Source organism: Meles meles, chromosome 6 (assembly GCF_922984935.1).
Source record: "Meles meles chromosome 6, mMelMel3.1 paternal haplotype, whole genome shotgun sequence".
Taxonomy (NCBI): domain Eukaryota; kingdom Metazoa; phylum Chordata; class Mammalia; order Carnivora; family Mustelidae; genus Meles; species Meles meles.
This window is the reverse complement of record NC_060071.1, coordinates 140228882-140300877: the sequence shown is the minus strand read 5'-3', so window position 1 is coordinate 140300877 and position 71996 is coordinate 140228882. Positions and strand designations below refer to the sequence as shown.

General features: G+C 44.2%; 2 protein-coding genes across 2 annotated transcripts in view; both read right to left on the bottom strand.

Moving 5' to 3' along the window:
- Positions 1 to 16673: 16673 nt before the first annotated feature.
- On the bottom strand, positions 16674 to 49754 carry GOLGA5 (golgin A5). Its single transcript, XM_046008860.1, has 13 exons — positions 49553 to 49754; positions 47019 to 47589; positions 40471 to 40698; positions 38897 to 39116; positions 38091 to 38214; positions 34231 to 34434; positions 30420 to 30590; positions 27218 to 27346; positions 24661 to 24759; positions 22698 to 22923; positions 20328 to 20433; positions 18671 to 18734; positions 16674 to 17152 (listed from the first exon to the last, which is right to left on the bottom strand). Exons 2-13 carry the CDS (start codon positions 47557 to 47559, stop codon positions 17072 to 17074), a joined length of 2193 nt encoding a protein of 730 aa, XP_045864816.1. The 5' UTR covers positions 47560 to 47589; positions 49553 to 49754; the 3' UTR covers positions 16674 to 17071.
- Positions 49755 to 71163: 21409 nt separating this feature from the next.
- The window catches only part of LOC123943687 (disintegrin and metalloproteinase domain-containing protein 20-like), a 2199-nt gene continuing 1366 nt past the window's right edge, over positions 71164 to 71996 (bottom strand). The window contains exon 1 of the mRNA XM_046007897.1: positions 71164 to 71996. This exon is cut by the window's right edge and continues 1366 nt beyond it. Within this exon, the coding sequence (XP_045863853.1) occupies positions 71164 to 71996 (833 nt within the window).

Below are 71996 nucleotides of genomic sequence, written 5' to 3'. Positions count from 1 at the left end.
AATAAAGTATTAAAAAAAAAAAACCAGTAACTACAAACTGGAAAAAAGTCGCCTTCTTCTCAGGGCCCTCGGAGACAGGTTCTCTCTGGGAAAAGGGTCAGAGTTACAGAAATGACGGCATCCAAACCTCCCAGAGCATCAGTCTCCCCAAAGCCCAGTCGCACGGAGGTAGGAGGGGTTGTGATGAGAGGCAGGTCATTGGACCTCTCAGTGGCTCCAGGTGCTTCCCCTGTGGGGCAGGCAAGGGGGTGTGTGGTGTGCAGCACAGAGTGACGGGGTCAGCGCCCCTCCATGCCTGCCACGGCTCCGGGGAGCTTTGGCAGGGGTGGGGAGAAGTGATGATTATTGCCCCCTTGAAGATGCGGAGGCTGAGGTCCAGAAGCTGGAGTCCAAGGTGCAGGGGGCTGGCTTTCATTGCACCTGTGCCTACCTCCCCGTGCCTGACAGCCAGGACCCTCCTGAGCCCTGCTCTCCCCCTGCCTACTGGACCTGCCCTGGGGAAAAAGCAAGACTCTCCAGCGTTCCCTGTCCCCTGAGCATGCCTAGAGAGAGCCGACCGTCCCCGCAGAAGGATACACGTCTGCTCTGAACTGGCCGAGGCTTGTCACCTCTCTGCACCAAGGCCTGAGTCAGAGCTGACCTCTCCCCCCAGCGCGAGAGCCCGCCCAGATCTGCTGGGAAGACACACAGCCCGGGGACTTTGCAGCTCTTTGCAGCTCGCAAGATGATTGTTGACAAATCCCAGGCTCTGGTTTTCATGAAAAGCAAAGTGAGGCCTTTTAAAATAAATTAACACTTCATTCTTTAGAGCCGTTTTAATTTGTAGAGAGCTGAGCAGACAGAACAGGGGCTCCCCCTGCCCCTAGGTCTCCCCCCGGTAACGTCTCACGTCAGGGCGGCCCATTTGTACAGTCCACGAGCCACTGTTGTGACCTTATTTGCACCCGAAGCCCACAGTTTACAGTTTCTTCTCTGGTCGTGGTGGTGAAACACACGTCACCTAGAATTTACCATTTTAACCGTTTTTAAGTGCGCAGCGAAGAGGCTTAAAGGACTTTTCACGCGGCTGCCCCTCCCCCGACCACCACCATCATCTCCCAGGCTGAAACTCTGTGTGCCCGCCAAGCAGTGGCCGCTCCCCCCATCCCCAGCCCCCACAGGGCTCGTGTCTGCTGGTGAATCCTTCCTGGGGTTCACACGCATCCCGTGCGTTTGGACAAACGTGGAAAGACCTGTTGCCACCTGTGACAAGTCACAGAGTAGAGTTTCCCCGCCCTAAACCTCCCCTGGGCTCCACCTGGTCATCCCCCTCGTCTCCCCTGATCCCTGGCAACCGTGGACTTTTCACCACCCCTAGAACTTTGTCTTTTCCAGAATAGCCTGTAGTCGCCGTTGCACAGTGCGTCACTTTTTCAGAGTGACTTCTGGCACTCAGCTCACACGTTTAAGGGACCTGGTGGCTCGACAGTTCATTTGTCTTCAGCCCCGAATTCTATTCGGTTGTCTGGATGCGCCCCAGTCTGTTTATCCCCAAATGAGGACTTTTTCATGATTAAAAAACAATGGTATGCTAACTTTTAGAAATGGGGAAAAACCAAGAGAGGAGGAAGAAAAACAGTCCCCATGTCATCCTGTGCCTGGAAACCACGCTGTTCGCATTCCTTTGTCAGCGCGCGTGCGCGTGTGTACGGACAGGCTTTGGGGTTTAAGATAGCGTGGTACGTAACATTTTTCTTCTTTTTTCCCGTTACTTATAACTTCGCTGTCTTCATGTTGCAAGCTGTCTACAAGCCTCTTTTCTTCGGCACGGTTTGAAGTGTCTCCAGTATTTTCCCTCAACTGGGGATGTCCCAGTTTCTTAATCATGCCTCTGTTTCTCGACCCTGGGATGGTTTTGAATTGTAGGCTGATGTTAATAAGTCTATCTTGAGCTGTTAGTGCTTAAATAATTGTATAGGATCCCTGTCCCCCGCTTGCTAAGAAGTAGAGTTGCTAAGTCAGAGAGTTCAAACATCTTAAAGACATCCCAGAGATTTCCTTCTTCATTTCTTTTTTACAGATTTTATTTATTTAGTTGACAGAGAAAGCGAGAGAGCACAAGGAGGCAGAGCAGCAGAGGGAGAGGAAGAAGCAGGCTCCCCACTGAGCAGGGAGCCCGCTGCTTAACAACTGAGCCACCCAGGCGCCCTGATTTCCTTCTTTTTAAAAATGTATTTTAATTGTGATTAAAAAACACGTAAGGGACGCCTGGGTGGCTCAGTGGGTTAAAAGACACATAAAATTTGGGGCACCTGGGTGACTCAGTCGTTAAGTATCTGCTTTCAGCTCAGGGCATGATGCCAGGTCCTGGGATCAAGCCCTGCATAGGGCTCCCTGCTCTGCACAAAGCCTGCTTCTCCCTCTCCCACTGCCCCTGCTTGTGTTCCGTCTCTAGCTGTCTCTCTCTCTCAAATAAGTAAATAAAATCTTTAAAAAAAAATTGGGGGACACCTGGCTGATCCATGCTGGAGTGTGTGACTCCTGAAATCGAGGTTGAAAGTTCGAGCCCCACGTTGGGTGTAGAGATTACTTAAAAAGAAAATCTTTATTTATTTATTTATTTGATAGAGATCACAAGTAGGCAGAGAGGCAGGCAGAGAGAGAGGAGGAAGCAGGCTCCCCACCGAGCAGAGAGGCTGATGCGGGGCTCGATCCCAGGACCCTGGGATCATGACCTGAGCTGAAGGCAGAGGCTTTAACCCACTGAGCCACCCAGGCGCCCCTTAAAAAGAAAATCTTAAAAAAAATTCATCATCTTGATTTTTAAGCATACTGTTTGATAATGTTAAGTATATGTTCATTGTTGTGAGAAAACCTCCAGAATCTTTTCATCTTGCGGATCTAGAATTCTACCACTGAAAGGACAGTTCCCCATTCCTCCTGCCCCCCAGCCCCCCACAGCTACCATTCCACTCCATGTTTCTGCGAGTTTGGTTACCTTAGACGCCACATAGAAGTGGAATCACACAGTATTTGTCATTTTGTGCCTGGCTCATTTCGCTAAGCATCATGTCCTTAAGATCCATTCATGTTGTTCCTTTTTAAGGCTGGATGATATTCCCTTGTACGGATACACCGTGTTTCGTTTGTCCATTCATTTGACGATGTACATTTGGGTGGCCTCCACCTTTTAGCTGTTGTGAATAATGCTGCTAGGAATATAGAGCAATGAATATGTGAACAATTTCTGTCTGCGTCTCTGCTTTCCGTTCTTCCGGGTACATGCCTCGAAGTGGGGCTGCTGGATGGTATTTTTAATTTCTGGCGGAAACTCTATCCCCGTTTGCCATAGTTTTCACACCGGTGACATTTCTATGAACTGTTACTGATTGTTCTGATTTCTCCACATCCTTGTCAACTTTTGCTTTTTCTGTTTTCGTTTTACATTTCTTTTAAGAGCCCAGAGGGATCATCTGGTCAGTGGTTCCCAAAGGTCACAACTTTTTTTTTTAAAGATTTTATTTATTTAAATTTTTTTTAAAGATTTTATTTATTTAAAGAGAGAAATTTATTTAAAGAGAGAAAGAGAGAATGCGCGAGCACAAACAGGGGGAGCAGCAGACAGAGGGAGAAGCAGGCTCTCCGCTGAGCAGGGAGCCTGACACAGGACTCGATTCCAGGACCCTGGGATCATGACCTAAGCCGAAGGCAGCTGCCTAACCAACTGAGCCACCCATGCATCCCAGGTCATGACTTTCATTTGAGCTCACGATTCAAGAGATGTTTGTCTCTCAAACACACTTTACCAAGAATTCATTCTTTTCTCATCTCTACCCAGGTCTGGAGGTTTCCCTGGGAACCGACTGCTGGCTGTCTTCCCAGTTCTGTGCCCTCTTCTTCCTTGGTACGCTTCCTCGCTTCCTGCTGGATACATTTCCCGCAGCCAGCGCGCACCATGACTCCGGTCACAAATGAATAAATAAAAATTTAAAAAGAAAAAGTAAGAAAACAAAACAAACAAACGAAACCACACCTGACTACTGATAGCGTACTGTTGACCAGAGCCTTACTGACGACAAACAGTCGATGGACACACAATCTCGGATGTCCCGTGTGTCATCTACTGTATTCTTATAATAAAGTAAGCTAGAGGAAAAAATGTTTAGGAAATCATAAAACACATTTGCAGCACTGTACCTACTGAAAAAATTCCACTTATGAGTGCACCTGCGCCGTCCAAACCCATGTTGTTCAAAGGTCAACATGTATGTGCTAACGATTGTGTTATTTTTTTATTTATTTATTTAAAGTGGGAGACAGAGTGTGTGTTTGGATTTGCTTGCATGTGCACGACACAGCTTCTGGAAAGGACCCACAGAAGCCGGTATTAACAGTTCCCTGTCTCACCCTTGGGTGGGGACAGGTGGGGGACCGGGCAGAAGGGAGTGAAGTAGGGGGAGACAGGGGGAGGAAGACTTCCAGTCTGTCTTTTCATGCATTTTGCTGGTAGAATCACATGAATGTATTCCCTATTTAGAATTTAAATAAATACAATGTAAAAATTGTAATAGTCTGCGTTTCCATTTTCTTGTAATTCGAAGTTCAAATACACCCCATCCAGACATCTGATGTTGACTCCCTGAGCTGAAAGGTGCCGGCTGCAGGCAGAGCTGCTCAGGGCTCGAGCGGCCCAGTGGCCTCCACAGGCCCAGGGCAGCTGGGCCACAGCCCCTTGTGTCCCTGTCTGGCCTACATCCGGCCCACGACGCCCGGGCAAGCTCCAGCCCTCCATCTGCTGCCCAAGCAGGCAAGCCGCTCACCCACTTCCTGCCAACTGAGCATCCTAATTACACGTTAATACTAATTGCCCCTGACTAGAATCTTCCACAGTCATAGACATTAACCAAAGTCACGCCTAACGAGCCTCACCGTTAATTATCAGTGCTCGCTGCTCCAGGATTTAATTAAGCCTTGGCAGGAAACAGCAATCCACACAGGATGAGCGGGAAAAGGAGCTCACAGAGATGCCCTCTTCCCCTCAGGTGGCCTGGCAACGCTGCTCCGAGTCTTCCTTCCACACCTCCGGGATTTTCCCAGTGAACAGGCAGAGTCTGACGATGGGAGCTCGCATTTACCCGGTGCTGGCTGCATGCCAGGCCGAACCAGACGCCGCTGCGCACTCATCACATCTGATCCCTACCGTCACCATGGAAGCTGGGGCCCCACTTGATGGATGAGGAGACAGAGGCTCAGAGAGGCCCAGGGACTTGCCCGGCGATTGGCAGAGCCAGGTCTGAGTTACAGGCTCATCCATTTCCACGACTTGCTGGAGGAATGGTCTTGATCATATTTTATTCTAACCTTGAACTTGTCTCATGTTTTTTCTTTCTCCAAAGTAATCTCAAGCATTATTTCATCTCAGTCCACGTTTGTTCATTAAGAAAACAAAAGACTGGGGGCACCTGGGTGGCTCAGTGGGTTAAGAGTCTGCCTTCGGCTCAGGTCATGATCTCAGGGTCCTGGGATCGAGCCCAGCTTAGGGCTCCCTGCTCTGCGGGAAGCCTGGTTCTACCTCTCCCTCTCCCCTTCCTCTGTTCGTATGCTCTCTCTCACAGTCTCTCTCTCTCTTTCTCACATACTCTAAGATCTTTTAAAAAAATAAGTAAAACAAAAAGCTAAAGTACCTGAAACCCACAGAAAGTGTCATGGTGGGAAGGCAATGGAGTGGTGGGTGGCAAGGTCACCCTGGTTCCGGTCCCAGCTCCGTTACTAGCGGCTCTGAGCCCTTGGTCAGGTTAACCTTTGGGTGGTTCTAAGGACCAAATGATATTCACATATATCCCTTAGCATGGAGCGTGGCACCTGGGAGCTGTCACTGTGTCCTCAGCCTTCTTCTGTTAGAGCCACACCTCAATAGCTCGTTGCTTTTCTTTCAAAGCCACTTTGATTGTAAAAACTGGGCCCAGGGGCACCTGGGTGGCTCAGTGGGTTAAAGCCTCTGCCTTCGGCTCAGGTCATGATCTCAGGGTCCTGGGATTGAGCTCCGCATCAGGCTCTCTGCTCAACAGGGAGCCTGCTTCCTCCTCTCTCTGCCTACTTGTGATCTCTGTCTGTCAAATGAATAAATAAAATCTTTAAAAAACAGAAACAAAAACTGGGCCCCGTGATTCGTGATTCCCTGCCCTGCCTTTTGCAATGTGACAGGAACATCAACAGTGTTGACTTAGTTGCTCTTGTGCTGAGTCTTCCTGCTAACATGACCTGATTTTAGAAAACACAACACATACGAGGAGTGTTCTGACTATCCTCAAACTGACCAATAATCGAAGAAACAAATGCGCAACCAATGAGACATCATGCTCTCTGTTGGACTTCTAGAACTGTTCTCTCTCTCTCTTTTTTTAAAGATTTGTTTTTATTTGGTGTTGGGGCAGGGGAAGAGCAGAGGGAGAGGGACAAGCAGACTCGGCACCGAGTGTAGAGCCTGACACGGGACTTGATCCCAGGACCCTGAGCCAAAACCAAGAGTTGGATGCTTAGCCGACTGAACCATTCAGGTGCCTCATCTGTCCTTTTAATTCTAACACTGCTGGTGCGAGTGCACCAGGAACTGAACTCACTTCTGGCGGGTGGGTAAGCCGGCACTATCTGGAGGGCAATCAGCCAATTTGCAGAGGAAGTCTGAAAAGTGTCTCTACCCTTTTACCTAGTAATGCCACTCTGGGATATATATTCAGGTACTCATTCTCAACTCAAATATATATATATTTGAGTTGAAAACATACACACACACATACACACACAACACCCCCCACACACCCCTTTCCATTGCTGCATTATTTTGAATGGTGAAAGGATTGTCTCCAAAATACCCAGAATGAACAGAATGGTTAAGTTGTAGTCCAACCACCCAGTGGACATATTATGAAGCAATTTTAAATGGTGGTTAACAATTTAAAAAATTGTTATGGACTATCCTAATGCGGAGATTGTTTTTTCTAAATACTATCCATTGAAAAGAGACCAAGGGGCTTTTTGCAGAAATGGCGGATTGCAGATCCAGGGCAGGGAAAGTTCCAGGTCAGACTGGCATACTTGGTGTGCCAGAAAGCAAAGAAGTGCTCCAGAATGAATGGGGACAAGTGGACAGGAAAAGGGAGCTGGCTCACAGGGGCTCCCACTAGCCAAATCTGGGACAATTTAAATATCAACAGGTATAGTGATAAGAGTGAATTTTAACACACTGAATGAAAAACAAAAAGAATTTAAGTACATAGTGATCAAATTAAAAAAGAGGAGTGGAGGGGGAAAAATGGTCAGCTAACAATGGTAGAAAAAGGATGACAGATTGAAAAAAGTCACCATTTTGCAATTACTGATATAAAAATTCAGGCAAGGATTGTCAGTGCATTTGAAAACCATTGTTGGGGAACAGGACATTTCCATGATCTCAAGGTACCACCCCACGAAACATTTATTCACAAAAAAAGGGGGAAATATGCCTTTATGATGGAGAGAAACCATTTTAACCAAGGGATAAAATAGAGCTTCACTGACATCACATGTCTCCTGAATGACCTCACATCACCTGCCGAGTATTCGTCCCCCAAATATTAAACCTGAATCCAATCATGAGGAAACAGACAAATCCATATTAAAGGTAACTGGCCCATACTCTTCAAATATCAGTGCGTGCGCACACACACACACACACATCAGTGCACAAAGGACAAATGAAGGGCAAGGGAGAGCTGTTTTAGAATAAAGGGATTGAAGAGAGAGGTTAATCCAGGGCAATCTTGGATTAGATCCCTGATCAGAAAAAAGCTTACAAAATAGCATACAAAGGACATTTTTTGGACTCTGAGAAAAATGTGAACAGGAACTTGGGATACTAGGGAATGACCTTGCACAACGGTGAAGTTTCTTGGATGTGTTAATGGTGTTGTTAAATAGGACACTTTCTTCCCGGATCCCAGCTGAGATATCCCGGAATGAAGAGTCACGAGGTCCGCAAATTACTTTGTCATTCAGAACAAAAACAGAAAACAGGTGGGGCAAAATGTTAACAGCCAGGGGATCTCGTGAAGGGCATGTGGCTTTCATTGTGTTATTTCTTCAACTTACCTGTGAATTTAACATTTTTTGTGCTGATTTTTTAGCGACATTGGCAAAAATTGCACAGGAGGTCTTTATGACGATATTGGTAGATTCTGGTGTGTCATCTAAGTATTATATAAAGTTGCAGAGACACGTGCGTATGCAAATATGCAGGTACCCATGCTGGATGGTCGTTACTTTTTTTCCCTTTAAGATTTTATTTATTTATTTGACAGAGAGAGAGAAAGAGAGAGCACAAATAGGCAGAGCAGCTGGCAGAGGGAGAGGAAGAAGCAGGCTCTCCACTGAGCAGGGAGCCTGACACAGGACTCGATCCCAGGACCCCAGGATCATGACCTGAGCCAAAGGCAGACACCCAACCGACTGAGCCACCCAGGTGCCCCTGGTCATTACTTTACTCATTTGGCTTCTATCCCACCTGCTTCGACCTCATTTACTTTTGGAGCCCACTCCTCCCTGTCTTGGTTCATGAGGTTTGGAAGTGGGCATAAGAACAACATCCATCTGTCCCTGGGGATTGGTGGGCACATGTCTTCAATTAGTCCAACCAGAACCAATGGATAGCAACCCCAGGGCTTTTGCTGGACCTATGGGGTAAAAGGAGTACTGTTTTTCACGGAGGCTGTCCAGCTGATGGGATGTGAACTGAAACAGTGTATCATCTTTGGGGACTAGCTTCCTGTGAATCAAGCTGACACTGAAGGGGAACTAAGAAGGAGAGAAAAAGATACCAGTTTACAGTGTCTGAGTACCTGGATTTAAACGTGCCTGAAGTCAGGTGAACCTGCCAATTTCCTTGTTGCTTATACCAGTTTGAGCTGGTGTTGGTTGCTTGTACCCAAGGCGCCCAACCACTACAGTATGGAAATGCGTATTAAAGTGTACTAGCTTTCTATCACAATATAACCAATTACCACAAGTCCAGTGGCTCAAAACAACACACGCTCATTATCTCACAGTTTCTGTGGGTTAGGAGTCTGGGTACAGTTTAGTGGGGTGCTCTGTTCTGGGTCTTACAAAGGTACAGTGAAGATGTTGGCCAGGGCTGTGGTCTCATCTGGAGGCTTGCCTGGGGGAAGAATTTACTTGTTGTCAGAATTCATTTCCTTGTGGTTGTATGGCTGAGGGCCTGGAGTTTCTGCTAGCTGTTGGCTGGACACTGCCCACAGTCCCTTGACATGGGGGCTTCCTCAACACGGCCACTCATCCCATCACCAACAAGAAGAATCCAGTCTGCTACGCCAGCATCTTATATAATGTAATGTAATCACAAGGCTGACGCCCTACCACCTTTGCCATGTAAGGTAACCAAATCAAGAGAGTGACATCCCATCACCTTTGCCATATTCTCTTGGTTAGAAGCAAGTCATGGGTCCCACCCGCACTCGTGAGGAAGGGATCACCCAAAATCAGAGACAGCAGGAGGTGAGAAATCACTGGAGGTCAGCTTACGGTCTGTCTGCCCCAAAGGGGATGAGGAGAATTCACTTAACAAGTGCCACACACCACTAAACACTTATTTACTACTTCTGAGCACTAAAGCATCATGTGTATTAGCCCATCTCTTCCTAATTTCATGGTGGTTGTCACTGGAAAGGGGCCGGATGAGGAGATGCTGAGAGGACACTAGAATGTTCTGTATACATTGGTGTTTGGAGTTTTTGCAATGAGCACGGATTCATTGAAAACCATGATTTCAACTATACCTGCTCTTTCTCCATTTCTGGATCTTTCTGCATATACACAAAGGGGGAAAAAAGACTGGAAGGAAACAGGCCAAAACGAGAAGACTCATTAATTTGGAGTGGTGGGCCTATGGACAAATGATACTTTCTTCTTTATACTTCTCTATTTCTTACAATTAAGGGATATTATTCTAAGGATCAGGGGGAAAAGCCCAAGTGATCTGAATGTTTTTTTAGGTCCAATTTTACAGTTAAAAATAATGCAAACCTTCTTTGTTTACCTTCGGCAGAAAGGCAATTTCCTGCTTGGGTGGCTGATGGAGTGTCTGCTCCTAGAGCTCGGAGAAATAAATCAGATGGCAGCAGGGAACACACACCTGCTTCCTCTCATGCTGATAAAGAACAATTAACTCTCATCAGAACATATCTGGCTTTGCCCCAGGACTAAGTGTTATTTGAAAAAATACAGTAGGTTTTCTCCAGCGACTAAAAGCTCCTGGAAGGTTCTGGCCAAGATGGGAAATGGAAGACTCAGTACCAAACATGGTAAGAGGACATGTTCAGTGACCAAGGAGTTTAACCTCATGACTGTATGAAAACAAACAAGCAAAAGATCTATTTGAGCTCGTGTTTGTAACCAGTTGGAGGACCTTGGTTGGTCTCTGAACTCATCTGCTTGCAGACAGAATGAGGAAACTGACTATGGAGGACCTCCTGTCCCAGCCAACTGACCAGACCACCCCTGTGCTCAAAACCAATAAAACACAAACACCTAACGTCCGGGCTACGCTTGCTGCAGCAAGGGAGAATGTGGGTCCGGAGCACGTCCACCGTGGAGATGAGAGGGACTTCTCAAGGGCGTGGGCTTGTGTGGGATGATGGTGAGGGCATGAAAGAATCGGAGACGTTCGGGGTGGGATGGTCTCCAGAAGCGGGGGCAATTCTGTGACTGAGTATCTCAGTGATGAGTGTCTAGAAGGGAAGTTAAAATGGGGTTTTCGCATCTCTGAGCAGCAATGGCTCAGAGAGCAGCAGTGCTTGTCAGAGGAGGGGCGGTGTAGTCATTTTGGAGCTGGCCTTGTCACCATCTTGCTCTAGGAAACATGGACAACTGGTTGTCTGTAAGGTTCTCTTCGCTTTCTCGGTCCACCCCAACATTAAAATAAACACACTACCCAACAACAATAAAACCTAACATTTGAATACATCTTCAACTTAGAAAATGCTCTTTTTACCTATGGGGAAATTCTTTGTCATTCTTTCCCGTTTCTCCATTCTTCAAGATGAGGGAACGGAAGTCGAGATGTTTAGGGGCTTGGCCACAGCTAGGTAAGCAAGCCGGAAACTAGCAGTAGCCAGTTCTCAGCTTCGTATTTCTTTGTTGTCACACACCACTGTTCCTTTGTCCTAGTTTCTGGAATTGCACCCATTGTGGAAGTTGGCCATGCGCCCTCCTTGGCTCTGAAGACTCTGACGACAGCACGGAGACGAGACCGGTGTATCAAGCGTGGAGTCCAGCTGGAGTGATGGAAAGAGAGGAGGCAGCTCCGTTCAGCACAGGTTGATGAGTAGGGACTGTGGTGTGCGACGGGAGCTCATAACCAGGGAGGGACACTACGGGTGTCTGCTGCCACTGGAACAAATTACCACATAGTGGCTTAAGACAATACCAATGACTTTTTACAGTTCTGGAGGTCAGAAGTCTGAATTGGGTCTCACTAGGCTAGGATCAAGGCCTTGGCAGAGACACGTTGCTCTTTGGAGGCCGAGGGGACACTCGGTTTCCCTTGCCGTCTCCAGCTTGGAGGGGTCGCTTGCATTCCTCGGCTCACGGCCCCTTCCCCATCTGCAAAGCCAGCAAATGAACGCCTTTGACTTCCGCTTCTGCCCCCACATCTCCTTCTGACTTTTCTGCCTTCTGCTTCCATCTTCTGAGGACCAATGTAGGATTACTGGATAATTTAGGATAATCTCCCTGCGTCACGATCCTTAACTCGCTTGAGTGTGCGGTGTCCCTTTTCCCACAACGTATTCACAGGCTCCGGAGACCAGCACATGGACATCTTTGGGGGGCCATTAGCCTGCCCACTATCGGCACCCAGCCTAGCATCTCTTCTCTTTTTTTGGAGGGATGGGGAAGGAGGTGTTTTGACTTTGTAGAGAAAGGCATTTAAGCTGACGGCAGGAGGGACGGAGGGTAAACGGGGAGTGTTGTAAGCAGAGGGGAGGTCTGGAGGCGGAGAGGAGGTAATCATGCATTGGTGGGTACAGCGATCACTAGCTTATGTTCCCCAACAACCAACCTCCCAAGTCTCAGGGTCCCACAGAAGCGAAGAGTTACTGCTCATTTAAGCTACACGTGCACTGCGAACACGCCCCATGTCTGACTGTGCCCCATGCCAGCATTCCAGGACCGAGGCTGAAAGTGCAGTGCTTCTCTGGGACATGCTGGGCTCACGGCAGAGGAACAAGTATGCCTCAAGCTCCTGCTTGGGAAGATACATATCCCCTCCACTCGTATTTCACTAGCCAAAGAAGTCCGTTGATAAGGCCAAGGTTGACAGGAAGTGAAATGCTTCCACAGGAAGAGGCCGTGAGTAATTGGGGAGGATAGGGCTGGAACGGTCCAAGAGACCAGAGTGCAGACTAAGATGTGTGATGGGGTTGGAAGCTCGGAGGCGGTGAGGACCAGACCACGCCTGGCTCCGATGTGCATCAGTTTCCCTTGTTGGGGTGCAGGTTCCATGAGGGCGGGAGCTGGGTCTCTGCCTTACGGGCCAGCCCAGTGTCGCCCAGCCTTTTCAGTCATCGTCGCTCCTTGCCATGAAATCTGTACCGGGTCGCCTGGTACACATGGCATGCACACCTGGGCTTTATGTACGAAAACAGTACTTCTGCCCTCCCGAAGACCGATTTTCACCCCCTTGCTGTGACATCAGCCAGTTAGAAAGCAGGTTCTAGCCGTGATTCCATTTAAGGTTTTAATTGATTCTTGAATTCAAGTGACCTACACAGTTATTTGTGAGTTCAGGCAAGTTGCTAGTGGCTGAAGTGTGCACGTGCAAACCTTTTGCTACTTTGTATAAACTCCGCTTAAGCAGCCCTCCCAGAGGGGAGAGGTTCAGCGGGGAAGAGGGAAATTTGATAGGAGGAAAGAACCTCATTGTGTGCAGGCGTTGCTTTGCAGAACTTCCAGAAATTGAACCTGAGTATCTTTCTGCTTTCAGGAGTCTTCCCACTGTTTTTCGGGAAAAGTCCATTAAGCACGACTGAACTTTCCCCGATGAGTAAAGCTCTTGTCTGTGCGCAGCCAGGACCAGCAGGATCCTCCGGCCATCTTTTGGTTTTGTATTTTAGATACTTAACGGCCTTTCTCTCTCTGGGGAAATTCTGGCAAGCTGCCCAGTCAGAGCCCTCAGCACTGTCCACGTCCCCAGCCAGGTGGCTGCTCTTCTTCGGCCTGGTTTTAGGAACCAGACCACGAACGGACAGACGCTGAGCGACGGTCTCAGAGCGCAGAGGGACCGTGCCGCTTGGTGCTCTGCCTGGTGCAGCCTACGAAGTTCAGGGAACAGCAAGGGAAGGCCCGTCACAGGCCAGGCATCGGTCTGAGCACCGAGGATACAACAGCGGATACAGAAGGACGGTCCTCGCCTCTGGGAATCAGAGATGTCCCAACACGACGGCGTTTCTGAGGTCTGAGCGCGTGCGAGAGCGGTGGTGCCAGGCCGTGAGTCATGCCACGCTTGGACAAACACGGGCCACGTCTGTCTTCAGCTGTACTCTTGGATTTCATTTCATTTTTGTTTGTTCTTCACTTGAACAAACAGGAAGAGTTAACAATGAATGTGGAGACCGAGAAGTTATGGCGGAACGTGCAAGTTCATTGACGTGGTGTCCTTGAAGCTACACAGGGAAAGGCAGCCCCCGGGCCATGGGTTCAGCCTGTCTTTGCTGCAACAACGAGAAATCTACACTATTCATCGTTTGCGTCTGGAGCCATTGTAGCCTGTGGGTTTCTGAAGTACAGATTTTTTAATTTTTTTAAAAAATATTTTATTTATTTGACAGAGAGAAATCACAACTAGGCAGAGAGGCAGGCAGAGAGAGAGGAGGAAGCAGGCTCCATGCGGAGCACAAAGCCCGGTGCGGGGCTCGATCCCAGGACCCCGGGATCATGACCTGAGTTGAAGGCAGAGGCTTTAACCCACTGAGCCACCCAGGTGCCCCTGAAGTACAGATTTTTAAGTTTTAAAATTTAGAAAAGCAGTTTAAAGGAATTGGTGGTTCAAGGTCGGAGGAGGTGACTAAGGAGAAACAAAAGGATTTCACATTCCAAGTCCTCCCCTCCGGCTGTAAGTCGCTACCACGCTGGCCCCACTGCCCCCACTGCTCTCTTTCCTCACCGGGCCTGCTTCCATTCCAGACGCTTTGGCCTCATGTCAGCTACTGCCCGGGAAGCCCACCAGGTTTTGCATGGCCTACCCCGGCGCTCAGGCCCCGCACCAGGGTCACTTCTGCAGAGGACTTTCCGGCCCCCTCCCCTACCTCTCTCTGTTCCTTCGCATTGTTCTTCCCAGCATTTAACAGCAAGGGTCACGTTCTGCAGGTTTTGTCTGCCCTCCCACTTAAACACTAAGCCCCACCAGGGCAGGGACTTCTGTTCTCTGCTACTCCCAGTTCCTAGAAAGGACCAGCACACAGGGCGCTCATACGTTGAATTACTTTGTAGCCTTAGTAGAGCTTAAAATAAAACTTGACCACTCGCTTTTTTCTTTGAGGCATCTTCTAAGAATAAGGCTTTGAACTTGATGTTCAAATGTTCCTTTAAAAGAGAAAATCTTATCTTGAGGTGTATGTTTGAGTCTTAGAAGCATGAAGTTCATCTACTCTGTGTTCTTCTCACTCAGGAAAGAGTTCACAGGAACACCAGTTAAACAGGTTCAGCATAACCACTAAGACATTTTTTTCTCAATCATTTCTTTCTTCTGACCAGTCACAGCCTGAAGAGCCTGACTTAGGCTGTCAGTCCCTAACTAAGCTCTTTGGTTTAGCAGTTCTTTCCTTCCACTTCCATCCTACCAAGGTGCCCACATGGGCCTTTTCCAATACAGCCAGCCTCTTGCCATAGAGAGCGAGCACCCAGTGAGGCATATCTGAGTAGTCGGGGTTTTTGCCCCCAACAGGGTGAGTTGGATTCTTAAGGCTTCCTAAACTGAGGCTGGACAGCCCAGCCCCAGATAGCCGATCCCCTCCTCCCGAAAAGACAGGCTGTTAAACATGTGTTCACAAACCCATGCTTTTCCTTTGATGGTTTTGTTCTGTAGCAACAGAAAGGGTAGCCTCTGATATGCACAAAGTCTACAGAAAGAGAAATACTCTTCTGATAGTAAAACAATCTTATTTTCCAACGGAGAGCTATAAATAGAAAGCGGTACAGAGTTCTGATAGTATCTGTATACATACATATCTGTAATGTGTGTGTATTATATAGACTCTACGTATGTACAGTGTCTTTAAATGAATACACTGGATAAAAAAGAAAAACAACTGGCTCTCATGCAATCCTTTTAATTAGGTCAAGGTTTCGTGCTATCTGAGGATAAATGAAAGGGAACACTTTTTTAAAATTCCCCAGTTGTTAGTGGCTAAGAATATTGAAACTGAAACTCAATTAAAATAAAAAAAAAATCTTGGAAACACTTTGTCAAACTATTTCCAAAGCCAAGAAAGTGCAAGGACTGAAGAAAGATTTAGAGGCAGGAGGACGCACAGAGACGGGAAGTCTGGCAGGACACGACAGGGAAGCATGTGCTGTTTTCCATTTAAGTTATGTAACCTGGTTTTAATCATTTTTCAGAATTTTTCCCAAATTAGGAGAGGAAAAACCACCTTTAAAAGATATCAGCAAGACTACACTTGTCCTTTATCCCATCTGAGATCAAACCTGGCCTCACAGCTCCACTCTGACAGGCCACCACACCCGAGTAAGCGCGGTGGCATAGACCCGCAGTCTCTACCCCCAATCTCTCATCTCCACTTTCCGCTGATGTAGCATTTCTGCCTCCTTCATTCACACTAAGTTGAGAAAAAGCTCAAGCATGCATCAGATAACCTTCAAAACTTCATTTTCTGATGAAAAATAAGAAACATATACATTTCCTAGGGTATCAAAACTTCTGGAGAATTAACAGTCAATTAAAATCATGGTACAGATGTCATTACCAGAAACTCTGGTCAGGTTTTCAGTTAGGCACCGGCAGATGTCTTCAACAACATTCCTGACAGGAAGAACTACCCTGCCCAAGAGCTACATGTATTCATCACACGTGAAGACACACCACCAGTAACCCGAAGACTAAGAATTCAGACATGTGGAGGAAAAGGAAAGCCAAAAGACACTGAACTTAAAGGAAACGTCTCTTTTCAGAGACTCTGTAAGATTTTTGCACTGGAGTGTTTTAAAAGTACAAAGGTTGATAAAAACAGACTTCATTCCTAAAAGCTAAAAGCAGGGATGTCTTGAGCTAACCCAGGGCCCAGGCTAGAGAAAAGGGAAAGAGGGGGACAGTGACCGAGTGCGTAACAAGCAGAGGAAGCTGGCACGGTGGGGACGGGAGGGGGAGGTGCTCACGACGGAGCGGGGCAAAGCACCACGAATCACCCACAGGAAGACGCCGCTGCTTTCTTTCCTGCTCTACTCGCTCCAGCTTGTTTGGGAAGGTCCTATTCAATGGGGATGAGAGACTATTATTTTAAAAAAGAAAATGCACGGTAAATTTTATTTATGTGTTTATATAAAAACTTACACCAATCCAGTCTTTAACATGTAAGAAGTAAATCCATATTTGCAAAGCTAAATATATGAAAATACAAAAGCAGACAGGATTATCAAAAAGAAAACATTTTATTTGTATCACTAAATACAATTAGACTCCCTGATTATAACCCATAACGCGTGTCACCTAAAATAGGATGGTCTGTACAGAGGCGAACAAACCCAGCCGGTCTCTGTGTATATGATTATACACTGAACCTCTGACTTCAGAAAAAGCAGAGCTGCGCTTATTAAATTATTGTCTGCCCGTTTTAGAAACTCTTACCATTTGAAGGAAATGAGAGGAAGATTTAGGTAGCAGAGTACTTGTATAATAACTTAACGAGTTAAAAGCCTGTAGTGATGAAATAACCTTGTGCAACTTTCTCAGCGGTTTTAGGCGACTGGTCCTTCTGCAGATCCCAAGTCCAAAAAAAGACAACCAATCACTGCGGTGACTGGGCTCAGTTCATTTGCCATGTGGCTGGTCATGGTGCATTTCTGGTGTGTAAGTCAACAGAACGATCATGACCCAGAGGTGAAGCAAAGCCTGAAGAAAGAGCAAATAATTTATAGATTAGCCAATGAATCAATCTTCACCAAAGGCTCGGCTGTGTCGTACCCTGAGGGCGGGAACCATGTCTTGTCTTTGCAGTCCTGAGGCTAGCACTGGGTCTACAACCTTGCAAGGGCCCGGCTACCTGTTTATTGAATAAGTAATGAAGAAATAAACATGCAAACAAATGGGCTAAGTGCAAGGGAGGGTAACGGTTTTGAAACCTACACAATCCTCGGTTGAGAATTATCAGAGTTGTTAGCGCTCTCATAACATGCACGGGTACACATAAATAACCCATCAGGGGATTATAACTCGGAGTAGAGGCCAGGATTGAAACTGCTAGATACACATGAAGTTGGTTGCAAAGGCTTTTTAGAACAGAGTCATGGTTGTATGGTTGGCATTTTGCAAAAGGGGTGAGCCGTGATTTGGTGAAGAGGAGATGGGAAGACATTCCTGATGGGAATAATGTGTCAGGCTCCAGAGGCTGATTTAAGGTCTAATGCAGGACCTACAGTGAGGACTTCCCCCGGCTCCCTCCTGGCAGTGCTGACAGCAGGACAGACACCTGGCGCAGGTGTTCCTCATCAGCTCTGACACCGGAATCCACCTGTGTGCCTATTCTTTTTTTTTTCTTTTTTAATTTATTTTTTGTTTTTTTATTTACTTGACAGACAGATCACAAGCAGGCAGAGAAGCAGGCAGAGAGAGAGGAAGGCAAACAGGCTCCCTGCCGAGCAGAGAGCCTGACATGACACGGGGCTCGATCCCAGGACCCTGAGATCATGACCTGAGCCGAAGGCAGAGGCTTAACCACTGAGCCACCCAGGCGCCCCTGAGTGCCCCTATTCTAAATCCTTCTTGATGGTGTTCCATTTTTTCCTTTTCTTCTCTCCATCCCACAGTTTATTAAAAACTTTTTATTCAAAGGAGCAACTCTTCCCTCTAGTGGATCACAGAGAAATTTCTACGTAAGCTTTTTCTTTTTCAGGAAGACTGCTTGTCTTAATTGAACTCAACTAGATGTCCTCACTCAGAACAGTTAGAGGGCTTTTTACGGTCAAAGGACACATGAAACAGTATCCCAAACCATGGTGACCATTAGAGCTAAGAAACCTGCAAGACTGGAAATCAACCTTGAGGTCCTTTCAGAATGCAAAGCAAAACACATGAAAATAATCAAAGAAACTTTACATCGACATAAAAATGAAATCAACTGTTTTGCACCCCATTTTTGTCACTAGAGGGGCTCAGAAGTAGAGGTAACACACTGCATTACAGGTCGTTTTATTGTAGGACAAGCCTTTGAGCAATTTATGTTTTAGACACAGTGAACTGTAACTCTACTTGCATCCTTGAGAAAAAAAGTTTTCATGGCCAACAATGAGTTCTATTTTCTTTCAAAACTAATTGCTGGACTTCTAGCCAAAATGATCAGCAACTGAAAAAAACTGGCTAAAAATCAAGTGTGGCATTATTTTTTCAAATAAGTTTTTCAAATATACTCACCATATATATAATTACAAAAACTCGTGCTATGGGGTATCTTCGGAGAAAAATTCCCAGGCGGATGCTGTGCAGATGGAGGGGGTGGAGAGGAGAGGAGACAGTTACACTCAAAGCACAAATTCCTGGGGTAACAGCTAATGATGCTTTTTAGGATTTCTTGGATAAACTATTAAGGTGACCACCGTAAAAGAAAAATCATTTTACAGTAGACTGTTAAGTGATTACCTGAAATAACCAAACAGAAACATCACAGTAAACAAATACTTTCTCTATTCTTTGCCGCTTGACTTAAATACGGCCTAGTTCTCTGAATTCTTCAGCTATAACTATGGGGAACTCTCTAAATGATTCTTCTTTCAGAGACCAAAGAAGTCACATGGAAGAGAGAAGGCGAGCATCAGCACATGAGCAGGAGAAAGAGTCCGGCTGGGTAACACCTGCATAGCTCATCTGGCAGTTGGTACACGGACACATGCTCCTTCCTTCCTTCCTTCCTTCCTTCCTTACTTCCCTCCTTCCTTCTTTCTTCCTTTCCTCTTTTTCTCCTTTTTCTTTCCTTTCCTTCCTTCCTTATTTATTTAAATTATTTTTATTAGCATATCATGCATTATTTGCCCCAGGGGTGCAGGTCTGGGAATCATCAGGCTTACACATTTCACAGCACTCACCACAGCACATACCCTCCCAGGACACATGCTTCTAAAAGGCTTAGAACTACAGAAAGGCAACTAAACAATCAACTAAAGTAAATCTGGGAAGAATATGAAGCCCAGATCTTACTACTCACACCTCTTTGCAACATTTTTTCCCTGTCAAGATGCATACAACTACAAGGCGAATACTTTCTTCTAGGCCTTTCTGCTTCTTTCACTGCCATCAGCATAACGCCTCGTATCTAGTTTGTCTAAAAATTATTACATGTGTTGAATCAATGAATAGTTGAAATAAATGTGCTTAATAATCTAAATATAACGACTATGGCATCATTGGCCCCATGGCCTCGAGAACCTTAGCAAATCATTCCCTTGATTTTTAACACCACAGCTCTATTCTTACACAAAAATGGAAGAGATTGCTCTATTTTGTCACAAGTCATTATAACTGTGTTTAATTACAAACACTAAGAGGCCAAAGAGTTTAGTGGCTTACTTAAACATGACATTTATCAAGGTAAACATACACTGTTAAAACGTTTTCTTTATAAGGTGCATGTCCGCGAGTGTAAAGAAGTCACAAATATACAAAAACATGTATATAGATGATATGTTGCTTATGTAATATATGTAAAGTATACGTTAACATGAATACCGTTCACTTATACATAGTGGCATCTTTGATTCTCATCACATGATAAAGTAATGAAAAAAAACATTTCAAAAGATGCATTTACATGAGATGGAGATTTTCTCAATAAACTTTAATATGAGTTTACTACAGAAAGAAGAGAAATGATCAGGGTTAACCATCTTCAGTAACACAGGCAGTGGCCCACCCCATGAAGCAATCTCATGAGATCAAAATACTGTGACAGGAAGCAGGGAAATGTTGCTCTAAATTATCAGCTCTGCCAGATGGGACTCACCGTGACTGAAGCCACCAGAAAATGGTACAAGAACAGCTGACAGTCCATCACTCAATCCTTACTGCCCTTGCTTACCTGAACTGGTCAATTGAACTAGCAGCTTTTCGGACTTTTCCGTACATTCCTGCCAGATTTGTTTCTGTATCATTAAAAAGAACAGGAACGTTTCGGAGCCGTGTGCCTGTTTAAACAAGAAAATAATGAATTAGCGTACAAATACGAAAAGCAATGTCCTAATAAAATTATAGTTGAGTATATTACTGTATTAGAAATGGAAGAAATTCTCAAAGGCCAACTTTCTAAGCATTACACAAAGAAGGTGAAACCATAAAGACAGATAAATTTGATCATATAAATACTTAAACTTCTATATCCATAAAAATAAAAATTAAAAAACTAAAAAAATTAGTTCCCCGTGAAATTAGTAAAAACTGAAGTTTGCAAATACCAAATGTTGCCAGGAGTCAGTATTAATGAGCACTTTCTTCCTATGCTAGCAAGAGTGAGGCCAGACACCCTTTCTACAATGCTGATGACTCCCAGATTGGTATCCCCAGCCTGGACCACCAACTCCAGACTCATCTACTCATCTGTTTTGTTTCCATCTGGATGTCTAACATCATCTCAAGCTCAAGCCAAAGAACTGAGAAATTTACTGAATGACTACTTTGTTTTGAAACTCGTGCTATGGGGTATCTTCGGAGAAAAATTCCCGGGCGGATGCTGTGCAAATGGAGGGGGTGGAGAGAAGAGGAGACAGTTACACTCAAAGCACAAATTCCTGGGGTAACAGCTAATGATGCTTTTTAGGATTTCTTGGATAAACTATTAAGGTGACCACTGTAAAAGAAAAATCATTTTACAGTAGACTGTAAGATTAAAAACCGGATCTGTTGACGGAACGCTGGGAGCCGGGCAGTGACAGTCCCGAGCGTGCGAAAGCCGCCGACTCTGGAGAAATCCCCCTCCTCCAGGTAAACTCTACACCCAGCATGGGCCTTGAACTCACAACCCCAAGATCAAGAGTCTCATGCTCCACCAATTGAGCCAGCCAGGTGTCCTGAAAATTCCAAGTTCTTTATCCAGACAGTGCTATGATGAAGGAAAGAGACTGGTTGCATGAAAGCCTCCATGAAGAGGTTATTGCTGTGAAACAAACGTGAGCCTGGAGCAGACCAGGATGTTGAATGTGGAAATGAAGGAAAAATGAAGAGGAAGGAAAATAATTCAGAGGAATTACAAAGAGAAGGTATAGGCCTTGGTAACCTTGGCTTGGCCTTGGCTACAGGGAATTAAGGAGAACCAGGAGGCAGAGAAAAGTCTCAAATATCTAATCTGGAAAAGTGCTGATACAGCAGGTATTGCTGGCAGAAAAATGGAAATATGCAGATTAATTTAGAAAAAAATCATAAATAGCTTGGAGTGTGGCAGCAGACCCAGATCCTGCCATCACCAGTGTTGCCTGCAGTCCCTCCTATCCAACACGAGTCCATGTACCACCATTTCTAAAGCAAACTTTAGGGGCAAGGGACAGTCCCTAAAGGAAGGACGGTAGCTCTGAGAAACCTGCCCACTCACCCATTTTCATTTAAGGAACTGAAACATATGGCTTGTGAACACCCAGAGAAATGAAATCTTAGTACATGAGAACTCTAAAAAGCAATTCTAAAACACTCCTTTTTCAAATGCCTCTCTCTCTGTAATCTCTATGTTTACATTGTTTGAGCCCTACAGTATTACATATGCTCGTTTTGCATGTATCACACTGCCTGTGAGTATGACACAGCATACTAACTTGGTTTCTGTAACAGTAGTAATACCCGATGTTTCACAAACATGAGGTCTAATAATTACTTGCACAGATTTAGAATTAGCATTTTTCAGAACTGGTAATAAAGCCATCATTAAAGTCAAAACAAAACAAAACAAAAACAAAAACCGGATCTGTTGAAGCTTATACTGAAATCTTTAATATTCTTCTTGATTATGTATTTTGGGAATCTACAGATTTCTCTATTGAAATTACAGAGCATGGATATACTTACAGGACTATTAACTTTAATATTCATAATTACAGACTGGAAGATTTTTACAGCAAATCTTCAAGTTTCCTGAAAACCCCTTACTGCCAAATTATCTACCTTGTCATCAATATCTTGTAGAATGTCCTACGTATTTCAATATGACCATTGTTCCTCAAGTCTCCCTTCTCCAAGTCCCATACTCAGGGGCGGTATATTAATCGCCCACTGTCCCGTTTGCTAAAGATCATGTCAAACAGTGCACAGCTCAGGCCTCACATCAGGAGAAAAGCAGTGCTTTGCTCGATAGAGCTTCTTTTCAAATAAAAATGGTCTTTCTGTAACTTCTCAAAGTCACGCCTCAATCAGCAAGGTGGGAAATAAAGGAAATGCAATGTTCTTTTGAAAGTCCTTTCTTTGTTACCTTCGCCGTTGTCAACTCCAGACATATTAATAGAAGACCCGTCGTTGCTACTTCCACTGGCGGAGTTCACCTGCTGCTCAAGGCGCTCCAGCTGGAAGACCAGAGAGTTCTTCTCTGTGCTGAGACTCTCCAGCATGGTCTGCTTCTGGATGAGAGTCTCTGTCAGCTGATGGAGTCGGTTTTCTAACTCAGACTGACTACTGTGGCTCAAAGTTTTGTTAGTAAGCTGAAAGGCAAAGTGTTCATAAAATTAGTACATAAAGTAAAAGTCTTATAACATAGAACCTACATTCCCACATGTACAGTGTAGCATTATTCAATTTCTCAAAACTCACTGTCTACGGAAGAGATTTTCAAATTGTATTAATGGGCCGCAAAATCAATTTGGTGGGTCACAACCAGATTTTACAAATAGTAATGGCCTAGAATGGGACAGAGAGTACACAGCACATAGTATATAAGAGTACTGTTTTGTGAAACTTCTGTTTTAGTATTATAATTCTAAGTACATCTGAGTTATTAGGACACAAGGTATACTTTACTTCTCACTGTGGCGTCGTGATCAAAGATATCTGAAAGCATCGATCCAAAGGACAGTCTGAACTTCTCGGCCGGGAATCAAAACCCTCCATAACTCAGCAGTTGTGGGGCAGTGCAAAGAACGCAAACTGAGGTTTTAGGTTTTCACCTCTGCTCTGCAACTTTCTAGCTGTCTGACATTGGACAAATTGCTACATCTCTCTGTACATGATATTTAGGGATACTATGACATTCTATCGAGTATCAGTGTAGTGGTACAGCCCACTGGGGTTTTAATGTGCACTCCCCTGATGACGGATGATTTTGGGCACTTACTTCTGTGCGTATTTGGTCACTCATTTATGGGTTGTTGGTTTGTTTGTTTGGACAATGTATGAAGATGCTGATCTCTTTTTAAAATTGTAAAAATCAACTTCCTCTTATGAGACAAAGATTTTCCTCTGTTCTACTTAGATTAAAAAAAAACTTTACGAGCTAATCCTCTAAGGTTAATTCTTAATTAACAAAAACAGGACAGAAGCTTAGGCTTAGGAGGCACTCAAAAAACGTTTAATAAATACAGGAATGTTTAAGGATTAAACCAATTGGTGGTTTATGGGCCTTTCTTTTGACTTGCTGCTGACAAGTCATGTCACCACTTGTAAGTAAGTGAGGAAGAATGGAACACTGAAGTCAGATGCTCCTAACTCTTAGAAAAACTAGAACATTTTTAAATAGTTTAAATCATGGACTGCGATAAGTCTGACAACTTAAAAACTAAAAATTATTTGCCTTTTTAATGTTCAAACTACATCATCAGCTAACTAAAAAAAGAATCGATCTTTATGTAAATTATTTAAATGATCAATGGGCTCATTATTTATTAAGTCAATAAATAGAAGGGATAAAAAACAACGTGAACATAGGGAGAAAAGGAAGCGTCAGAGTAGTTACAGGATAAGTGGATGCATGATTTTGTCACAGTTAATGGTAAGCGCTGGTAAATCTGGGTGGTGGCACATGTTATTTCCTCAGTTTTACATTTTCAGAGTTAAAAAGAGGTCTTGGTGACTTTACAAAAGACCCGTCAATCGTTAACAGGAAGGTATCACTGGATTTTCCTTAGGAAAGAGGAGCAGTAATCATTAAACTGGCAGTCAGCACAACCACCACTGAAGTTACAAGACACGAAATCTGGGGGTAAGTCCCGTGTCCTCAGATGGCTATGGCTATCAGACACTTCTAGATGAAGAAGCCACAGAATACAGCAAACACAGATAAAAATGGCTTTAGATGAAAATTCTGTATCAGACTGAAACATCTCACTGTTCCAACAACAGAACACCACTGAAAAATATGAAAAAAGAAGGTCTCTCTGTATCCTTTGGAAAAAAATTAGCTTTGCGATGTTATCTTTTCCCAAGTTGTGAGCACTCATTCATACCTGATTCCTAAGTTTTTGAATTTCTTCTTCTCGATCTTTAATCCTGCTTTGCAGTGTGTTCTTTGTTCGATACAGATCTTCTTCTATGTAGTGGAATTCCTACAAAGTGAGACATGAATAAACAGAAGCTGAATCAGTGCTCCCGATTTCATCCCCAGTATCTGAAATGTTCCTGACACACAGGAGGCCTCAGCCAACGTGCGCCACGTCTATGCGGAACGAACAAATGAGGACCCTTGGAAGGGTCTGAGGAACACTACTCCAGCAGGATGTACCAGTCTTTCCATGGTCACAGGTCTCCACTTTTCTTGGTAGGTATGTAGGGATAGCGCCGCTGGATCACGTAAGTGTTATGACTAACTTACAGGGAAAAAACTTGCCCAGCCGTTTTCTGAACTGGTTTCAAAATCCGTGTGGCATTTTGTAGCCCCACGGCAACATGGGAGAGGCCGGTTCTTCCACATCCTTCCCAACATTTGGTATTGTCCGTCTTGGTTAAGCGTAACTATTCCCTGGGGACGAGCTGACGTCACGCTGTGGTTCCAATGTGCATTTCTCTAACACTTAATGGTGCTGAGCGGCTCTTCGTGTGCTTATTTCCATCAGGCAGTGTTAGAACCTGTTTTGTTCCATCATGGATAAACGAGGAAAAAAGACAAGACCTCCGATTCCCCAACAACTACACAAAGGCGCTGCCAGTTTGTACAATGGATACGATGAGTCGGTGTCAGTTGGAACTGAAGAGCACAGCGCATGCCAGGGAAGAAAGAACAAGGAGCTAAGAATCTTCAAAAGCATTATGCTCAACCGCAGAGGAAGTAAGTAAAGGGAGCCGTATGAAGAAGTCAAGACAAGACAGGATTGAACTGCTAGACTCCTTGGAACATTTAGTTCAACCTGCTCACTTCACGGATGAAAGAAACTGAGATAAGTGAGAGCAGAGAAAATGAGGAAGTAATTAGGAAACGAGAACTGCAGTTTATAAGAAGGTCCGCACGATTTCTTTTAAAGCTCTAGGCTAGCACAAAATTTAAGGTTGAAAGTATTTAAAATTGGTAAGGAGCGCCAGAGGACTATTTCATCCCAAGATGAAGCACTTGTACCCAGAACATCCGATGACTAAATAAACAGCCTGGAGCTCCATTCGGCTGCACTCGCCTCTACTGGACTCTATCATTTTAAAAACAGGCCCCGGCAGTGGCTGGGGGAAGACCATCTGCCATAATAAAATGAAAATTATCTCACTAACCATCAAGAACATCAAATTTTGGCCTTTCAAGATATAATAGCTCCGTGAATAAATTAAAATGCACTTTCTGGAAGGACAGACAGTTTTATAACGAAATTATCTATGGCAGCCCATGCCGTACTCTGCAGGTGGCTACTCGGTCAGTTTTCTTACCATGCAGGAAACAGACACAAGTGGGACCTTTGTAATAAAAACAAACATTTCTCATAATAGAACCAGTTTCAGAAGTGATAAATCCTAATAAAAAAGATCTAAAGAATATAAACACGCAAAGCTGAAAATGTTATTTGAGTGAGGCACTGATCATTATAACAATAGTTTTCTGCAAAATGAAGAGAAAACAGATTTTATTGTGAGGATAAAATAAGATCATGTATACTAAGTGTCTATAACAGTGTCGTTATTCAGTAAGTTATAAATGTTACTAACATTAGATAGAACATCTTGTTTTGAAAATGTGGATGTAAGCATGTTTAACTGTTTTAATAAGGAAACTATTATGTAAGTATACGAAGTAAAATAATTTGTTTTGGGGAACAGACAACCGCTAACTGAACAAAGAAATGTAATTTTAAACATGATTTGTAAGAACAGTCTATAAATATTTCTTCTCAAATAGAAAGATCAGTCTAATTACCACACTAATGTTGTATTTATATTTCTATTAGATAATGTTACTGTTGTTCTTAGAAAGTACAAATGTAGTAAAATGTGAAAATCAACGGATGTTTTTAAGTTTTCCATACATACACACTGTGACAAGGAGATATAATAAAACACAGACAACGTAGCAACAAGGAGTCTGGGACGGGCCTTCCGGGTTCTAGTCTATTCTCTTAACTGTGTGAGTTTAGGTTATTTACTGTGTGAGATTAGGCAAGTCCCATAACCATTCTGTGGGTCTATTTCTTACCTGTGAACTAAACATTGAGGGGGTGGGTGGTAACAAGACAGGAGAGGACTAGAAGGTCCCCTTTACCATCACCACTCCATACCCATTCTGCAAGAACTTCAGTAAGTTGCTTCGCCGGAGTCTCCTTAGAGATCGCCAGCAAAGCATCTTCCTTGGTAACCGTCCAGCTAAAATCCTTACCTGCGGGGAGCCTGGGTGGCTCAGTCGGTTAAGCATCTGATCATGGTCCCTGTGTCCTGAGATCGAACCCCACGCTGGGCTCCCTGCTCAGTGGGGAGTCTGCTCCTCCCTCTGCCCCTCTCCCCACTCATGCTCTCTCACTGGGGTGCATGCTCGCTCTCTCTCAAGTAAATAAATAAAACCTTTAAAAACAAACAAACAAACAGGATCGTTACCTGCTTCTGTCGCTCTAATTCGGCCTCCAGCTCCTGTTTCGAGGCTTTCTGCCCAGCTATTTGGTCTTGCAGCTCCTGTAACTGTTCTCTTGCTGATTCTGCATCGCTAACCTGCTGGGCCTCCACATCCTGAAACGACGAGCCTCACATGTGAAAGCAGTAATCAACTGTTCATTTTGACATCTTTCAAGTACTCCCGCTGTGCCATGAACTGGACTCAGGAGGCACTACAGGGATGGAGACAAGTGAGACATGGTCTCAGCCCGAAGGGGCACATAGGCAGACACGTCACTCACTGTACGCCACAGCCCACAGTGACAGAAACGGACGGATCCTAGAGCCACTTTATTTATTAGCTTTATTACCGTCAGCTACCATTAGCTTTATTTATTTATTAGCTTTATTACCGTTATCTGTTTTTATATCTTTCTCTATTTCTTACTTCTTCACTTAATGTCACTATTCTCACTTCTTCAAACTCAAAAACCACCTTCTAAATTTCCTGTGGAATCTCCTAGTGGCAAAGAACATGACTTTAGGTTTCTATATTTACTCCCTGTATGGGTTAACCAGGTGTCTGTCCATACAGTGCGACAAGAGATTAAAATCAGCATCTTCATTTGCTTTTTATGTTTTGGCACAGTCTTGTTATATTCATCCATGCAAACTCTGGCACTTCACGTACTGTTTGAAAGAACTGGGGATTAATGATACGCCCAGGTAAGAACACCAGCGTGCTACTCTACGTCCACAGCCTTGTGGATTTTGAGGAAAGCAGCAAGAAGTACAATTATTTCTCCCTCCCCTTGAGTTTTTGGGGTTAGCAGCAGGTACACTAATCTTTGTCATCAAGTTGACTTAATCAGACGAACTCTTGAGAGGCAGATGGTATGAGCAGTGGGTAGTAACAAATATTCTGGAAAAAAAAAACCAAACACGTGTTCTGGAATCAGACAGACTAAGGTTCTAATCCTGTTACTTTACTGGTTATAGGAAGCGACTTTCCTTCTCTGTGACTGAAGTTCTTCAAACTGTAAAATGAGACTATACCATCTCCCTTGGGGGATTACAGCAGGGATCAATGGAAGGCTGACGCTGAGAGGTTACTGCAATGCCTGTCCAGAAAGTTCTTAGCTATTACAGGCATTAACAATTCTCCCATTTTGCTAGATATACCATAATCCTTACTGTAGATTTTATAAACTTCTTGAGAAATGCTCAATGTGCTCAGTGATGCTGGGGTAAGGATATTAAATAAAACGAGTCATGAAAAAATGCTCATCATCGCTAGCCATCAGGGAGATTCAAATTAAAACCTCATTGAGATATCACCTTACACCAGTTAGAATGGCCAAAATTAGCAAGACAGGAAACAACATGTGTTGGAGAGGTTGTGGAGAAAGGGGAACCCTCTTACACTGTTGGTGGGAATGCAAGTTGGTGCAACCACTTTGGAGAACAGTGTGGATGGAGATTCGTCAAGAAATTAAGAATAGAGCTTCCCTATGACCCTGCAATTGCACTGCTGGGTATTTACCCCAAAGATACAGATGTAGTGAAAAGAAGAGCCATCTGTACCCCAATGTTTATAGCAGCAATGGCCACGGTCACCAAACTGTGGAAAGAACCAAGATGCCCTTCAACGGACGAATGGATAAGGAAGATGTGGTCCATATACACGATGGAGTATTATGCCTCCTTCAGAAAGGATGAATACCCAACTTTTGTAGCAACATGGACGGGACTGGAAGAGATTATGCTGAGCGAAATAAGTCAAGCAGAGAGAGTCAAGTGTCATATGGTCTCACTTATTTGTGGAGCATAACAAAGAACATAGAGGACATGGGGAGATGGAGAGAAGGGAGTTGAGGGCAATTGGAAGGGGAGATGGACCACGAGAGACTATGGACTCTGAAAAACAACCTGAGAGTTCTGAAAGGGCAGGGGGTGGGAGGTTGGGGAACCAGGTGGAGGGTAATAGGGAGGGCACGTATTGCATGGAGCACTGGGTGTGGTGCAAAAACAATGAGTACTGTTACGCTGAAAATAAATAAATTAAAACAAAAACAAAAACAAAAAAGTCATATTTTTTATAATCTCACCCAAATACATATATAATAAATAAGACAAGGTATAAACAGGATTAGCATCTACTCAGTTTCTAGGTTCACAGGACTGAAGTCTTTGGAATTCAAAATTAATTAAGGAAAAAAAATCCAGCCATACAGACTATAAGGACGACAAGCCTAGACCAGCTCTTGTACGCCGCCAATAAGAAGTCTAGCTACTATTTGTTGAGGGCCTGATGCATGTCAGGAACAATGCTTGGCCTCTGTATCTTTATCCACAGGAGAACCTGTGTTTATCTCCACTTTACGGATGAGAAAACTAAGGCTCCATGAGGTGAAGCGTCTCATGCAGGTAACAGATCTACTAAGTGCCAAAGACGGGACACCTCTATCCAAATCTGGTATTCAAGCCCACACTCTAGGTTAGAAACCCTGGCCTTACAACTTCCACACCTTCCTCTCGTAGGTCCCGCCATCTTATGAACCAATAATTTGCGGAGTCAATGCATGGATGAATATTCTTCGCAAAATGTTTTTCTTTTAAAGAAGGCTTATCAGCCCACACCTTGTCCTCCCTCATTCTCAGAGGCTCCTCCTATAATATTTATGTCAGAGGCTCCATGTTTAATCTAAACAAAAGGTCCAACTTACTTTTGGATTAAAAACAGCAATTACCCATAAACTACAAATCACAAAATTTCTTGTGAAACTATAATTAAGGGACTGTCCCTGTGTCCATTCCAGTATCAGAAAATGTCCCAGTTTTATAGACAAGCCCAGATCTCAATTGTTTTTTAACCACGAGATTATAAGATCCATAAATATGAAGACTCTGTCTGGATCATTGTTGTAACTCCAAGCCCACAATATGCCTGGCCTACGGTGGGCATAAGGTTAGAATTTAATGATCTCATCTAGTTACCTCTGTTTGTTATTCCCAGGACTTCACTGTCCCTCGACGGACAGGAAACCGATCGCCTCAGATGCATTACTACACGGCGACCACTATTCCCCCACCAGTTCCACACACCCTCTCACTAACACACTTCTCCCAACATACAGACCACCGCCGCTCACCTGCAGATCGCTGGGGTCAGCGGCTGTCCATGCCGCGGAGCCGTACTCGATCTTACCTGTAATTCGGATCTCAGCTGATGGATCTGGACCATCAGCTTCTGTATTTCCTCCTTCTGCATCTCCTTTTCGTGCCGAAGTTCTTCCAGCTCCATGCTGTTAGCAGTACTGCTGTCGAGGCCTTCAAAACCAGATCCTTCCTTTAAGCTGTTAATCAATTTTTCTTTAGACTATTATAAAAAAAGAAGTATCTTTAAGCAAAACAGACATTAGCTTGCATACTGGATACCATCAACATTACACCAACTAAGCCACTGTGGGAATAGTCCAATTACGTTCTCCATCAAAGAAAGCCCACCTTGAGATAAGAACTCAGCAGGGCCTTGCTGTACGCTGTCCTTGGATTTTAGTCCCCAGGACCACGCTACTGTTGAAAACTTGTCATTGACGAGATCTCCCTCGTACTTTCTCCTCATCCCTTCTCATGCTTTTTATCTCCATCACGTGCTACTCAGCAAATATTCACAGAGCGCCTACGATGGGTTTGGCACTCTGTTCAGAGTCCTATGCAATGAAGAGGTCTCTCATTTGGGATGGTACCCTCTGCCTTATACACTAAGAAGGAAGTTACAAGTATCCAGTAGAAGGCAACAAACAAGCTGAGAGGCGCATCTGCTAAGATTACTTGCAGGGTTCCAAGGAGAAAGCACTTACTGGGGGAGAGAAGGCTTTACTTGAAAGCAGCAGTTACGCTGATCCTGAAAAATGGCTAGGATTTTATTTATTTATTTTTTATTACCTTTTTTTTTTTTAAGATTTTATTTACTTATTTGACAGACAGAGAGATCACAAATAGGCAGGGAGGCGGGCACGGGGCGGGGTGGGGGGAAGCAGGCTCCCCGCCGAGCAGAGAGCCTAGTACGGGGCTCGATCCCAGGACCCTGGGATCATGACCCGAGCTGAAGGCAGAGGCCTTAACCCACTGAGCCACCCAGGCGCCCCAACGGCTAGGATTTTAACAGGTGTGGAGAGAACAGGACAAAGCATAATAATGCAAAAGCATTACGGCGTACAAGGAAAGTACCGTTGAGGTGCGCTGGGATAGGATGTTAGGGCCAACCTGGGGGGCAGATGCCAGGCTAAAATGTTTGACTTTTATCTGGTGGCCTAAAACGAACAACTAAAAGGTAGACAGGGAAGTGACACGACCAGAGATCCATTTCAGGAGGGTTAATCTGGCAGTGGTATCAAGCAGGGGTTCACAAACTGTGGCTGATGGGCCAGATCTGGCCTGTGGCCTCTTTGTGTACAGCCCACCAGCTAAGCATGATTTTTACATGTTTAGAGGATGATTTAAAAAAAAAAAAAAAAGACAACGAGTATACGATGAAGACCACATAGAACGTGCAAAGTCTGTAATATATACCATTTGGCCCTTTACAGATAAAGTTTGCTGAGCACCGGCAGAAAGGATGAGCTGGAAGAAAAGATTCGATGTGGGAAGACCAGTTTAGGAAGTGCCGCAATTGTAATTCTAGGCCAGTAGTAAGGGCCATCAGCTCTTTCGCCTTCAGTATGAGGATCTGAGAGGCGCTCTCCTCCACCAAAGATAGTTTTTCTGTTCATGTGGTAGAATTACGGGTGACTTCTTCAAAGTGCTCTGTATTTTTCCCATTTTTCTATACCACACATCATTTTCTCTCTCTGCCCCCCAACATAGTAAAGGCCCAGACCCCTGTGATGAGCTTCAGGCCTCTACTTCTGATTGCCTTCCTGAAACTTCCACCTCGGTGTCACATCAGTCCTGCAGACTCATTGTCACTTGTCCTAACGCCCCTCGGCGCAAGCCTGTTCTCCTTCCTGGTCTCTGCTGCACTACACGGGGCGTATCACTCATGCGCTCAGGAAACGAGTCCTCCTACAGTCCACTTGCGGTTCCCCTTCCTGCAGCTGAATCCCTAAGTCGCACACACCCTGCCTCCTACATGCCTCCGACCTATCCCATCTGCCACCCTCACTGCCACAAACTAGACCAGGTCCTTGTCACTTCTCACCATTAATTCCGATATGCTCCCCTGTACCATCCCCCTCTCACCATTCCATCCTCACCCGTCAATGTCCACAGAGACTTACTAAGCACCTCCCAAGGGCCCCGCCTGACACCAACTCTCCCCCTGCTCAGTCTCTCACCTCTCCTCCCTCCCCACTGCCTAGGAGATAAAAATCAAAACTCCCCTACACAGGATGTGAGCGTTAATCTTACTGGCTTCTGCCTGTCACTGAGTTTTCTCCCCCTGCCCCGCACTTGATCCCTAAGCCTGCATGCTCGAGCAGAGGAACCAGCTGGCATCCAGTGAAGATACCATGCTCCCTCAGGCACCCCTTGCTCTGGGACAGCCGTTCTGTCTGAAATCTCTTCCCTACCATGAGCCTTCCCACGCTGCTTCAAGTTCCTCTTCACAGAGCGTCATCCGGTCATCCCTGACGTCCCCTGGCAGATTTTAAGGGCTTACTGCATCAAACACTTCGTCACATCGATTACTTTGGTGTCCCTCTGCTAACTGAACGCTCCTTACAGAAAGAAAACACACCCCCAGCATCTATCATCGTGCCTCGTGGATAGTTAGGTGCTCAGTAATAAATCAGAGTGGCACGGCAGAAGCAATCAGAGAGAACAGTCTGGAGAAATGGATATGCTGTCTCATGGACGTGGAATCAAAACGTCATCATGGCTCAAGCTCCACTGCCTGGGAAGACAGTGTCGTATTTACAGAAATAGGAGAATGAACGAGAGGCTGGGGGGAAAGAGGCGCATCCCACACAGAGAAGCCTGGTAGGCACTCAGAAACCGGGGTCAGGAAGTGAGGCTGGGAGACACGCTTAAGTGACATCGAGGTGACAAGACAGAAGCGGAGTGAGTACAGGATAACACCACCTAAGAAGCAGTCGGGGGGGGGGCTGATTTTGAAAGGACTCTTTGTCTCTGGAGACTCGGGAGCAGTGAGAGAGGACAAGGAGAGAAGGCAGCTCAAGTGGGACCAGAGGCAGGACTAACAGTGTCCGATGTTCTACCCCAATCAAAGTGGATGGAAATTAAGAAAAGGAAGAAACTATGTCTTTAGGTCATTAAAGATGTCTGGGAAGACAGTTTCAGAAATGTATCAGGGACAGAAATTACACGAAGGAGTTAGAGTTAACAGCTCCAAAGTAAAGACAGCATATTTACAATAATTCTAATAAGTCTGATATCGAAGAAAACAACAGGAAAATGGATCCAAGCAGTCAAAAAAGACAAAGGGTTGTTTTCTTCTTAAGCAGGAGTTCCAGGACGTGTCTTTGATCTTCCACCAAGCAACCGCATGCTCTTGAGTAAGCTGAGCCGGAAAAAGGCGGCAGAAAGGAAGAAACAGAGTCAGGAGGAAGAGCTTCCATACAGCAGAAGAGGAAGCAGCACACAGGCTAGAAAACCCTCCTAGAGAAAGATGAATGGATACCTTTCCCTCAGGAGGCAAAGGACAGAGAAGCCGAAGACGACATGCGGTGACATGGGGGAAGCCGGGTGAGGCCAAGACCACTGGCTCTGAAAAACTCAATGGGGGATCCGCCAGGAAGAGTAAAGTGGCTGCCTAATGACAAACGTCGATATTGCCACGTTTAAGGTGACCGGTGAAGACCTGCGCCAGGCCATGGCAGAATGAATTGTCAATAAAAGAAAGAAAGGTGGTAGGAACAAGGGCCATTTCGGGGCAGGAAGTCACGTGAAGTGAGCCACGCCTGGCAAACACGAATAAATCCTCTCGCAGATCTAGATGGAGTCCGAAATTGTCTCCCCCTTGGCAGATCTTAACATCCAAGACATTTCCTGCCTACCTGAAGGATTCTAGTAGCTTTTTGCTTGTAGTCAGTCAGCTCCTGCTTGGAGGACTCCAAGTTGGCCTTGCACACTTTGACTTGCTGCTGCAGCTCCTCAACCCTTTTCTTCTCCTCCGCGCATTTTCTTTCTGCCAGAGTGACTGCCTCGGCCAAATTCTGACGTTCCACTTCCATCTTATTCAGGCGTGCTGCAAACTCACTCTGTGACAAATTTTTATATCATCTTTAGATCATGTCCTCTGAAATAAAGCTTACCAACCATCCAATCATCAGATGTCTTATGGGATTTTTTTTTTTTTTTAAGTTCAGCCCAACAACATAACAGGGAGGTTAAAAAATAAAACAAAACATCTCATCTGTTAGGAACTGAAGACTAGAACTCGAAGGGCTGCCAAACATGGCAATGCATCAGAATCGATTAGAGGGTTTTATTTTTTTAAAAGATTTTATTTATTTATTTTGAGTGACAGACAGTACAGAGGGTGAGGGAGAGGGAAAAGCAGACTCCCTGCTGAGCAGAAAGCCCAATGCAGGGCTCCATCCCAGGACCCTGGGAGCATGACCTGAGCCAAAGGCAGACACTTAACCAACTGAGCCACGTAGATGCCCCGATTAAGGAGTTTTAAACAAATATCACCACCCAAAGCCTTCCCTAGACTTACTGACTTGGAATTTCCAAGACGATGCTTGGAAAAAGAAATCTGTTTTAAGAAATTTCCAAGGTGAATCTGGTCAGCCTGATACAAGCTGATCAATCAGTAAAACGGAAAGTCTACCAAAAAGCCAATGAAGGAGCACCTGGATGTCTCAGTCGGTTAAGCATCCGACTGTTGGTTTCAACTCAGGTCACAATCTCTGGGTCAGGAGTTCAAGCCCCACATCAGGCACTGCGCTCAGTGTGGAGTCTGCTTAAGTCTCTCTCTCTCTCAAATAAATAGAAAAAATTAAAAAAAAAAAAAGCAGGCAAACCAAAGAGATAAGTAAACAGCTGCATCTTTTTTAATAGCAAGGCTAACGTTTTCCTTCTATTTCAAATTTCCTAATGAACTATTCAATGTAATTATTTTAGCTTAAGAAACTTCCAAAGCACATTCTAGAAAAACACATGCCTATCACGTACTAGCCTATCTAGTTCTGAGATTTTATTTTACTTTTATTCTCAAACGTTCCCATCACCAGAACACTCAGGTGAGGCAGAAGTCTGAAAGCATTTACAGTTCACACACCAATAACTAAAGCCACAAACCTTTGATCCAATATTAACTCCTGTTTTAAATAAAAAGAGCAAGAGGACTATGCTAATCTCTACTAAACATGTGAAATGTGCCTAATGCAACTCAGAACTGAATTTTTCTGCTTATTAACTTTAATTTTTCTGTTAATTCACTTTAATTAAACATAAAACTACTTAATTCAATTAATAATACGTTCATTGGGATATAATTCACACACCGTAGAATTCACCCTTCTACGGTGTACAGTTCAGTGGTTTGCAGTGTATGCGGAGTTAATTGTACACCCATTACCACTACCTAATATCAGTATGTTTTCACCCCAAAGGGAGACCCTCTACCCACTTCTCTCTTCCTTCTAGCCCCTGGCAATGATGAATCTACTTTCTCTATAGATCTATTACGGACATTTCATGTAAGTGAAATCATCTAATATGTGGCCTTTGGTGTCCGCCTTCTTTCACTTAACGTCTTACAGGTTCGTCCATGTTGAAGCATGAATCAGGACTTCTTTCCTCTTTATGGCTGAATGGTATCTCCTTGTATGCACATAGCACACTTTGTCTACCCATTCAGCAACTGAAGGATATGTGTATTATTTCCAGCCCGGGGCTATAGTGAATAATGCTGCTGTGAATACCTGTGTACAATTTTCTGTGTAGACAGATATTTTCAATTCTCTTGGGTACACACCGAGGACAGAACTGCTACACCATATGGTGTACTCTACGCCTAAATTTTGAGGCACTGTTAGTGGAAAACTTCTGAGTATGTTTAGAACAACTGGGCATGTGAATTATTTTTTTACCCATCAAATTTGTGAAATCTAAATACAGACCAAGTATTATGTAAGAAAATTTATGACTGGGTGCATGGCGACTGGTGGCCCAGTCGTTAAGTGGCTGTCTTCGGCACAGGTCATGATCCCAGGGTCCTGGGATTGAGGCTCATATCGGGCTCCCTGCTTGATGGGAAGCCTGCTTCTCCCTCTCCTCCTGCTACCCCTGCTTGTGTTCCCTCTCTCACTGCAACTCTCTCTGTCAAATAAATAAAATCTTTAAAAAAAGAAAAAGAAAATTTATGACTGAATTAAGTACAAAATATACCATAAAGAAGCAATTGCAAAAAAGAATGTAAAATACCTCATTAATGATTTTTATTATTAACTATATGTTGAAATGATAGTACTTCGATTTTTGTTGTTGTTTTTAAGTAGGCTCTATGCCTAACATGGAGCCCAATGCAGGGCTTGAACTCACAACCCTAAGATCAAGACCTAAGCTGAGATCAAGAGTCAGACTGAGCCACTCAGGTGCCCCGAAATGATAGTACCTTGGATATACTGTGATAAATGAATACATCCATTAGATTTCCAAAAAGTCCACATGAGCTGATAGTTCCTTTCAGGGATAAACTATTTTCACCTGTTGAAAAGACAGTCTGAACCAGTGGTTCACTGCAACAGACACACCTATGAATCTTATGAAACTCAAACACCACTGCTTATACCCGACCTCATGCTGTGGGGCTGGACTCCCTGGGAGTAGAGACTTGGCATCAAAAAATATTAAAAGAGGGGCGCCTGGGTAGCTCAGTGAGTTAAGCCTTATGCCTTTGGCTCAGGTCATGATCCCAAGGTCCTGGGAATCGAGCCCTGCATGGGGCTCTCTGCTTGGCAGACAGCCTGCTTTCTCCTCTCTCTCTGCCTGTCTCTCTGCCTACTTGTGATCTGTCAAATAAAAAAAACAAAATCTTTAAAAAAAATATTAAAAGCTACACAAGTGATTCTAATGTGTAGACAGGGATAAGAATCACTAAACTAGATGCAAAAAAATTCACTTAAGACTAAAACTCTACATATATTACATACAATTTTCTCTGGAAATAGATGAATCAGATTAAACTGGAATGAGAAAAAGCTTACATAAAAAAATTAACATGCCTCACATCAGTTTTTTTCCCCTCATCTGGCAAAGTGCTTTATTCAAAAGTTTCTCAGCACCATCTAGTTTTAAGAAAGAGGCCCCAACCCCTGGGTGGCTCAGTGGGTTAAAGCCTCTGCCTTTGGCTCAGGTCATGATCCCAAGGTCCTGGGATCGAGCCCCGCACCGGGCTCTCTGCTCAGCAGGGACCTTGCCTCCCCATCTCTCTCTGCCTACTTGTGATTTCTGTCAAATAAATAAATATAATCTAAAAAAAAAAAAGGCCCCAAATCAGCTTTTCATCAAATAATGGTAATGTTGGCCGCACAACAAAATAAAGTGAAAAAATATCTGTCTCTACTGAATATTAATCAAGTGTATTCCTTTCTTAAAGGGGTGCTGAGGGGCTGCTTCTGCTCCATGACCACCGCCCAACCTGTGCATCACCCCTTCAAATACCGTCTTGGAAGAAAAGTCCCCACACTTCCTCCCAATGCCTTATTGATGGAACATAGAGGATGCTGAAATTTATTTACACTGTAATCCAATATATAAGGTTAAGTAAATTTAGCAAGTTATCAAGCTAACTTTTCAAATCCGTAGTTGTTGTCCCAGAAACAGATTTTTCTGAAAACGTGCTGCAGGATTTTATTACAGAGTAACTGTGTTCTAAGACAGCGGAAAGGCATCGCTCCTTTCTAACCTGCATCTGTTTGCAGCTCTCCTGCTCTCTCTTCCGGGCGGCATCCGCCTCATGCAGTCTCTCCTGAAGGGTCTGCAGGGCTTGGTTCTGCAGGCTGCTGCCTTCGCTGTGATCCTGCATTATTCTACAAGAAAAGGCATCACTTGAAAGGACTTATTGCCACCATGTCCAAGAAGTGAGAAGGTGGAATAACTTTCAAGGCATCAGCTTGATGGCACAAAAGAGATGATGTGACTGGGGCGCCGAGGTGGCGAGGTTGGCTGGGCATCTGACTCCTGGTTTCGGCTCAGGTCACGATCTCAGGGTAGTGATACTGAGCCCCGTGGTGGGCTCCATGTTCAGCATGGAGTCTGCTTGAGATTCTCTCTCCCCATCTCCCTCTGCTGCCCCTTCCCCCACCCCTCTCTCCCTAAAATTTAAAAAAAAAAAAAAAATTAAAAAGAAAAGATGGTTTGACTAAAATATTCTTAAAGAAATATTTTTGCCTTTTAATGGAATGTAACCTATATTTTTAGGCATCCAAATAGAAGCACACACCATGTATCATTACATGCCCAAAAAAGTTAAGGACACTATATTCTTCAAATATTTTTAAATTCAGAATCTGCTAACAATGCATCTCAAGATTCAAGTAACAAATCAACTTGTAATCATGCACATTTACAACATTACCAAAAGCTAAATTATCCCTCCCTAAATTTCGAAAGCTAAGTTTTCATAAAACAGTCTACACTACAGTATTCATCATTACTTGCACGGGGAAGAACCTTTCTAGTCCCATTGTCACTAACACCAGGATGAGCTACCGTGATTTCTCCGTCTGCAAGGCTTCCAGGGCTTCGGAGCGCGTGGCCAGGAGCTGGTCGGCCTCCTGCAGCCTCACTTTGAGCACGGCCAGCTGCGAGTCCTTGGCAGCCACGGCTTCAGTCAGGTCATCGACCTGGGCACGGAGCTCTCGGGTTATTCGATCACTCTTTGAATGGTCAACATTCCACTTCTCAACTCTTGCTCTTGCTTTGGTTAATTCTTAAAAACAAAACAAAACAAAACAAAAAACCAGAATAGTAATAATAATGAAAGAAATTTCTCTCTTCAAGCACACTTTTCTCAGAGCACACAGACTCTCCTCTGTGTCCCTGTAGTGCTTACTACCAAAATCAAGAGCTTACAAGTATCTTCAGATTATTTGCTTCAAATGGGATACCCACTTCTCAAGGCCAATGTTCCCATCTGTATCACAGTTAATAGGTTGGAAAGGGCACAATGGTAGCTGCTCTTCTACAAAAACAATCTTTCTGACTGTTTATCCTAAAGCATTTGGGAATCCAAACCGGTATACAGCAGCACGGTCGGTGAATTTGCTGAGTTCTGCTAGAGACAGGAAGAATGCAAATACAAATCAAGGGCAGAGAGCGAACTCCGCAGTAAGACCAAAACAAACAAAATCAAAACCTGAAGATAAAGGCAGGAGAGAATGTGTTTCTCTTGATGACTGTAGCAAAAAGACGCTATTTTTTTTTTTTTTAAATCTGGGGCACTGGTGCCGGAAGACAAAGCGATGCAGATTTCCACACTCTCACACATTTACAATAGCAGTGTGCAAGCAAAAAAAAATTTTTTTATATTGAAGCAAACTCTGCAGGGTCTCAGGAAAAGCTCCATTTCTAGGTCTTTATTAGTTTGGTAAAGTGAAGCTTTTTCTGAAGTCAGTCCAACAAGCCCTAAACTTTCTGGGCCTCCATCCATGTCTTGGCAAAACCTTTCCTACTGTCCCCACACTCCTTTCTCATTGCTGCCAGGAACCAAGGCAGAGACTTCTTCGCTTCTCCCTTTTGTTTTCCCTCAGCCACACTTACGTTAAGACTAACACAGTCCACCCCCATCACCTCATTCATGAGATTATTTACTTTTAAATTACCCATTTCTGAGGAATCCAAGAGTTTTCTACTCTAAGGCTACTTCACTGCATATTTCCAGAGGATATTATTCAAACTGAATTCTATGTTCATTTTACATCCCCTAGAGTAGTACGATACTGTGACCTTGTCTACTGATATCCACTCCTTTGTTTAATCCCACCTCTGGTTCAGCAACAGCTCCCCCAAAGGTTCAGAAGAGATCAAATGAACCAGATGATTACTAATGTCCCCAGTTCTTAAATTTCCTGACTCCTAAAGAATGGCCGAACAAAGGCAATATTCTGTTTCAGATTAGTAGGAGGATGACCGGTTCTATTTCTAAACCTAGGCCCTATACTTCTATGAAAACCGGGTTTCGTAAGTCTCATGTGAAGTATTTCTAAGTTTCGATGTAATCAGATTTTCAGTTTATTTTTGAAATGTTAAATTCCTAACCCTCCACAATTTAAATAAGGCTCTACCTTCTTGAGTTTCCTTGGATCTTTGAAGTAATGAGGCCATTTCTTGATTTAAAGACTGAACTTCACTCCTCAACAGCTGATTCTCCAATCGAAGATTAGACAGTTCATGTGATTTGCCGTCGTGACTAGGTGCTGGGTTGTGGTCAGTGGGGACAGCACCTGATGATACATTTTCCTTTGAAGAATCCTCTTGAACTTCATGGCCAGAATCTGAATTATTAGAGGTTACTGTAAAAAAAAAAAAAAAAAGGATCCACTTTTATTACACTGGAACACTCACCATATACACATTAGTAGCTTACTTTGGTAAAATGCCTTTTGGCTCAAGTTGACTGCTGTAGCTAAAAAAAAAAAAAAAGCAAACATTTTTTTTTTTTGCAAACTTATATTCTCAATAGATTTCCTTCTGATGAAATTTCATTCACCTACATGGAGGCTATAGATCTCTAAGGATCTCAAATTTTGGATATACTGAATGTATGGTGATAAACAACAGATGCAAGAATACAGTTCTGGAAAGAAGAAAATCAAGAGATCATCTAAGCAACTGGGATTAGGAAAAAAGGGTTTCAGTCTCCCTCAGTCTCTAAAGCATTTTCTAAGAGAAGAGGAAAGTCTCAACAGTGAAAATACTAGAAAAGCACAAAAAAACAGCTGTGGGTTTCAAGGCAAAGACAGTAAGCATAGGTCAGAGCCATTTGGTACATACCAAACTGGAATCCAAAAGGCCTTACACAAAGAGACAGACTCATAAATTCAGATTCATCTTGTTTTGGACTACACGTGATCCAAATGCATTTTAAAGAAGATTTTATTTATTCATCTGGCAGAGAGAGAGCACCCGAGAGTGCACAGGCAGGGCGAGCAGCAGGCAGAGGGAAGGGGAAAAGCAGGCTCCTGATGAGCAGAGAGCCCGACCTGATGAGCTGAAGGCAGACACTTAACCAAATGAGCCACCCAGGTGTCCATCCAAATGCATTTTTTACTCACTCTAAAAAAAATTATGTTTGTGCTAAAAAGTGAACTGTATCTCGATAAAATGGACGAAATAACTCTGGGCGAAAGAGGTGACACTTCACAAAGGAAGACACACAAGTGATCAATGATCTTATGAAAAAGCTCTCAACATCTTCAGTGATCAAGGAAATGCAAATTAAAACCACAGCGAGAACCAGTACACACGTGCTAGAAGGGCTAAAATTAAAAAGACAACACCAAACGTTGACAAAGACGTGGAGCAGCCAGAACTCAGATCATTGGTGGGAGTACGAAATGGTATAACCACTGTGGGAAAAGGTTTTGCAGTTTCTTTCTTTTTTTTTTTTTTAAGATTTTATTTATTTATTTGACAGAGAGAGATCACAAGTAGATAGAGAGGCAGGTAGAGAGAGAGAGAGAGGGAAGCAGGCTCCCTGCCGAGCAGAGAGCCCGATGCGGGACTCGATCCCAGGACCCCGAGATCATGACCTGAGCCGAAGGCAGCGGCTTAACCCACTGAGCCACCCAGGCGCCCGGTTTTGCAGTTTCTTATGAAATTAAATACTCCCAATGACATTTTGTCCAGTGACTCCCCTGCCAGGCTTGAAAATGAAAACATTTTCCCACAAATAGACAAGTACAAAAATGTTCATAGCAGCTTTATTCACGGTAACCCCAAACTGGAAACAATCCATTGTCCATAAAAGAGAACAAACTATTGATATACCCAATAACATGGATGAATCTTACTAACATGATGAGCAAAAAAGAAGTCAGAGAAGAGTGTGTACACCCTACATGGTTCCATTTATATGAAACTTTAGGACAAAAACTAAGGTGAAAAAAATCAGATCAGTGGTAGTTGGGGAAATGGGGTGGAAAGATTAACTGGAAAGGGAGATGAGGGAAGGGGGCAAAGAAGCGTTATCATAAAAGTGTGGGTTACATAGGTATAGCCGTTTATCTATATAGCTAAGATTTGTGAATTTCAACATACAGAAAAAATTATGAGAAATGGAAATTTGAATAATGACTAGGCACTAGATCATATCAAGGAATTATTACATTTTCAGGGTGATGATGGTATGGATGTTTGTTTCTAAAGTTTGCATTTTGGGTCACCTGGGTGGCTTAGTAGGTTAAGCATCTGACTTTGGCTCAGGTCATGGTCTCAGGGTCCTGGGATCAAGACTGGACTCCCTGCTAGTCCCTCTCCCTCTACTCCTCCCCTTGCTTGTATGCTCCCTGTCTCTCTCTCAAATAAAAAAAATCTTAAAAAAAAATAAAGTTAGCGATTTTGGGGGGGTAATAAAATGAATTATTTCTAGATGAAATGATATGAGATCTGTAATTTGCTGCAAAATAATTCTGTGGACAGTAGAGGTGAAAAAGGGATGGAAAATGGGAGGTATAAATAGAACAAGAGTGGCCATGTTGATCAATACAGCCAGATAATAGGTAATACTGGAGAGAGACATCAAAATCTACTTCGATATGTTTGAAATTTCAAAAATAAAAATTTTCAAAAGAAATAAAGTATATATCCAAACTTGTGGGATACACCCAAAGTAGTATTTAAAAGGACATCTATAGTCTTTAATATTTACATTAAAAATGAAAAGAAAGAAAATCAATTAGTTTTCTATCCACCTTAAAGGCTAAAAAACAACAGAATAAACCTCAAAGCAGAAATTAACAATAAAGACCAGAAATTAATAAAATAAAATTAATAAAATAAACTTGCTAGAGAGAATTAAAATGGTCTTCTGAGGGATATATAATAAACAATATGCCAATAATTTTAAAATGTATACTATGTTGAAACCTACCAAATTATATACTTAAGTATGTATAATTTATTATCCGTCAGTTACACTTCATTAACACTATTTGAAAAAAAGGCATTTAGCACAGTGCCAGATAATATTTTTCTGGGAGTATCTGTGATCAAGCTTTGGTTTCTGCAGGGTTAAAATGAATGATTAATGTACAAATGGGTTTTTTTGGCTGTGATACTTTCATTATTTTCCTGAAATTAAATGAAATAAATATAATCCCCCTAAGTGTATATAAAAGAGACAAATTCTTAGGAAAAGATGTAACTCTCCAAAAACAGAGGAAATGGAAAGCCAATGCAATCAGTAGTTAAAATCTTCCATTAAAAAATACCCCAGGGGCCCTGGGGTGGCTTAGTCAGTTGAGCATTTGCCTTCAGCTCAGCTCATGATCCCAGAGTCCTGGAATCTAGCCCCACTTTGGACTCCCTGCTCAGCAGGGACTCTGCTTGGCCCTTTCCCTCTGCCTCTCCCCTCCCTCCCATCTCCCCCTGTTTGTGCTCTCTCTTGCTCATGCTCTCTCAAATAAATAAAATCTTAAAAAAAAAAAAGAATAGGCCAGACCCTGATGGTTTTACCACTGAGTTCTAGCAAACAATCAGGGAATACATAATCTTACATCAAATAATTGGGACAACAGAAAAGGAGAGAGCACTTTGCAAACCATTTTACCAAAACTTAAAAATATTACTAGTCAATTTTGCTTCTGAAATAAATGCAGAAATCCTAACCACAATATTAGCAAACTGAAAGTTAAGTTTGGTTTTAGGTTATAAAAAGTCAGTTGATGGGGCGCCTGGGTGGCTCAGTGGGTTAAAGCCTCTGCCTTCGGCTCAGGTCATGATCTCAGGGTCCTGGGATCCAGCCCCGCATCAGGCTCTCTGCTCAGCAGGGAGCCTGCTTCCTCCCCTCTCTCTCTCTGCCTACTTGTGATCTGTCAAATAAATAAAATCTTTTTTTTTTTTAAAGATTTTATTTATTTATTTGACAGAGCGAGATCACAAGTAGGCAGAAAGGCAGGCAGAGAGAGAATGAGAGGGAAGCAGGCTCCCCGTGCAGCAGAGAGCCCGATGCGGGACCCGATCCCAGGACCCTGAGATCACGACCCGAGCCGAAGGCAGCGGCCCAAACCACTGAGCCACCCAACAAAAATCATAGATACCTCATACACATAGGAAAAAAAACACTGCTAAAATTCAACAGAAAAACTCAAACTAGATATATAGAAACATTCTTCACCTGATAAAAAGTACCTATGAAAAACCTTACACAAACATTACATTTGGTGAAACAGTCAGTCTTCTGTTGGAAGACAAAGATAAAAAACTGGTTTTCATAAGCCAATGCAGTGAGGCAAGGAAAAGATATTTTTTTAAAGATAAATTTAAGAAACCAAATTCATTAATCAGATACTGTACTGTTGAAAATCTAAATGAATGTAGAGAAAAATATGAAGATTAAGAGCTATATAGATTACTTTGTGTCAAAAGGCAATACATCAGCAATAGAAAGCAAAAATCTTAAAAAGATATCACCTACAAGTTTCAAAAAATATAATCTGACAAAAAGTATGCAAGACCCTCATGGAGAAAACAATAAAATCTTAGTAAAAGACACTTAACAACAGAATTGAGATTATACCATGATATAATGGGTGAAAAATCTCAGTATTGTAAAGGCACTGATTCTCCCTCAACTAACCCTCCATACAGAAGCAATGGACTCCCAATAAAAAGACCAATAGAATTTTTGTGAAACTTCGCAAATTCTAAAATGAATATGGATGTACAAAAAAAAATCCAAAAATAGCCAAAACATTCTTGAAGGACCCGGTGGGAGAAACTGCCTTAGGAGATATCAAAATACTATAAAACTGCATTCATTAAGATAGCGTGGCATTGGTCGAGGCGCCTGGGTGGTTCAGTTGTTGGCTGGCTGCCTTCGGCTCAGGTCATGATCCCAGGGTCCTGGCATTGAGCTCTACATCAGGCTCCTTGCTCAGCAGGAAGCCTGCTTCTCCCTCTTCCACTCCCCCTGCTTGTGTTCTTTCTCTCGCTGTGTCTCTCTCTGTGTCAAATAAATAAATAAACTCTTTAAAAAAAAAAGACAGTGTGGCATTGGCACAAAAACAGACAACCCAATGAAACAGAATTAAGTGCCCAGAAACAGAGCGATGATAGATGGATGCAGATTGAAAGGAAAAGGAAATATTTTTAATGAATAATGCTGGATGCCGAGATAACAGATTTCCAACCCCTCTTCTTTTCACCTGAAAAATTTCTACTCATTCTTTAAAACGCAGCTCAAATTTATAGACCTCTGTGAATCCTTCCCTAAATACCTTAGACAATTAGTTACTGTCCTTAGTGCCTCCACCATACTCTACCCATATCACAATCGCTATACTTACTATACTATATACTAATATACATGTAAATGATCTGTTTACATGTCTGTCTAAGCCATCAGACCCTGTTGAGAGAAATTAGCTGTGTGGGCGTACATAATTAGTCAACAGCTACTGCATGATCTGGTCTTGAATGCCCCAAACACTTGCCTCTTCACCACTTTAACCTTGAAGATCCAAGACAGATTTTTATTCACCAACAGCCAAGACTGTGGGAGACACTGTAACATTTAAGAAAATAACAAGCTTCCATTCATCAACTTTATACAAAGAATCTCTGCAAGAACAGGTCATGTATATTGCTATTTTAAAATGGTAAGTGGATGCCTGGGTGGCTCAGTTGGTTAAGCGTCTGCCTTCAGCCCAGGTCATGATCCTAGGGTCCTGGGATCAAGTCCTGAATCAGGCTCCTTACTCAGCAGGGAGCCCACTTCTTCATCTGCCTGCGGCTCCCCCTGCTCATGCTCTCTCTCTCTCTCTCTGACCAACGAATAAATAAATAAAACCTTTAGAATGGTTAGTAGGTACTTGAATTAGCCACATTACCATGTTAACCTCATTTCTGCAGGTGAGAAGATACACACGTGGAATAATTTCACAGCAAATTAAACAATTGAACACCAGAATTCTAAACTGTTACTTCACTACCAGGTCAATGCCTTCAACCTGAAGTTCAGTCTCCCAGCTTTACGTCTCAGGGTTGCAATGGGGAAAGAAAAACACACACAAAAAATTCTCACAAGCCAGAATATATGTGAAGTACAGCCTCCTATTTTATAATCCCAGAAAGAAATGATATGAGAGAGTTCCAAATCCAAAACTATGTTTTCTTCCAGATTTTAGAACTGTTCTTTCTGTATTTCAAAATATCTTAGAAAATCATTCTGGGGCGCCTGGGTGGCTCAGTTGGTTGAGCAACTGCCTTCAGCTCAGGTCATGATCCTGGAGTCCCAGGATCGAGTCCTACATCGGGCTCCCTGCTTGGCAGGGAGTCTGCTTCTCCTGCTGACCTCTCTACTCTCATGCTCTCTCTCTCTCAAATAAATAAATAAAATCTAAAAAAAAAAAAAAAATCATTCTGGACAGAACTTCTTAGATGCTAGTCTGGGTAAAGTTGCCCAACAGCATTTAAAGGTCCCTATTATAACTGTGCTGATTAATAGCATGCCAAGTTGTCTCCCTAGTTTATACCATGCTTCAGAGAGAGCCTTTACACCAGTGGGAAAGGTAACAAAATAGAGGATAAGAAACACTACCAAAACGTTTTAGACTAGGGTAACACATCCAATTTGCTTAACTCTAAAAGAAACAGAGGGCCAATTAACTACCATCGCTTTGGCTCCCAGGATTTTCCTCCGTGGCTTTGACGGCGGTTATGCCGGTGGTCACAGAGCTGCCGCTTGCTGTCCGAGAACTCGGAGGAACAGGTGTCCGGCTCCTTTCTTTTTTGATTTCCACCCTCCCAGTAGGCTCCTTCTGTGAACTATTAAGAAAGTCAAACAACAGCTCATCATCGGGTTCTGACTTTTTTCTTCGAACGAACTGGGATGAAGGCCTAGGAAGAGATGCATTTTCAACAGTATGGGAAGCCTCCGCGGACGTCCTCGATCCGACTTTTACATTCGCAGTGCCAGCGAAGAGAGTGGCTTTCTGATTTCTAATGTTATCAGCTGCTGAGGAAATATATGCAGCTTTAGATCCAGTCTGGTAAGTCAAATCCATATTTTGCTGAAGTTCAGGATAGTCAGCATTTTTGTTATAGGTGATGTTGCCGCTGTTCTCTTTCCTACTGAGAGCTGTTGCGGCTCCCTGATCAACCCGATTTAAAAGATCTTCTGCCTTTCCAGCAAGATCCGCAAACCAAGACATGATGGGAGCAGAAAAATCCTATTGGTGAACCTGTAAAAAGGACATAATGGGATTAGTGCGGCCTAAGAGCAGGGCAGAGCAGTTAAGATCAGACTCTGGAGTCACATAGTCCTGGACTGAAAGCCTGACCCTGCCTCTTACTATGTGTAACCTTGAGCAAATTACTTCACTGAAAGTGAGCAGCTTTATATAGAAAATGAGGAAACTAAATGTACTTACATTATAGGACGGTTTTAAGATGAAATTATGTAAAAAAAAAACAAAAACTCTGCAAAACGCCTGGCACACGGCAGACATCATTTTAGAAGTTGCTCTTTTCTATAATCATTACACCTATCACTACCATTACAACTCCTAGTTCAACAAAAGGCAAATGTTAATATAGCCAAGAGCATTTAAATAACAAATCATCAACATGGCAAAACCGCAGTACAGCCAAATAAAAACAATTCTCTTTAGTTTGCTTTAAGGTGCTAAAACCCGAAGAAACTCCTGATACTAAATCCGTCTTCATGTTAAAATACAGCACTATTCCAGATAATTTAGGTGTACATAACCTGTGTAAAGTGCACCTAAATAATTTAAATACTCAGTACCCACTACGTGCACACTGGCTAAGTTCAGAAGTTAAAAAAAAAAAAAAGGCTGCATAGCCATCTGTTTGATAAATAGACCTGAGTGCTTATGGTGTGCCAGAATGAATCAGAATGATGAAGTAATTAGTCCTTATAGACACAGATGTGTACTATGTAAAAAAGTCAACACCCATTTCTTGAATGTGCACATTGTTTCTTTTGCCTGGAATGTTCTTTCCCTGTTAACTCTTTCTTGTTCTTAGTCTCCACTTGAGAGTCTTTGGCTCCAAAACACAGCTCTTTTCTTTCCTTCCATCTAGATTAGGTCATATCATTCTCGGTTCATATGCTATGCTTTTCCCTCACAGCCCTTCATGGTTTATTGATATTCTCTTGTCTCATTATCTTTATCACACATCATTTTCACAACCACATTATGTGGTCAGGAGCAATATCCTTTTTTCCACAAATGGGGAATAGGTGGCAGCTGAGAAACTCAAATCTAAGTCAGCCGAACCCACTTTTTTTGAACTCCTGCCTTTCTCATCTAGCCTCTCAGGATCTGAATAACCTCAAGAAGAAATTCACCTTCTAAACATGCTCCATACAAAATGGGACAATTACATGCCTGTGTATTTCAGTTTATGTGTCATCAAATGGAGGTGTAATGCTCTGTAACATGTAAAACTCCCTACAGATGTAAAGTATTATTCTCAAGTAGACAGTGGTGGTGACTGGGCGGCAAACGATCCTTACTAAAGGAGCAATTAAACACTCTTATTATTAATTATTAATCTTATTAATATCTCGCCTCCCGTTTTAAAGTTACTAGGGCTTTAAAACAAAACCCCGTGCCTTAATATTGATTACCCAATTTAAATATAAACATGGGTCCCAGGCACTTGCTCCAGTGACAAACTCCAGCGGACTTCACAGGTGCAGTGCCCTCAAGTAATTTCTCAAGAATGCCCCCAGGAAATGGCCGACACGGAGGCGAAGAGCGGGTGACAGTGGTGGCATGGGGAGGGGTCCACGGACAACAGTGGCAGGACTTGCTTCGAAGGCCAGATGTCAACACAGAGGAGGGGAGGCTGGGTCAGCCGGTGGGTCACAGGGATTTGTCATCAGCGGACCCCAACTAGAGGAGTTGCAAACCCCCACTTCGCTCCCCACCCCGCTCGCAGAGCCCCTGGAGCGGGAGGAGCGGTCAAACCAGGCTGGGGCGGGGGGAGGGAGGCGAGGGAAGGGCACTAAACGACACCTACTGCGGCCCCAGGGGGGCTCTCCTGACCCCTCTTCCAGCCCCACCAAATCGGAGAGACCAGAGTCTCCGATGAGGGGAGGCCAGTCCCGCGCCTAAGGCCGTTAACGCCCTGGGCGGACCCGTCCGGCCAGGAGGGCTCACGCTGCCGCCTCACCTGAGTACCGCGGAGGAGGTGCACGCTGCCTCGTCGCCCTCCCGGGCCGTCCCCCAGCTCAGCAGCGGGCGGCAAGAGGGCCCGGCAGAGTAAACCTAGTCCCGGCCCCGCGGCGGCCCGGCTACTCTTCCGGGAGACGTGGAAGGGCGGCGAGGACCCCAAAACAGAGTGACTTCCGAGCTGCCTGAGCAGCCCGGGCCGACAGCAGCTACCTGAAAGCGACTCAGGCGGCGGCGCCGGCGGCTGCGGGGGCCTCGCTCCTGGCCACGCCCTTCTTCCGCCTGGAGCGTGTGACGTAGCTCTCTTCGCGTGGAGCGGCCCGCACGCGGCAGGCACAACATTGTAGGCCACGCCCACCAGGGGGGCGGGACCCCGCTGCGGCGCGGGAGGGTGACCGAGGCGGTGTCCCGCCCTCAAGGAATTTGAGGCCTGAGTTGGGCGGGGCGTGAGACCCAGGTGGACCAGACAGCCTTCTCCTTTCCGTCTTCCTCCTTCCCCTGCCAGTTTTACGCAGGGGGCTGCTGAGGATCCAGGGGAGGAGATGAGAATACAGAACAATTTCCCTGGTTTCACGGAGCTTCCTTTCTAGTGGCAGAGACAGATATTAAATAAACCAATGATGGAACGAGACGATTTTAAGCGGTGGGGGGAACACTTTAAATGGTGTGATCAGGAAAAGTATGTCTGAGGAGGTGACATTTGAGCTGAGACCGAAAAGATGGAAAAGACCTGCAAAGGGTCTTTCTATCCAGCCGTGTTGTAGTTATGTTATGCATACAGTTGATTGAGTATTTGAAATTAGCCTAAAATCCACATTCAATAATTAAATACTCGCTCCCACTATAGTGCACAGGCTTAGGCTAATTTGCCCCTAATGACAAGCCCACAATATAGTCCCAGGGATCCCCATGTTCAGGTTGATGAAATTAAGGCCCAGGGAGAGTAAAGTAACTTGTCTAAGATCATGAGGAGTCCACATTACTCCAAAGCCTGTGCCCTTAGCCTCAGTGTTTTATTTTCTCCAATTGAATATTGGGGGTGATTACAACTCCCTTTTCTCTTCTCACGTCGGTTTAGCCCAGTCTAGTGAATGGAAAACTTTAAGCAGCAGCAGGAATAATAATACTATATAACAGTTCTTGAGCCCTTATTAAGTGCAGAATACTGTCCCATAATATTTTATTTATTTATTTGACAGACAGAGATCACAAGTAGTCAGAGAGGCAGGCAGAGAGAGAGAGAGAGAGGGGAAGAGAAGCAGACCCCCCCCCTTCCCCGCTGAGCAGAGAGCCCAATGTGGGGCTCGATCCCAGAACCCTGGGATCATGACCTGAGCTGAAAGCAGAGGCTTTAGCCCACTGAGCCACCCAGGTGCCCCTCATTTCATTCTTACAACCAGTTAGGGAGGTGCTGCTATTATACTGTGATAGGTGGCCTTTTATCCAGCTATTAAATAGCTCTTCCCATTAAGGATTATACATCACTACCTGTTGCCCGGGGGTGGCAATGCCTGCTATCAGAGTGACCTCACCAGCCTCACTTATGTCAAGCTTGATCATGTGACTTGCTTTGGCCAGTGGAATGGGAACAGAAGGCTTTTGACGCATCTGAGCCAAAGTGTTAAGAGCCATTCTGTATTTCCATCAACTCTCTTGATTTTCTTCCTCTCTCATGAGAATGACTAGTTCAGGTAGACCTGCTACCTCCCACTGGGTCCTGGAAGGAAAAAGACACACTAAAGCAGCCCACTTCTAACAGGTTACAGGAGTGAAAAATAAACCTTTGCTTTTTAGGTGCCACTAGAATTTGGGACTGTATCTTACACAGACTTACCTAAAGAAATATGATTAATACATAGCCCCATTTCACAGATGAAGACACTGAGATTCAGAGAGGTATAGTTCCTTTCCCATGGTCACTGTATGGTACACGCCGGAGAGCTAGGTGGTGCAAACATACCCTGAATGCCCACGTTAGTCGCTATCTTGAAAATGTGGCGATCTTGTCCTCTGTCTATATTCCCGTCAAGGAGAATGTGCAGCAGTATGTGTTGTTCAGTGTTCAAGGTCGGGGCTCTGGGGGTGGCCAACCCAGAGTGTCTCCCTTGCAATGAAGAGTGTCCAGGTGGCAGGCCTTGATCTCCTCGGAAACTCTGGTCATGCAAAGAAGGGAAGGGCCCCTGATAATTGCTACGTTAAGTTGCTTTTATATAAAACTTGCTGCATGTAGATCCCAGCAGCGGATGGTTTGTCCAGTTGGCTGTTCCTGGACTCCCCGTGAGTTACCCCAGTAAACCTATGTCTCAATCACTGTCTCTGGCTCTTTTCTTTGACTTCATCAGACTATCACCCACCCTAGCTGACTCTGAGCTAGGGTGCAGCTGCTCAGGCACGCAGCGTGTGAGTCGTGCATCTGGGATTCAAATTAGGTGAGTGTGGCTGCAGACGATGCTCTTATCCATTGAAGGGGTTAGGATGAAAGAAGTTGAAGCAGAGCCAAATCTCCACGTCAAATGTATTAGCAGTGGTAAATATATCAGCAGTCAAATATAATTAGCAGGAATTAGCATATTCCACCGTTCTGGAAACCCCTGAAAGAATGTTTCCAGAATTTTCACATGTACTCCCTAAGACAGTCAGCATATAGAAATCCGCCACTCTCAAATCACTGGGGCCAGGCTGGCTTAGCCACAGAAACAGCACAACCAAGAGAAAGAGGTTACAATTTTGTCCAGTAGGTAAGAAAATTTGCTTTTTTCTTTTCCCGTCCCCCCCTGTCCTCATGGACCAGAGGAGTTAACTCCTTGAAAAAGAGAGGCGACAAGGCATGCAAAGACCAGAGTGGAGACCCCAGACTCCGCTCTAAATCTCTAGTGCAACCAAGCTGGTCTGTTCCAGGGACCAGGGAGGATAACTTTGAATAGAGCTTAAGAATAAAATTTTAGGGATCCCTGGGTGGCTTAGTTGGTTAAGTTTCTGCTTCCGGCTCAGGTGATGAACCCAGGGAGCCTGCTTCTTCCCTCTGCTTGCCACTCTCCATGCTTGTGCGCGCTCTCTCTCTCTCTCTTTCTGTTTCTCAATCTGACAAAAAAAAAATTTAAAGAATAAAATTTAAACAAACTATATTGTGACTTTTGGAATGGCAGAGTGAAGAACTCACCAAATCCTCTCCCCAGTGATGAGACTGGACAAAATTGCGGTTAAAAAAAAAAAACAACAAACTTCAACTCCCTGGAAATCAATCCCAGGCATAACACAAATTAAGGAGCATTTATTCAAGTAAAGCTACTAAACTTTGGGTAGGAAGAGTGAGAGTGTATGACATTTTAGCCCAGGGCAATTCCCAGTCTCCCCCTCCAGTTCGATGGAGATTGTCCTACAAAGACTGGGAAACTAGGGAAACCAGCAGCTTTGCAGCCGAAGAAGGCAGCTTGATTTGGAATGGAACCAGAAAAGCCTCATGACCAAGGGGAAGCCTCTGTTTGGAATGTCAACACTGCAGCTGCCGGGGGTTGCCATCTTGTTTGGTCCAACAACTAACCAGAAGTCTTCCTAGAAGTTTAGCAGGGAAATCCCTGCTTAATGAGATGGTTATAATGGACTTTGATAAGCTCCCACACGCACTGGTGGTCTGGGAGGCTGTGTGCAAGGCTGTATAAGCTCAGAAGACTCTTGAGACGGCCCTAGTTGTCTACTCATCCTGCCTCAGCATGAAGCCTTACACAGATATGGTGGAGACACTAGAAAACGCAGCAGAATAAAAGACAGGGCAGTCTTGTAACCAGCCTGACTTTCAAATGACTCATCACATACATGGCACAAGAATAAAGGCTGATGTCACACCAGGAGCAATGGAGAAGTCAGTGGAAGAGAGGAGGCAGTGGAATGGCATATTGCGAGCGCTGAGGGGGAAAAAAGCTGTCAGCCAAGAATTCTCTAATAGAATGATCCTTCAAAAGCGAAGTCAAGATAAAGACACTCCCACAGAAACAAACACTGAGAGAGTTTGTGGCTAAAAGATCTGCCTTATGAGAAATAAATAGTAATAATAATATAATTGTATGAATAATATATAATGAGTAAATAATATATAATAATAAAAACATAATGTATAATAAATACTAAAGGAAATCTTGCAATCCGAAGGGAATGATACCAGGTGGTAACTCGAATCTTAGTGAAGACGTAAACAGAACTATATGAAATACCAGGGCAAGTCTGTTCTAATAACTGAAAGTGGTGGCTGAAAGTTATAGAATCTGGCAAGATCATCTCAAGGAAGCTATTCTTCAGAGGGAAAAAATGGGATCTCCTACAAATCAAAAGTATAGTTGAAGAGAAGGAATGGAAGAAATGGAATTACTTCCTGCCAGTGTCCCCAGTGAGTTGGGACTTCCTAATAAACCGGTTACGCTAACAACTCAGAGTGTTTGCCTCCACCAGCAGTAAAAATATAAGATCCATGTAGGGAGTGTCTCCCAGTTGACTGGCATCACACAGCTGCTATGCTCTTTCTTCCACCTTATGCTTCTTCTTAATACATTTACACAAGTGTGATTACGTGAAGAAGGACAGGGACTATTGTTCTTGTCTGTGGCTCTATTAGCAGGGCTTAGGAAAGTACAAGGCATGGGCATATGCTCTGACATATTGAGTAATGAATGACTAATAATGTACAACGAACTGAGACAGTATGGTAAGAAGGCAGAAATTGGGTGATCTGGATTCTTATTTGGCTGCCAGTTAGTTTCAAGTGCCTTTATCTCTCTGACCCTCAATTTTATCAGACCAAAAAAAAAAAAAAGATTATAATGAACTCGAATAAATTTAGGCTGAAAGTAAGAAAACCTTGGTTCTGATCATAGTTCTAGTGCCTAGCTGTGTGAGCTTGAGCAAAACGCCCCACTTTCCAGGCATCGTTTATGAAATGAATAATTGAACCAGATTTAGTGGTCGTAAGTTTGCAGTCTCAATTAGTTGCTTTTGTTTTGTTTTGTTTTGTTTTGGCCACAGCCAAATGTTTAATTTTAAAAACCCACAAACATACACTCATATTGTGTTGGCCAGAGTGGAGAGAAACCAGGGTGCCTGGGTGGCTCAGCTGGTTAAGCATCTGTCTGCCTTTGGCTCAGGTCACGATCCTGTAATCCCAGGATGGAGTCCCACAATAGTCTCCCCGCTCAGCAGGGAGTCTGCTTCTCCCTCTGACCCTCTCCATCTCGTGTTCTCTCTGTCTCTCTCTCTTTCTCTCTCTCTCTCATTCTATCTCAAGTAAATAAAATTTTTAAAATGTAGTAATGTACACCAAAATTTTTGAAGTGTACAAGCTCCTTGCTGAGTTCAATATCCACATGGGATAAAAATAAATCTTATCCCCTTGCTATAGACTGAGTGGGCACCCCTAAAATTCATATGTTGAAATTCTAATCCCTAATGTGATGGTATTTGGGGTTGGGGTATTTGAGAAGTGATTATGGCCTTGAGAGCAGAACCCACATAAATGGGATTATTGACCTTATAAAACAGTCCCCAGAGAGCTCCCTTGCCCCTTCCACCATGTAAGGTTATAACAAGAAGATAGCTGTCTATGAAACAGGAGCAGGTTCTCACCAGACATTGAATCTGCCAGTGCTCTGATCTTAGACTTCCCAGCCTTCAGTACCGTCAGTAATAAATTTCTGTTATTTGGGGGCAAGGGAGAAGCAGAATCCCTGCTGAGCAGGGAGCTCGATGTGAGGCTCAATCCCAGGACCCTGAGATCACGAACAGAGCTGAAGGCAGATGCTTAACAGACTGAACCACCCAGGTACCCCAATTTCTGTTATTTATAAACCACCCAATCTATGGTATTTTTGTTATAGTAGCCCAAATGGACTAAAACACTCCTACTTTACACCGTACATAAAGTCACTTCCAAGAGGATTACAGATCAAAGTGTAAAATGGAAAATAATAAAGCTTCTACAAGAAAATGAGAACATCTTTATGAGCTTGAGGTAGACAAAAAAAAAAACACATTTAAAACACACACACAAAATATTAACTATGAAAGAAAAGATTAATAATTTGGGCTTTGTTAAAATTAAGGATTGCTTTCCATTAAAAAAAAAAAAAGCAAACAAACTGAGAGTGAAAAGATAGCCAAAGATTGGGAGAAGATATTTATAATACAGATATTTGAAAAGGATTTGTACCCAAGATAGATAAAGCACTTCGACAAATCAATGAGGAAGGGCAATCAACCTAACAAAAATGGATTAATAAATAAGCACTCCACAAGGGAAAATACATAATTGGCCAAAAGCACAGGGAAAAAGCTATTAGTCTTCAGAGAAATACAAATTAAAATCACAATGAAATATCTTTGTACATCTGCCAGAATGGTTGAAGTGTAAAAAGATGGTTAGGCACCTGGGTGGCTCAATGAGTGAAGTGTCTGCCTTCGGCTCCGATCATGATCCCAGGGTCCTGGGATGGAGCCCCACATTCTCAGCTTTAGACTCTCCACTCAGCGGGGAGTCTGCTTTTCCCTTTCCCCCAACCTTCCCCCCTCCCCACCCACCACTCAATGCTCGCTCTCTCTTGCTCTATCTCAAATAAATAAATAAAATCTTAAAAAAAAAAAAAAGAAAAAATACCAAGTACTGATGAGTTCATGGAACTTCTAGAACATGCAGGCATTTCTGACAAGAGTATAAGTGGTAGAACCATTTTGGAAAATCAGGCTCTGTCTATTGATACTCAACACCAGCTAGCTCCCCGAGACCTGAGCTCTACTGCCCGCCTGCTTGTACTCACTTCCTTTTGTCTTACATTTTTCCTTAAGCTCTTCTTTCCCGCTTACCTCTAAACAGACAGTGAAACCTGAAACACACCCCTCAGTCATAGGGTCTATTTGACAAGACCTCCAGCTGGCCCAGACCACCCAGAGCTTTCAAGTTAAACCCCTGACGCACTCACACCTATGTGGATGGACCATGGTGTGACCCCTGGAATGACCTACAGTTACCTTTACCTCATTATGGAACCAAAACCTCCACCCAAGGAGGAGCCTCGGGCCCATTTGCACGCAATGCCTATATAGGCAGGTTTTCTTAAAGCCCATGCACACAATCTTATGCTCAGCTCTACATATGATGACAAGGCTTCCCTATCTAAATATTCATCCTAACCCTAAACAAAAGGTATCCATTCACCTTCTCCCTGGGAGTCATGGCTTTGGAAGCTACTGCCTGTGATGTCCTTATTTGCTGCAAATAAAGTTCACTTTGGCAACAACTCCACCTGGTGTATCTGGGACTCTCCAAGAAACAAACTCACCTTGGTTTGGTTCCGGGTCTGGTCTGTAACTGGGCAAAAAGCACATGCAATGAAATCGAAGAGACTATAACTACCTGTAACAATATGGATGAGTCAGACCCAGTGTGGTTAAATGCAGAGTGTCGAGTTAAAAGAAGCCAGTTCAAAAGACTACAGACTGATCATCCCATTTACACGAAGATGAAGGGCAGGCCAAGCTACCCTATGATTATAGAAGTTAAATAATCGTAGTTACCTTAGAGGAGGGGAGCAGATATTGACTAGAAGTCTAGTGGTTCACTGGAAGTGGTCACAATGGAGGCTTCTACAGTGCTCATAATGTTCTACGTCTTGACTTTGGTGTTGATAGGAGGTGTGGATACATATGTAAAAGTTCCTTAAATGCTATATTTAACATCGGTTAATATTTTTTGCATCTATGTTACATCTCAATTAAAACAATTAAGAATACACACACACTCTCTCTCTTTTTAAAAGATTTTATTTATTTGACACAGAGATAGCACAAATAGAGCGGTAGGCAGAGGGAGAGGGAGAAGCAGGCTCCCTGCTAAGCAGGGGAGCCTGATGTGGGGCTTGATCCCAGGACTCTGGGATCATGACCTGAGCCGAAGGCAGACGCTTCACTCATTGAGCCACCCAGGAACCCCTAAACACACACTCTCTTTTAGAAGGCAATTCCACATTCAGGAAGTTATACTACAGACTTGCTTACACATAGGCAAATGACATATACAAAGTTATTAACTACAGCATTGTCTATATAATAGCAAATACTGGAAATGAGTTAAATGTTAATTGATTTGAAAAATCTTGGCACATTCATGTCTTCTGCCCATTTTTTGACATGATTATCTGTTTTTTTGGGTGTTGAATTTGAGGAGTTCTTTATAGATCTTGGATATCAGCCCTTTGTCTGTAGTGTCATTTGTGAATATCTTCTCTCATTCCGTGGGTTGCCTCTTTGTTTTGTTGACTGTTTCCTTTGCTGTGCAGAAGCTTTTTATCTTGATGAAGTCCCAAAAGTTCATTTTCGCTCTTGTTTCCTTTGCCTTTGGACATGTGTTTTGAAAGAAGTAGCTGTGGCCGATGTCAAAGACGTTACTGTCTATGTTTTCCTCTAGGATTTTGATGGATTCCTGTCTCACATTGAGGTCTTTCATCCATTTTGAGTTTATCTTTGTGTGTGGTATTCTCCAATGAAGACATACAAATAGCTAGCAGATACGTGAAAAAATGTTCATCATTATTATCCATCAGGGAGATTCAAATCGAAACCACATTGAGATACCACCTTACACCAGTTAGAATAGCAAATATTAACAAGACAGGAAACAACAAGTGTTGGAGAGGATGTGGAGAAAGGGGGACCCTCTTCTGCTGTTGGTGGGAATGCAAGTTGGTGCAGCCACTTTGGAAAACAGTTTGGAGATTCCTAAAAATATTAAAAATAGAGCTACCTTATGACCTGGCAATTGCACTACTGGGTATTTACCCCAAAGATACAGATGTAGTGAAAAGAAGGGCCATTATGGACCCCAATGTTCATAGCAGCAATGGCCACGGTCACCAAACTGTGGAAAGAGCCGAGATGCCTTTCAACAGACGAATGGATAAAGATGTGGTCCATATATACAATGGAATGTTACTCAGACATCAGAAAGGATAAATACCCAACTTTTGCATCAACATGGATGGGACTGGAAGAGATTATGCTGAGTAAAATAAGCCAAGGAGAGGAAATCAATTGTCATATGGTTTCATTTACTTGCAGAACATAAGGAGTAACATGGAGGACATTAGGAGAAGGAAAGGAAGAGTGAATTGGGGGAAATAAGAGGGGGCGATGAACCATGAGAGACTGTGGACTCTGAGAAACAAACTGAGGGTTCTGGAAGGGAGAGAGTGGAGGGATGGGTGAGCCTGGTGGTGGGCATTATGGAGGGCATGTATTGTATGGAGCACTGGGTGTTGTACATAAACAATGAATCTTGCAACACTGCATCAAAAACTAATGATGTGGGGAGCCTGGGTGGCTCAGTGGGTTAAAGCCTCTGCCTTGAGCTCAGGTCATGATCCCAGGGCCCTGGGATCAAGCCCCACATTGGGCTCTCTGCTCAGCAGGGAGCCTGCTTCCCTTCCTCTCTCTCTCTCTCTGTCTGCCTCTCTGTCTACTTGTGAGCTCTGTCTAATACAAAAAACAAAAACAAAAAGAAAAAAACTGATGATGTATTTTATGGTGACTAACATAACACAATAAAAATTTTTTAAAAATAAATTAAAATAAAAAAAGAAAGAGAAAGATCTGGGTATATTCAACCAATGGAATGTTTGCAGTTGTTTAAAAAAACCACAGAAGCTCTAACACAGAGATAGGAAATGAGCTCCAAGATCTGAACAATGTATGTTAAGCTAAAAAATTAAATAAATAAATAAAAAGGAAAGTATTGTGTTCGTATATGCTATCATATATGTAAAATATCTCTAATGGGTGGAGTTTATCTCTTGAGAAGCACTTTCTTTGTCTCCTGGGAGGAAAGTTGATTGGGTATCAGGGGTGAGAGAAAGGTTGATTCTTCTATGAATTCTCTTCTGCATGTACCCTTGGCCTCTGTACCATGAGAATCTATTATATTTTGAAAATAAATAACATTCATTATTTTTTAACTTTGAATACCAGAGGAAGCTAAACGTATTCCCTATGTCCTGTGGTCTTGCCTCTTGGAATCAAATGATATTCCTCATTGCCATTACCTGTCTGGCTGGTGCAGGCATCCCTTAGGGATTTTGTGACCCTCATTTGAAGATTCCATGTTCCTTCAGCTCCTGGGTTCTGTGATTATGCTTCCTGGTTGAACAGATCTGAAGAATGAAATTTGTGTGTTTTTATCTTCCAGCATTAGGAGGCACTGATTACTTACAATATACGTATGTATATTGTAAGTGTATGTGTAAGTGTATGTGTATATTCCATCTGGATTGACAGATTCTATCTGGATTAACAAAAGGGGTGTTGCTGTATTCTTTCATTTATAGAGCACAGCATGTAATCTTTCCATGAGCTGACTCTGAATGACGAACAGAAACTTCATAATCCCATACTTGTTTGGAAGTTCCTCCAGATGGGGCAGGCCAATTCTGTGTTTTCCATGTCATCTGGAATGCTTAGCTGCTCTGAGCCCCTGATGAAACCTCCTCGGCCCCCATCTATGCCACTTCTTAGCCTGCCTTTGTTCTTGCTGAGAGGTACCCAACCCCCATAATGCCCTATATCAGCAGCAAGGCTAGGTGGAGAAGAGGCTATGTGTTGTCCTGGAAACAGCCCATGCCTAGGCATCAACAAGCAGTGTTTGTGCCTTGCTTTGGCATTGTGGACAGCTCCTTTGAACTCTCAGGACTTCCTCAGTTTCCTCATCTGTGTATGTGAGTGATCGTTATGCATAAAACTCTTTAAAGGAAATCCTAGGTCTATGCCCTGTATATAAAATGTGTCACAGTGGAACAGTCCTTAATGAGGAGTGTGAAGAGGGTAAGCAGCGCCTCACCCGGTCATTCCCCATGTCCCATCAAGAGAGAGCTCAGAAGAATCCTGAAGGAATTAAATGTGTTAAATGTGCCCTCGGTCCCTTCCAGCTCTGAGAAGCTGGGATTCGGTGCACTCAGGTGAAACTTTCTTCCTCCGTCAGTTAAATAGAAGAATCTAAATTAAAGGCCTTTGCAAGAATAAGGGTGATTGCCAGAGATATCTGTTATTGGGGTGACCTCTGGCAGGGCAAACATCTAGTTACCTAACGTCTGCTTTTTTTACTGCCTCATGAGGTGCATTCCTTCCCTTGAAGCCCCAGACTCCTGCCTTTTCTCCCTCCTTCAGGTGGGACATACGTATCTCATTTTGCCTGACCATCTTTAGAATTCCCATGTCTGTGTGGCTTTCCCCATACATATGAAATTAAATTTGGTTTTCTCCGGTCCATTTCTCATGTCAAGTGGGTTCTTAGCCTAGCTAGAGGAACCCTGTAGGAGACAGGAATTCTTGCTCCCCGACAGGACGAAATTGTGTGCCCCCCATGAGTTCATATATTGGAGCCCCGACCATCGATGTGACCGTATTTGGAGACAGAGTCTATAGAAAGGTCGTTAAGTGAAGTCAGAAGAGTGGGGCCCTGTTAAACAGGATTAGTCCCCTTTTAGGAAAAGATACCAGAGAGCTCTCCCCTCCCCACCAGGTGGGAACACAGTGAGAAGCCCGCCATCCCTGTTTCTCATCCAAGGTTCACCCGCTGAATTTAGCATCCATTGACGCCTTGTGCCCGAATTAATGACTGCCAAATGATGATTTCACGGTCCCACCACTCCTCCCACATTTATTAGGTAACACTCCACTGCGGGAAGAGCTTTTCTTTTCTTTTTTTAAAAAATTTTATTTGTTTATTGGACAGAGAGAGAGATCACAAGTAGGCAGAGAGGCAGGCAGAGAGAGGGGGAGAAGCACAGAGGCTTTAAACCACTGAGCCACCCAGGCACCTAGGAAGTGCCTTTCTTTCTCTTCACTCATCCGTTTGTTTGCGGACATCAATGTATAGACTCGTGGATTCCTGTGTCATTCAATGGAGCACCACCTGTCTCTCCCGCTGTGGTGATGTTCAAAGTGTCCTAGAATCTGGCTTCTTTGTCCCGTTGGCATGTCGCTGTCATGAGAGCACCTCCTTGCTTTCTGACACCACAGCATGTTTTAGTTTTATTGTATATTTCCTGTGCTCCACTCCCAGAATCAGTAACTTCTCTAAGGGTCCCTTGTTCGTTTGGCTAGGGGGAAATGGCATTTAGAACCCAAGATCTGAGTGCCGTCATCGTTACTTGCTGTCTATTTCTATAGCTATTTTTTATTTTGAGGAACTGAGTTCAGCAATACCTCCAACGCCAATCTAACACCACGGTTTCATTCTAGATTTCTCCCTTATAAGATTTGGAACTTTCGGGCACCTGGTGGCTCCGCTGGTTAAGGGTCTGCCTTCCGTGCAGGTCATGATCCCAGGGTCCTGGGGTCGAACCGTGCATGGGGCTCCCTGCTCCTCGGGGAGCTTGATTCTCCCTCTCCCTCTGCCCACTGCTCCCCCTGCTTGTGTTCAACCTCTTTCTCTCTCTGTCAAATAAATAAATAAAATCTTTAAAAAGAAATAAAAGATTTGGAACTCTACCTCCTGACATTGAGAAACCTGCCTCCCATTACCCATTATCCTCAATATAGTTTTGTATTTGTTGGTTATTTCATGTAACTAACCTCCCAGCCTGGCTGTGTCACTGGTCAACTTGGCCACCTTCCATTCTGAGGCCCCAACTACCAGGTTACTGACCTGCTGAGTACCTCCAGACCCGTTTGTCTTCTTTGTCTGGACCTGCCCAATCACTTTTCAGCTGGATTATTAGGGAATGGAGCAAAGAAGGAACACGGGGAGCCCATACGAATATCTCACACAAATATAAAACAAATTAAATTTTAAAAAGAAATCCCTTAAATCAAAATAAAAAAATGAAATAACATCTGTGTATTGAGCTGTGGCATGACCGCACAAATAGAAACTATTTCAAGTGACTTTATTTTTTTTAAAGATTTTATTTATTTATTTGACAGACAGAGATCACAAGTAGGCAGAGAGGCAGGCAAAGAGAGAGGGGGAAGCAGACTCCCTGCTGAGCAGAGAGCCCAATGTGGGACTCGATCCCAGGACCCTGAGATCATGACCTGAGCTGAAGACAGAGGCTTAATCCACTGAGCCACCCAGGCGCCCCTCAAGTGACTTTAAAACAAGATAATTTGATTGCACCTTCTCATATATATATACCCTAAGGACAAAAAGAGCTGCAAGAAAACTTAAACAGATTTAAGTAATGACCCAGAAATTCTACTCCTTAGTGCATACCCAAAAGTTCTGAAAAAATATGTCCACACAAGATTTTGTACATGACTGTTTATGGCAACACTTCATAATAAACGAGTGGAAACAACCAGAATGGATGAAAAATGTGGCATATCGGGGCACCTGGGTGGCTCGGTTGGTTAAGTATCTGCCTTTGGCTCGGGTCATGATCCCACGGTCCTGGGATCGAGCCCTGGGCTGGGCTCCTGGCTCAGTGGGGAGCCTACTCTCCCTGTCCCGCTCCTCCTCCTTGTGCTCTCTCCCCCTCTTTCTCTGTGACAAACAAACAAACTAACAAACAACCTTTAAAAATGTGGCCTATCCATCAGGGAAACACAAATCAAAACCACAATGAGATATCACCTCACACCAGTCAGAATGGCTAAAATTAACAAGTCAGGAAATGACAGATGCTGGCGAGGATGTGGAGAAAGGGAAACCCTCCTACACTGTTGGTGGGAATGCAAGCTGGTGCAACCATTCTGGAAGACAGCATGGAGGTGCCTCAAAATGTTGAAAATAGAACTACCCTATGACCCAGCAATTGCACTACTGGGTATTTACCCTAAAGATACGAACATAGTGATCCGAAGGGGCACGTGCACCCGAATGTTTATAGCAGCAATGTCTACAAGAGCCAAACTATGGAAAGAACCTAGATGTCCATCCACAGATGAATGGATAAAGAAGATGTGGTATATATACACAATGGAATACTATGCAGCCATCAAAAGAAATGAAATCTTGCCATTTGCGACGACATGGATGGAACTAGAGCGTATCATGCTTAGTGAAATAAGTCAATCGGAGAAAGACAACTACCATATGATCTCCCTGATATGAGGAAGGGGAGATGCAACGTGGGGGGTAGGAAAAGAATAAATGAAACAAGATGGGATCGGGAGGGAGACAAACCATAAGTGACTCTTAATCTCACAAAACAAACTGAGGGTTGCTGGGGGGAGAAGGTCAGGGGAGGGGGGTTGGGCTATGGACATTGGGGAGGTGAGTGCTGTGAAGTGTGTAAACCTGGCGATTCACAGACCTGTACCCCTGTGGATAAAAATACATTATATACTTATAAAAAAAATTAAATAAAAGAAAATTAAATTTAAAAATGTGGCTTATCCATACAATGGAGAAGTATTGACACCAGCTACAATGCAGATGAACCTTGAAAACATTCTGCTAAGTACTTAAAAAATCCAGAAAAAAGGGGCACCTGGTGGCTCAGTCAGTTGGGTGTCTGACTCTTGGTTTCAGTGCAGATTGTGATCTTGGGGTTGTGGGATTGAGCCCTGTGTTGGGCTCCATGCTCAGCATGAAGTATGCTTCTTCCTCTCTCTCTGCTCCTCCTCCTGCTGTCACACACACACACACACACACACACACACTCTCTCTCTCTCTCTCTCTCTCAAATAAATCAGTAAATTTTTAAAAAAAATCTAGACACAGGGATGCCTGGGTGGCTCAGTTGGTTAAGCGGCTGCCTTCAGCTCAGGTCATGATCTCAGGGTCCTGGGATCGAGTCCCACATCGGGCTCCTTGCTCGGCAGGAAGCCTGCTTCTCTCTCTGCCTGTGCTCTCTCTCTCTCTGACAAATAAATAAATAAAATCTTTTAAAAAAAAGATTTAAAAAAAATCCAGACACAAAGGAACACATACTGCATGATTCCCTTAGAGCTGACCCTTGACCCCCCCAGGTTTGACTGGTGAAGGTCCGCTGATACAGAGATTTTTTAAAAATATATGTATATAGTACAATCCTATAAATATATTTTCTCTCCCTTGTATTTTCTTTCTTTTTTTTTTTTTAAGATTTTTATTTATGTATTTGACAGAGCTCGCAAGTAGGCAGAGAGGCAGGCAGAGAGAGAGGAGGAAGCAGGCTCCCTGATGAGCAGAGAGCCCAATGCGGGACTCGATCCCAGGATCCCGGGATCATGACCTGAGCCGAAGGCAGAGGCTTTAACCCACTGAGCCACCCAGGCGCCCCTCCTTTGTATTTTCTTAATAACATTTTCTTTTTTTCTAGCTTTATTGTAAGACTATAACACATAATACATGTAACGTACAAAATACTGAGTTGACTATGTTATCAGTGAAGATATTCCGGTCCACAGAAGGGTATTAGTAGTTACGTTTGGGGGGAGTTAAAACTTATACACGGAGTTTCTACTGCATGGGGGGTCAGCACCGCTAACCCCTGCATTATTCAAGGGTCAACTCTATGTGAAACACACAGAGTAGGCAAACGTAGTAACAGGAAGTAGATGAGTGTTAGCAGGGCTGCAGGTGGAGGAGATGGGGACTGGCTGCCAAGGGCTTTGGGATTTCTCTCTGGGGTAACGGAATTTTATCGAATTCCAGAATTAAATAGTGGGGTGTTGGCCTCACAACTCTGTGAATATGATTTGTTACATTTAAAAGAGTGAATTTATTGTATGTGAATTGTATTTCAGTAAAGCCATTACTTAGAAAAGAGACAGAGGTCACTAGGCACGAGATGCTTCCTGAAGAAACATTCTCATCAAAAATTGGAATCTGAATCTTATTAAGTCTTCAGGGAGGAACGTGTCAACAGCATGAAGATATAATCAGAAAAATCCAAAATGAGAGAAACTCTACAGGGCAAACTGCTTTCCTCAATGAACACATTTGAAAATAAAAAACAGAAGCTAGAGAAAGAGATAGAGGGACCTATAGATTCTCATGGGTCTATGTATGGATCTTACTTGGATTTTTTTTTAAGACTTTATTTATTTGACAGAGAGAGAGAGAGAGATCACGAGTAAGCAGAGAGGCAGGCAGAGGGAGAGGAAGACACAGGCTCCCCACTAGCAGAGAGCCTGATGCAGGGCTCAACCCCAGGACCCAGGGTTTGTGACCTGAGCCCAAGGCAGACCCTTAACCATCTGAGCCCCCCAGGCACCCACTGGATATTGTTTCGAACAGATGCAAACAAAAAGAAAGAACTGGAAATTTGCACAATGGCTGGATTTGGTGATAGTGAGGAATTATTTATTTAGGGTGAGAATAGTACTCAGATTATGCTTTTATTATTTTTTTTTCTTTAGAGAGAGAGAAAGAGTGTGAGTGGGGGGCGAGGAGGGACAGCTAAGGAAAGGAGAAGAGAAAGAGACAACCTTAAGCAGGCTGCACACTCAGCACTCAGTGTGGAGCCTGATGGGGAGCTTGATCCCACAGCCCTGAGATCAGGACCTGAGCCAAAACCAAGAATTAATACTCAACCGACTAAGCCACCTTGGCGCCCGAAGAGTATGTTTTCAAAAGAGTTTTTTTTTGTGTTGATGAAAAAGTTCTGTATCTTGACATCTTCTTTGTTTGTTTGTTTTATTTATTAGAGAGAGAGAGAGAACACAGAGGGAAAATGAGAGGGAGAAGCAGACTCCCTGTTGAGCAGAGAGCCTGATGTGGGGCTCGAACCCTGTGTTAGGGTTCTGGCCTAGGGGCATGGCAGGCCCCACCCGCCGGTGCAGAGGCAGGCTCCCAGCGAGGCTGAGCAGAGCGCGGGTTTGGCGGCATTTGGAGGAGACCAGTGCCTTGCGTGCACCTGCCCTTCACAGCACTTTCCCATAGACTTCAGGAGATGCCACACGGAACCCCGGCCTGGGCACAGGAGACTCCCCCGAAGGCCTCTGCTGCCGGAAGCGAGTTTGCCTGGGCTTTCTGGCCAATTCTCATGAGCTTTCTGCCCAAATTGACATCGATTCCGGACGAGTCGGATTCAGCCCTCAGCAATGTTATGCAGCACCTGGCTCCCTGGACCCTGCGTGGCACTTGCACGGGCCTGGCCTAGGCCACTTGTGCCGTCGCGACGGAGAAGCCTAGCTTTTCCCATCTTCCTCTACCCTCTGTCAGCATCTGGGTTTCCCACCAACCATGTCTTTGCAGACAAACTCTGAGATGGCCCATGGCTTGGGAGTCCATTGACATCCCAGTGTCTTGTAATAACCAGTGTCAGAGGTTTCTGGGTCCCTGCCGTGACCTTTTGTTCTCAGAATATGCCCCAGGTAGTGTCTCAGCAGAGTCTGGGAGCCCAGGAGAAATACACGGGTGGTTTCGGCTCTAGCTAAAGCCACTCTGGGAGATGCTGCTGGAGGCGATCTCCCATCTCAGTCTGGCTCTTTCGCTGATTTCCAAGACGACCTAGGAGAGTCACGTCTTTGGAGCTTAAGACTCATGCTTTCTAAAAGGAGGAAATGGTTTCAGATGAATTGATTCATGCAAGACGATGGAATGAACTCCTGGGAAGTTCTGGGCAGTCTCCGAGATGGATTCTATCTCAGGAGTTCGGACTCCCATCGAGCCGCTCCTATGGGGTCCCCTATGGGACACAAACACAGTTCCATGGAGATTCCCCAGGGCAACACTGGACTAACACGTGACTTCATGGTGTGCCCCAGGCCATCTGATGTGGCGGAGGGGCCACGAGCAATCCTGAACCCAAACCAAAGTTTTGGCTGTGCTGCCTGACTTGCCCCAAAATAGCAGTGCCTGGGTCAGGCCTTCACAGCAACGGCTGAGCCGGCTTAGTGAGGACCTTGCCCAGGACACTAGCCCCATGACACTGTGAGGGCACAGAGGAGTCAGGCAATGCGACAAGGGATTCTCCATCAAGGTAGATGATGCAAGATATCGTTTCACAGCAAACATGACAAAAAACATGTAAATGACAGAACAGTAAGTAGTTCAACGTACTCTGTATGATGGCAGGGATGGAAAAGGGAATGATGGGGTCCGAAAGAGGATTGGGAGTTCCAAGAAACAGGCTGGAGTCATGAGGGGGTAGGGAGTGTCTCGTGGAGGAAGGGACCAGGAGACTGGTCACAGTGTCCAACAGGGCAGACTCAGGGTGTGAGCTCTGCCTGACCCACGGCCCCCGGGGACACTGGGGGCATTCTAGCTCCAGAGGATCTCCAGAAATGCAAATTGGCTTGAGCAGACCCTTCGTGGTAGGTCTTCTTTGTTCCTGGGGGTGGCTCTTTCTCTGCTTCCGGAGGCTGTTGATTCTCCTTTGATTTCCTCTGAGCTGCACCATTTTGCACTGTTTTATTGGTGTGGATTCAGTGCTGTGAGTTGACACAAATTCTTCCCGCAAGGGAGTGGAATAGAAGCCATCCTCATTTCCCAAGTAGACCTGAACAGGTTCCATAGTCATAGCCCTTTCCCAGGGCCCTGGGCCTTCACATGCTTTCCAAGTCTAAGATTTTAGAAGACATCTTCTATTCTTAACAGGTTGAAAGAATTCGTCTGGTTTTTTAAAAATTCAACAACGTCACATTTTTCATCATCTATACAATGACCTGTAAACATTGAACGAACAAGCCTTGACAGGGTGAAGGAAGAATGGGCTTTGCAGTGATGTTTGGGGCACTGTTGACTCACTGTTGCCCCCGTGTGGCTACTCTCCAGATAGCACGTGGCCGAATGTGTTCCCATGTACCGGATTCAATGGAGAGTAAGACGGAAGAAGGTTGGTCCCTGAATTCCTTAGCTCCTAAAAGCCATCCTCTAATTACAAGCAATATTCTAGCTTTGTGTATGTCAGTCTTACCTGCCCAAGGTGTTTTTAAAAAAATACGCAGGGAGGGGATAGAGTCACCAAAGCACTGAGCACATGCCCTGTCCCTGGAAATAGGTCACTACACATACTGATTGTTTCATCTTAGCCGAGGACCAGGAGCTGGCCCTATAGGTGCTTCGCAGGTAAGCATCTGTGGCCAGCTGGCCATCTCCCCCGACAGCCACGCTCAGCTCTGCCCATCCGCTGCTCTGCTCAAAGGCAGCAAACGGACAGATCCGGTGCAGTGGGACTCCCTCCTGGCAGGCAAGGCTCGCTTCCAACAAGTAGAGACGTGGCCTGCTCACATGCACATGACGTGTTCCTTTGGTTCCTTGCTACTGGCCTCCCCTTTCTGTTGCCCTGGTCCTGAACCTTTAGCTCCTGTGAGAACTTGGGTTTGCACATTTCTGTGGACATAATGATTTGGGCAGAAAACTCATGAGAATTGGCCTGCGTTGGGTGGTGATTCGGGCTGCCCCGTGCCGAGAGCACTTTCTCTCTAGGTGCGTGCTGCGGCCATGGGAGACCACAAGCCAGGCCTACAGGGCTCTCAGAGGCCCCCCATGGAGGCGAGCTCCTGGGGGGCAGAGTTGAGTTAGGGTGTGAGCCTGAGCCTCAGGCTCCAGCTTCTTCTGGCAGAAGGGGGCACTGAAGGTGAAGGTGGCTTGAGGTGGGCATGCAGGTTTCTCCTGCTCTGTTTCCCACAGCTCCCAACAGAACAGTTTCCTTCTGGGTGGCAGGCACAGGCCTGCAGTATGGCTCACGGGTCCCCAATCCGTAGGGCTTGAGGGCCAGGCCTCTGTGGATGGAAGCCTGAGAATCCAACCCAGTTAGGGTTCGGGCCCAGGGGCATGGCAGGGGCTGAGGCAGGTTGGGGGGCGGGTGGCTGAGTAGAGGGCGGGTTGTCTGGCATTCAGAGGAGACCAGTGCTGTGCATGAACCCGCCCTTTAGAACACTTTCCCATAGACTTTGGACTACACTACACTGGACCCTGGGCCGAGCCCAGGAGGCTCCCCCGAAGGCCCCCAACTTGTGTCTCACCGCCCAACTCTCTGTCTCTCTCTCTCAAATAAATATATAAAATCTTTAAGAAAAATGTTTCCTTTATTTGAGATAGTCGACACACTGGGTTACATTACTTTCAGGTGTACAATACGGTGATTCAACTTCTCTGCACGTCCTGCTGTGCTCACCACAAGTGAAGCTGTCATCTGTCACCAGACAACGCTATTTCAACATCATTGACGAGATTCCCTATGCTGTGCCTTTTCTTTCCATGATTTATTCATCGGTGGGGAGTAGATACGGGTGCTGAGTGCCAATGCGGGAACACACGTTTGATAAGGGCGTAGTAAACAGGGGACTCAGACCTGTGTTGGATGGAGATCCAGACCACTCCACCATGTACGCCCCTTGGACAAGAAGGTAAGAGAGCTCTAGAAAAGATGGACAGATTCTGATGGCACAGAATGGCACCCCTGTTGAGTCTGTCTTGCTGTATACTTCCCCGAACCTTCGATGCTATTCTCACCTGGACTGCGTATTTTCTGAAAGAATCTGGATCTGAGGCCTGAGGCGCTTACAATAGCACAAAGATAACACATGTCCCTTACGAGACCCTCATCTTCTCTTGCGTGATCTCTGAAGCGACTGCTTCCTGTTTCCTTCTGTGTGAATTTTTTCTCTGTACAGGTATCGGACAGCCAGTTCTACCCTGGGCTTTACACACAGGCTGTGCTCAGGAAATTCCCAAGAATTTAAATGTGAGTTTAATGACCAGAGGCCTTAAGCAGTGATCTCTCAGTCAGTGATCAATGGCTCCTGCTGTGGGTTTTATTTCTAAAAAAGACACCAAGCCAAACTCATTATCCTGGAATACCTCAGGTTGAGCATAGCCCAAGAGTAAGAATGAGAGTAATGGCACGTATTCACTGCCTCACATGTTCCAGGCCCTTCTTGTGTGTTTTCTTTTGATCATTACAAAATCCTGGCCCAGTGCATTTCAACTCTCAATGTAACATGGACCTTGAAACTCTCACGGCCTAAGACTTCATCCAAGAGCTCATGCTTGGTGGGTGGTAGATGTTTTGGCTCCCCTGTGCCTTGAGGAAAAAGGTCTTACCGTCCTACTGTATTTTCCAACTGTCACTCTGAATGTTATTTGTTTAGCAGGAGCCATAAAATGAACAAAGAACAGAAATCTAGTATATAACCGATTGGGAAATGGTCCACTTGTCAAAACCAAGTGCGTCCCAGCGCCAATAAGATTTGCTCCACGGGCATCTGTGAAACACCAGAATCCACATCTTAATGTATTTAAGAGTCTCTACTGTCTTAAAGCAATCAGAAGACTAGGACTAGACAGGAGATGGTACTAACTTTAACCGTGTAGACCTCACGTTAAGTCGGCAAGTCATTTTATTTTAAGATGACAACCTCAGAGTAGCTATAGGATATTCTGTAATCACCAGAGTGATTCTCGTCATTTCTCTTAGTCCCTGCCAATATGATTTTCTCCACCTGGCCCATTCCGGCCACTATTTACTTGTGTGGAGGCAATTCTGCTTTTTTTTTTTTAATATTTTATTTATTTATTTGATAGACAGAGATCACAAGTAGACAGAGAGGCAGGCAGAGAGAGAGAGAGAGGAAGCAGGCTCGCTGCTGAGCAGAGAGCCCGATGCGGGACTCGATCCCAGGACCCTGGGATCATGACCTGAGCCGAAGGCAGTGGTCCAACCCACTGAGTCATGCAGGCGCCCGGCACTTCTGCTCTTTACCCTCTTCTTATGTCATCTCTTCTAGATGATGGAAGGCACCAATGATGCCTGAAGTCAGTAAAATAATGAAGCGAATTATCAGTAGAAGCAATGCCTGGCTTACATTAGAAACAATATCAGCCCGAAGACTAAATTCTCTGTCAGGTGGAGGGCCGCTGTCTATGCTACCCCCTGCTCCCCTCTCTTCACAAGTTGGGGGTTTCCAGCCTCTCACACAGTGACAATGTTTCATGTTGTTACACACCCCTCGGAAATTGCATGTCTTGACATCACAGTCAAACCCCAAGTCTTGAATAAAAGTGCAGTTCTGTTGAAAACAGTACCTTCCTGGGCCACATGTTGCCCCATCCATGACAAGCCCCATTTCCGGCAGGTCCACCCCGTGGTGTACATCGTATCCAAAGCATAACTCTTCCTTAACGTCCCGTACTGTTATGTGACGAAATACAGTGTGCTCACCCCCACCAGGAATTTCTTTGACATCACGACAGTGCAGCAGTCCACAAAAAACATTATGTTCCTCACACTTCACAGGTTTTCCTCCTCCTCGTATCACCTTCACCCCACAGTTCCCAAATCGGTCACCTAAGACATTCAGTTTTTGATAGCATGCTGGTGCACCGTCTTTTATTTGGTGGCCAAAGAGGGACTGGCATTGCATATCGCGGTCACTGCAGTTTCCTCTCACGCAGACAGCCAGTGGTGAACATGGAGTTCCATCTTGGGTGTAAAAGTCGTTAGGACAGTTATGCGATCTCCCATCACAGTATTCTGGGAGATCACAAATACCAAGTCTATCTCTGCAAAGCAATCCCGGTGGAGCATAATTGCAGTCAACAC

What these genes read in the sequence shown, in the direction of transcription:
- GOLGA5 (XM_046008860.1), bottom strand. Translation starts at nt 47,559, where the DNA reads ATGTCTTGGTTTGCGGATCTTGCTGGAAAGGCAGAAGATCTTTTAAAT. An exon ending in AAGCTACTAGAATCCTTCAG is followed by an intron (nt 30,591 to 34,230) that starts GTAGGCAGGAAA and finishes TTTTTATAATAG; the next exon opens with TCTAAAGAAAAATTGATTAA. An exon ending in AGTTCAATTGACCAGTTCAG is followed by an intron (nt 18,735 to 20,327) that starts GTAAGCAAGGGC and finishes CCATCTGCACAG; the next exon opens with CATCCGCCTGGGAATTTTTC.